This window comes from Homo sapiens, chromosome 16 (assembly GCF_000001405.40).
Source record: "Homo sapiens chromosome 16, GRCh38.p14 Primary Assembly".
Classification (NCBI taxonomy): domain Eukaryota; kingdom Metazoa; phylum Chordata; class Mammalia; order Primates; family Hominidae; genus Homo; species Homo sapiens.
Genome location: NC_000016.10, coordinates 31974273 through 32046361, shown reverse-complemented (window position 1 = coordinate 32046361; position 72089 = coordinate 31974273). Strand labels below are relative to the sequence as shown.

The window sequence follows — 72089 nt, the reverse complement described above, 5'->3', positions numbered from 1 at the left end:
TTTCCTAGCTCAGTGTGACCCCAGAAAAGGAAAGGAATGTGCTCATTAAGGCCCAGTGTTTTTATTGGGACCCATCCTATGTATGTGAACTTTGGTGATTACAAACAGAAATACCCTCTCTGCCAGAGTTGTTTATCTATATTTTACAGCCCGATCTTTCAGGCTGCTCTTTGTTAGAAGTGATCTCTTTGAACTGTGTCTGATTAGAAAAGAAGTTATTTTTGAGCTGATTCTTGTTAGAAGAAAAGTTTTTGCCAGAGACTCTTTCATCCTAACTATCTACCTAAATAATTTCTTTCTATCTCCTATTACACCAGCTGGACTCTTCTCTTTAGCTTAGTGATTTTGGGGTCTCAAGATTTATTTTCTCTTCACAATAGGCAGGTACAAAAGGAGACTTCATATGTAATTAAGTTGCTTGTATTAGTCCATGTTCAGGTTGCTATAAGGACATACATGAGGCTGGGTAATTTATAAAGAAAAATAGGTTTAATTAACTCACAGTTCTTCATGGTTGGGGAGGCCACAAAAAACTTACAATCATGATGCAAAGGGTAGCAAACACATGCTATTTCACATGACTGCAGGAGAGAGAAGTGTTAAGTGAAGAGGGAAGCCCCTCATAAAATTATCAAATCTTGTGATAACTCACTCACTAACAGGAGAAAAGCAGGAAGAAAACAGCCCGTATGATTCAATTATTTCCACCTCATTCCACCCTTGCAATGTGTGAATTATTACAATAAAAGGTGAGATTTGGGTAGGGACACAGAGCCAAACCATATCATTGATTTTATTTTCTTTAGAATTTACATTGTCTAGCTGTAAGAAAGCACAGCTTAACTTCTGCTGGTTTCAAGTTAGGAAAAATATTTAAAAAGGGAAATAATTGAAAACGTTATTTTGGAGACTTGTGCAAAGATACGCTTTAAAATTCAGTCCAAATTGTAGAAGATAATATAAATTGAAAAGCGAGTGGACAAGGTTAAAATCTATTAACTGATGCACTATAGTTTATTTTGAAATAATATTTCTCTCTATAATTCCCCAATTTTATTCGAGACAAAATCATAGTAGGACCAATTTATTTGTAAAATCAGTTTTAGGCTTATGAGACTTGGCCTGGTTTTTTTGTATAAGAGGCAGCAAAATAATCATTTAACATATTAGCTCTCTTTTTTTGTTTTCTATTTTTTGTTTGTACATAGGCAATTTTATTCATAAATGGACTTTGCTAGAAATTTTTTGTAAGGAGTCAAAGGGTAGAATCTTTAAAATCTTCAAGCCCAGTCAATATTTTATCTGTGCCACCAGATAGCTATGTGAATTGGGTTACTTTCTCTTTTTTCAAGTTTCCAAGAAAACTTGGGAGTCCTGGGTCTGTCAGAAATTAAATTGTTTACTTACTACACTTCAGGGCCCTGTAAAAAAAAAAAAAAAGGTACATGCCAGTTTTCCCAAAGGGCTTTATCAGCTCTCCAGGTTAGATTCATTTTATAAAGTAAATATGAAAATATATAATTCAAGTTAAAGACTTAGTAAAATGACCATTGTCTCCAATTGTGCCCTGTTATGGAAGAAAGCAGATTTTTATTGAACCTATGCAAATAACTATTTTGATATAAGAATACTCACAGTTTCCAAATTTTGGAGAAATTATGTATATAAGAAGATATTATGTTTTTATTTTTTTCTTAATAAAGTATACCATACTCAATTGTTAACAACTGTGAATAGCTTAAAAGACAAACTTTTCCTGATTCTGAAAAAACAGAACATAAGTAATTAGCAAATGCTTTAAAGAATAAGCCATAAAAATAATTTCAGTCTTCTGTCAATTCAGTTCATTCAATTAAGTCCTGTCCTGCTTAATATTAGATTAACAATCATCAGAAATCAATCAGGTATCAATGAGAGTCTTGGAAGTTTTAATCTCTATACCAATGGCACAATTTATAAAATTGTCACAATCGTATATTTAAGAGTACTCCTCAAAATTCTATAGATTATTATAAGCCACTTGATAAAGAATCAAAGTAAAACACCAACTGTGGATGACTGAAGTTTTAGAATAGCCATGGTTAAAGGCAGAATTGAGGGGAAAATTTGGTTACTTCTGCAATAAACAGAAATTTTACATAATAATCATAAACACTACCGATAAAATATACTAAGACATATCAAATCACTTGGATCTCATACAATTTTGGAAAATATGCTCTTTAATTTATATAAATATGGTCCAATTATATAGTCCACATTTATTTAAATATAGTCCAAAGTTAAAACACTTTTGCAAATTTGACGTAGCTCCCTGCATATTTTAATTATACCAAATAAGCTGAATAAGTTTAATTTTGGCTTTGGGGACCTAATATCAGAAAAGAATAATGAGGTCAAATGACTGCATTTAGAATTTTATTTTGTGAAGTTTGTCAAATATCAAAAGTTTACAATGTTTGATATTACAAAATAGGATTACAGATTGTTGTAATGTAAGTTATTTATTTAGTCCAGTGAGAACTCAGTGATTTTGAAAGAAAGCAAAAACTTTTATTTTTCAAAGAGAAGAATTAATTTTCTAAACAATAACCCCTTATAAGAACAGCATGAGAGAAGTTAAAACTGTCTCTCAATTCCGAAAAATAAATCTATTACATTATAATTACTTTTACCATAAAATTTAATTTCAAATGATCTCTTATAAACTTTTATAAGTTTTTCAAATTAAAAAGTGGATTAATTCTTCAAGAAACCCTTGTCAATTAATGTTTACTGTATAAAGAAACTTTCAAGTAATTTCATCTTTCAAAATTAGCTTTTACAATCTTACAAACCACTTCTTCTGTAACAGTCCCTGGGCCTGGAGTGGTTGAGTAGATTCAATTTCTGGCCTTGTGTCTTAAGTGTGTGATTAATTTTTATTGTCATTTTCTTCCACATCTCTAGATGGGGCTTCAATTGCTGTCAGAGTTTAAAATTTAGCAAGACTCGGTGTCTTTTTTATTTTTATTGTATTTATTTGTTTTTCCTGAGACAGAGTCTCACCCAGACTGGAGTGCAGTGGTGCAATCTCGGCTTACTGTAACCTCTGCCTCCCAGGTTCAAGCAATTCTCCCTGCCTCAGGCTTCCAAGCAGTTGGGATTACATGCGCCCGCCACCACGCCCAGCTAATTTTTGTATTTTTTATTAAAATGGGATTGTGCCGTTTTGGCCAGGCTCGTCTCTAACTCCTGCCCTCAGGAGATCCACCCTCCAAAGCCTCCCAAAGTGTTGTGTATCCTTTTTAGACCTAGGAATCAAAGATCAGTAATGTAGCAGCACAAGGCCTTTAAAAGTTACGCAGATAGTTACATTAACGTAATAACATTAATTTATATTTTCTCAAAATCTCAGTATTCCTAAGTAGTTGAAAAACTTAAAAACAACTACAGAGGAAGTATTTCAAGAAAATATAAAATTTGTTTTATGCCATTTACCAAATGGGAAAAAAAAACACCTTCAGCAGTGTGACTGTGTTTCCCTGTGGGGAAATCCATGTAGATAACCTGCAAGTCAACTCTAATGAAACGAAGTATTTGATTAATTAGACATAGGAAGAATGTGTCTTGGATTACAAGTGAAGATTTTGGTTTCATAGACAAATATAGACATTTTAAAAAACCCAAGAGTGCAGAATACTATATTGAAATAAAACATTTTATTAAGAACTTTAATATAAAAGATTTTTAGCATCAGGCAATCATAGCAGTTAGAAGCTAACAACGTTAGAAGTTAACTCTGTTAGAGGCTAACTGCTGTAAGAAAAAAATTGTTAGATGAGCTCATGAAAAATTTGAGATCCTCTCAAGCCTTCTCAAAAGAGAATAAAACTGGCAAGACGCAGTTTAAGAGTTAAACTTTTGGGTTAAAAAATTAAAATATCTTATAATTTTATTGAGTAAATCAATACTTTAAGACAATTTTTCATTCTAACCAATCTTTAGTATATTTATATATTTTTATATGAAAGCCAGATCTCTACAAATCTATAAGGACTATTATAAATACTTCCCTTTTAATTATAGTCAACTTCATAATATGAAGTTATTTTAATAAATTAACTTTTTACAAACCTTAGTTTGACTTACAAAAAACGCTTATGGCATACTTGAACATATAGTTTTATTCTAAACATCACTCTTTCTTAAATAAAGTCATTTTTATTTTAGGATAAAAAGTTGCAATACAAGATTCTTTCTCATATAAAATTATTTTTATTTTTTTATTTTAACCTTTCACACCAAAAGTACTCCTCTATGTCTAAAAATTTCTTTTTTTTTTTTTTGAGACAGAATCTTGCTCTTTCACCCAGGCTGGAGTGCAGTGGCATCTCTCTTATTTACTGGTTATGTTTAGGATGTTTTATAAGTAACCTCTGAATTAAATAAAATCTTTTTGTAAGAACAAATATTTTACAAAAATATTTTCTTATAGTATACATTCTTAAAATGATTAGCAATGACCTAAACATTTAGTCAATATCTATTATTTAATTAAACTTTAGATTTTTAAATTGTAGAACAAGTTTATTTAAAAGGTTTATTGTGTTACATTAACTTAATTTATTTTTTAAATAGCTTACCTAGATCATTTATGAAAACTATAATACTCATCCTTTAAAGCTTTTTCCCTGTTATCCATATTATAACCCATGAATTTCAGGTGTTTACCTAAGTAAAATTCTTATTAAATAAATGATTGTATTTCCAATAACTATTTACCTGTTTTTTATTAAAACAATAATATTAAACATCTTATTTGTCAAATTACAAAGATCATTCTGGTTTTAACTAGGTTAATAATTTTATAATCTTCATAGAAATGTTTCACACCATATAACATCCAGCTGCAATTTTAAATATAAAATCACTTGATCAATTGATATAAACCATAAGGTATTCTGATAATTGTTAAAATATTTCTAATTTTATTTTACCAATAATTTTGAAGCCAGCTTATTTATTACATATTTATTTAAGTTACATGTACTTCAGATGCGTTAGGGCTCATTGACTTAATTTAAAATAGTTATTTATTTTAAAGTCAATTTTGTACCTTGTAGCCATAACACATAACAAAAAAATATATATATATGTACATAATACATACAAGCACACATTCACACTAATACAAAGATACTAGAGCTTTTACTTTAAAACTCTAGCTATGGAATATCAATACAAACTCAACAGATGTTCAACAAAAAAGGGTTAGATGTAAACAGTGGTTGTCATCTTAAAACCAGTAGAAAGGCCCTGTAAACCGGAAAACAAAATATTTTTAAGCCAAAAACATATCCTCATCTTTCTTTATAAACTTCACCATAAATTGATTATACTCTCTTACTATTCTAATTTTTAGTAACCCTAATTCACAGTGAGAAGCCTAGGATTACTTAATTTAACATGACATGAGTTTAAGATTTTAAATTACTGAAGACAATTATGAGTCTAAATTTACCAAATTAATATTTGTAAAGCAATGTAAAATGTAAAGGTGACTCTGAAAAATAGATGTACATTTTCTTTACAAAGCATTTCACTAAACAGACTTAACTTGATTGGAGGTCTTTGAAACACAGCTTGATTACATTACTGCCCTTAGAGTGGGACCATTTAAGAAAAAGGGCCAAGAAAACATGCAGTTTTTAATTCATAAAGTACAATTGCTTATGCAAATGTGCAAAGAAATGAGTAGCCTTCTATAGTGATGACCATTTCCTGTAAACTGCCCTCAGCCACACCTAACATAGCTTTCAAAGCCACCCCTAAAATTACCGCTTTCATTCACTATTGCACACACCATGAATGAATCCTCTCAAAGTACAACGTAATTCTGGTAGCATCCAAAGCCAAAAACATGACACAATACAAGAAAGCAGAGCTTTATACTTGCTCTGCTTTATACCGAAGAATCTGCCAATGATTGAAACCACAAAGGAAGCAGAAAAACTCCCACCATGTTAGTGGCAAGATACAAGAGGAACCCTCCTCCCTGCTCCCACTCAGGGACCTGATTTGGAGCTGCCTCCTAAGGGAGCAGTGGTGTCCTCAGTGCCCCTTGGTGTCCTCACTGCTCCCTGGTTTCCTGAGCACCCCCTGGTGTCCTGAGTACCCCCTGGTGGTTGTGAGCAACCCCTGGTTTACTAAGCACATCGTTGTGTCCTGTGAGCCCCTTGTCCTCAACGCACCCTGGTGTTCTGATCGCCCCCTGTAGGTTCTGAGCTATCCTTTGCGTCCTGTGCGCCCCTGGAGGTCCTGAGCACCCCCCGGTGTCCTGAGCACGGCCTGGTGATTCTGAGATGCCCCTGGTGTCCTGAGCGCCCCCCTGGGGTTCTGAGCACCCCTGGTGGTTCTGAGCACACCCTAGTGGTTCTGAACCACCTGGTGTCCCGATCGTCCCCGGTGGTTCTGAGTGCCTCCTCATGTCCTGAGTGCTCCCTAGTGGTTCTGAGTCCCCTGGTTTCCTGAGTACCCCCTGGTGGTTCTGAGCACCCCCTGGTGTCCTGAGCGCCCCCTGGTGTCCTCAAAACCCCCTAGTGGTTCTGAGCCCCCTGGGGTCCTAAGATCCCCCTAGTGGATCTGAGCATCCCCTGGGGTCCTGAGGGCCCCCTCGTGGTTCTGAGCACACCCTAGTGGTTCTGAGACCCCTGGTGTCCTGAGCACCTCCTGGTGGTTCTGAGATCCCCCTGGTGTCTTGATTGCCCTTTGGTGTTTCTGAGCTCCCCCTAGTGTCCTGAGGGCTCCCTGGTGTCTCCAGTGTCCCCTGGTGGTTCTGAGTGACCCCCACCAAGTGTCCTGAGTGCCCCCTGGTGGTTCTGAGCACCCCTGCTATCCTGAGCTACCCCTCACCACAGTGTCTGGAGTGCCCCCTGGTGGTTCTGAGTGACCCCCCCCCCCCCCCCCAGTGTCCTGAGCGCTCCCTGGTGGTTCTGAGCACCCCTGCTATCCTGAGCTACCCCTCACCACTGTGTCTGGAGTGCCCCCTTGTGGTTCTCTGTGACCCCCCCCGCCACACCCCCCCCCAGTGTCCTGAGCGCCCCCTGGTGGTTCTGAGCACCCCTGCTATCCTGAGCTACCCCTCACCACCGTGTCTGGAGTGCCCCCTGGTGGTTCTGAGTGACCCCCACCCCAGTGTCCTGAGTGCCCCCTGGTGGTTCTGAGCACCCGCTGTTTTCCTGAGGCTCCGCACCCCCAGGTGGTTCTGAACATCCCTTCTTGTCATCAGTGCCCCATGGTGGTTCTGAGCACCCTCTGGTGGTTTTGAGTGCCCCCTTGTGTTCTGAGCGCCCCCTGGTGGTTTTGAGTAACCCATGGTGTCCTGAGCACCCCCTGGTGTCCTGAGCATCCCCTGATGGTTCTTAGCGCCCCCTGATGTCCGGAGCACCCCCTGGTGGTTCTGAGAAGCATCTACCAGGCAGTCCCCTCCTGTCCCCCTGCAGGGAGGTTGGTGTCTGAGCTCACTCAGATGTCCCCTCACTGTGTCCCTCAAAGTAATACACGGACTTTTCCTGAGCTCTCAGGTTAATCATCTTAAAAGAGAATCTCCTGAACTGAGTGTATTTGAGGATTGTTAATCATCTTTTTACTCAAGGAGAGTCCCACTGAGAACTTCCATTTGAATTATTGTTATTACCCACACCCACCCCTGTCATGAAGCCTGCTGGATCAAGCTTATGCTGTTTTCAGTGAAAGTGAATCCAGAGGCTTTGCAGAAAAGGCAGAATTCCTGGTCTGTAGTATTTCTCTGTCTGACTCCGTTAGTTAACTTCACAGGGGACTTCTGCAAACACAGAGGCAACAGACTGAGAACAGCCCCACCTTTGAGCAGCCACAGCAGGGCCTGATCCACGGGGAACCTGGATATTGAGAGTGATGACAAGAGAAGCCCAGATCAGCACAGACCCCATGGTGTGGACACTAAGGAAGGGCACAGATGTGGGGTGGCTCCTCACCAGGATCTACAGGAACAGGGGATGAGCTACTTTTCATTTGCAGAGGAGGGGCTTCATTTCCATGTCTTTCTCCCTGGGGACATGAGTGCACTGCTCAGCAGGCCTCTTCCCATCTCTGTCTCTGGATTCCAGGGAGGGCAGGGTCAAAGGATTCCTGGGACTGGATGTTCAGGGTTGATCTGCCCATTACTCTTTTTTTTCTCGTATGTGGACCCCTATAGGGTATCTTTATAGTATCAATATTTATCAACAAATAAGTACAGTAAACAAATAAAAATAAACCTTGCCCAGAGGAAATGGACTCCTGCCTGTAGGCTGTGCAATTAGAGCTGTAAAGGACTGTCTTCTACAATAAAGGAAAGTCTTCAGTTAGAATTTTAAAAATGACAATTTCTACAAACTATCAGAGCTGGAGTCCATAATTACCACTATCCTAAGCTCATCTTGCCACATAACTGTTCGTTGTCAGCTATATGTGCTTGTCTGAGGAAAAAGTCAATGTGGGGACATGTGTGCTTATCTGAGGGAAGAGTTCACATGAAGACAGGGGTGCTTGTCTGAGGGAAGAGTCAACCTGAGGATGCGTTTGTCTGAGGGAAAGGTCCACGTGGGGACAGGTGTGGGCATTGTCTGATGGTAAATGCCCATTCAGAGACGGTGTGTGCCTGGACTGAGCTGAAGTTTGAGGGAAATCTTTCTCAGTCAAAGGAAGATGCGAATCATCTGGATTAATTGCTTGTCAGCAGGGAAACTTGGTTGCACATGAACCTGATAAAAGAAAAGTCTCTTGTGAATGGAAACATCTTATGTGCAAATGGGGAAAGTTACTTCATTCTTTGTTGCCTGCATCTCATGCAATTCCCTGCCCACACGGTGTAAATGTATTTGATATTTTATTTTTGTACACTCTGCATTTTATCCTGGGGTTCATGATGTGCTACATCATTTTATAAGTTGTATATATTTAGATTCATAGTTTACATCATAGAATTATGAGAATTAACAAATTGTGTCATGCGTTCACTACTGCAGATCATAAAAAAGTTTCACTGTTTGCAAACAGTACCTTTTTCTCCTAATGCATACCCTCTCTCTAAATTTCTAGAAAATCCTCATATATTTATGACATCTACAGTTTTGTCTTTTACAGAATGTCAAATAAAATGTATACAACATATTTCAAATAACCTCACTGAAGAAGGTGGCACATAAAGTTTCTCACCTATATAACTTAGAAATCAGGGTGTTCTGTAAATCTAAAGTATAAAGAAACTGCACTTAAACACTTTTTTCTAGTCAATAAACATACTTCCAACAGGGGTACAAGTTAACAATTCTAATACCACGATGCATATATTCTAAATTGTACAACAAATTGAATGAATGGCCAATGATGGGAGGGGTTCCTCACTTTGCAGTAGGTGGTTATGGACAGGCAAGGAAGGAAAGCTTGAAACATTCATGTATCATCATAGTAGATTGTAGATACCAGTGTTCTAAAGTTTGAGGCAATAAACATACAGAAGATTGGATACATAAATAGATTAGATGGGTCCATTAACATGGGTTAATATATACATACACATTTTCTAGGCCTGTTAGCTTAGAGATTCTAGAAACACTGACAGTACATTAACAACACACACACCCAACATCATAATTTTGTGTGTTAATATAATTCTTTAATATCAAGGACCGGCAATCCTTGGAGAAATAACTGATTCTATGTGTAGAAAAGATAATAGAGATAATGAGCTTAGTATTTCTTGTAACACCAGGAAATAGGGAAGTGATCAAAAACAAAAGGATGGGGCATGCTGTAAAAATACAGAATCCAAACTAAATGAGCTCACAGAACCTAAAAAAAAGCTGTGGTGATTTGAGCGATAAAATAAATAATGTAGCACCAGATCTTCTCCATAGTAAAAAATAAACATTCATGAGCCAACACCAACATTAACAGATTATTGAATAAAGAAAATTAGAAAAAAGGCACCTTCCATTCAGAAGAATTCTAAACATCTTAATAATCTTCTCATTAAATAGGAGAAATTCAAATAATTATGCTGTGATTGTGGCCTGAGATTAGAGACAAGAGAAAAATCCTGTTAGTGGAATTCATAATTAGTTTTTAGATATCATGCCGAAAGTATGAGCTATGAAATAATTATTTTATGTAAGTTTACACATACACACACACACACACTATATATATATGCACACACACACATATGTATATAAATATTTTTCTGCCACAGACACTGATATGGGAGTAAAACAACAACTACAATTTGGAGAATACACTTGTAAAACACATATTTGTTAATCAATTTTTTGTTAACTTCGTGAGTGACTTATATAATGGGTATATAAGGAAACTTACAACTGATCAAAAAGAAACAATGCAATAAAAAATAATCCACATACCATACGAGACACTTCATCACAATTATATGAAATAATTAAATACAAAATTTTAATTAGAAATATGTGCGTTTAAACAACAATGAGATATCACTACTAATCTATTAGAATAGTTAAAATACGCAATACTCATAGTGCCAAATGGCAATGAGGATGCGGAAGAACAAGATCTATCATGCATTGCTGGCATGAACACAAAATTATAATTGCACAAAATGGAAAACATTAAAACATTTTGATATTTTATATAATGGAGATAAGTGTAGAGTTAAAATGTGATCTTAGCAGCTGTGCTCCAAAACATTTACAACACCCGTTCCAAAACTTATGCTCGCACTAATATTTTCAGAGGAATTCTATTATTGGTTTTATTAATTTGATTTGTTCTCCACTCCCTGAATTTTGCTTACAGAATAAAAGTTGTATGGAAAATTTCCCACATAATTAGAGTCCATACGCATTTCTATTTTCCTTTTTTCAGCAATGACTTAAACTCGCTTTCTAAAAAAAGTCTTTAAAGCAAATAAAATCCCTGTCATCTCTCAAGCCCAGCACTGCTGCCACCTCCCTCAGGATTGCTGACTGTCTCAGGATGTGGGTTTTCACATTGTGTGTCTCGCACAGTAGTACACATCTATGTCCTCAGATCTCTGACTGCTCAGCTCCATGTAGGCTGTGCTCGTGGACATGTCCCTGGTCATGGTGACTCTGCCCTGGAACTTCTGTGCATAGCCTGTCTTACCATTGCCAGAGTAGATCCCTCCCATCCTTTCAAACCCTTATCCAGGGGCCTGTCGCACACAGTGAATATCGTAGCTGGTGAAGGTGTATCCAGAGCTTTGCGGGACACCTTCACTGAGGCCCTAAGCTTCCTCCTTCAGCCCCAGACTGCACCAGCTGCACCTGGAATTGGGCACCTGTGGAGAGAATACAGGAGTGGATGAAATTCTTTTTGACTGAAAAGAGTCCTCTCATCCTTCGGAGTAGGTGGTCCTTTACCTGTAGCTGCTGCCACCAAAAAAATGATCCTTCAGGTCCAGTCCATGGTGAGGAGCTGTGTTCTCAGCAACTTCTCTAGAGGAGGGATGTGGTTGTTGGGTGATGCTCTCAGGGCACAAGAATAACCATATTTAATCTCAGTGGATCTCATGATATTTGCATATTCATGATTCAGAGAATTTTATAACTCAAGACCTGATTCAGGACAAGAAAGAGAGGATAAATGGCACATCAGCCATACAAAAGTGAGATGGTGATGGTCCAAGTCCTAATCCCACTTGAGGAAATGCATGCCCTGCTCCATTTCCAAACACTTTGTGGACAGAGGTCCTTTCACTGAAGAACCAGCACCCACAGGACGCGTTCCTCACAGTGAACCCATATTTGATTAGCATGGAGACAATCTGGATCATTTCTTGGACCATCACTACGACACTGAGCAGATGCCTTTGCCTCATTCTGGTCTCATCAGCCACCCGCACAGACCACTGGTGACTCTGAGAAAGAGAATGCTGGATGTCCCATGTGAGTGTCCAGCAGGGCCTATGGACAAGCTGGGTGCTCCTGAGACAGTGTCTTCAGCATCTGCCTGAGATCCTAAGATCTTTAACAGAAGACTTTTAGTTTACTGATTTGGCCTGTGATGTGTGATTGGCGCTGATTTTCTCATAAGACTGACAATAGCAATGAAGGGTTGGCATAGCAATTAGGAGTTCTTCATGAACTCCCAGCTCTCAGAATAATTTCCAAGGAATCTGTGTTTTGAATAAGCTTGGGTTTTATTTCTCACTCTATTGAAAATAATTTTGTGATGTATTTACATCAGGAAACAAGACACTCTAACAAGAGAGCTGTTTTTAGGTGAGGTGCAAAGTAGTGGAGAGATGGAGGTGTCCTTGAATTCTCAGAATTGCTGGAACTTGAATACCAAGTTCACCTCTGAAAGGCAGTAGTCTATCTGTGAGGATATCAATCAGCTCTGCCTTCAGGAATCTTTGGATGTGGAAAAGATCAGGAGTGTGATTTATTTTTATCCATCGTGGTTAGAGGGAAACTTCCGGTCCCAGGAAGTGGGTGATTTTAACAGAAGCACCTGAGACCTTTCCTTCTGAGTCGTTTTGAATCCTGAGATCTATTGGAGATCGCAGGAGAAAGCAATGGGGCAGATCTCCATTCTCCTTAATGTGTGATCCTGAGGATGTGGCCTGACCTCTGTACACTTCCGTGTTAAAAGATGTAGATTGGGGATTGCAGTGACAATTTCATATGCAAACTCTATAATAGGTCAGCACTGGAGAATAGTCTCATCACCAAGATTACTGCAATTACCTTTCCTGGGAACCAGAGAGAACCTCCGTGACCCCTCTCATCTGAGCACACAAGGAACTCTGCTTCTGCCCTGACAGATCACACCTGTGACACGGGGCAGGACAACGACAATCAAGTCTAGTGTCCTCATTCATATATTGACCAATCTAGCTCAATCCTTCTATCTCTGAAAGGCCCTCTCCTCCACTGAATTGCATGAACATACCTTTGGGTGTGGGGCATTACAGCTTTGTTATTTGATATTAGTTTAGTGAATTACATAATAAATAATCTGCCTCCATGGACGCTGGCAACAGGAGAATCATCAGAAGCTGGGTGAGTCATATAATCAGGACAAAACTGTGCTCTCTTCTTCGGACCTGGAAAGAGTGGGCTGACCTTGTGTGGGGCAACAGAGGGGAGGAGACAGACCAAACATCCAGAACCAGGTGAGCACCTCACTTACCAGGTAGTCTCTGGGCCTTTTGTTTGAACACATGCAGAAGGACCTGTGCTCACCTTCAGGGAAATGGTGAACTTGGAGAAAAGATCACAGTGACCAATAATTTTTTACTTATCGAGAAAAAAGTGTCATAGGTCTCTATGCATCAGTATGCATGTGTACAGGTTGCTACACAAAAAAGAGGAAATTATATTAGCTGGAAAGAAAACCAAAGAGCTTCTGAATGCGTAGATGTTGTTATTCTCAAATATGCTAGCTCCCATTTTAGGATGCTGCTCCCTAGGGGCCAGGACACTGGGGCCGACAGAACATGCTGCTGAGGCTCAGTTCTGGACAAGAGCTACTGAGAACCAGAGACTCACTTCTTCCACACAGCCTCACTGATGGATGAAGGCTCTGCCCTGGGTGCAGCAGCACTGAAGACGTTGGCCCCCTGGTTCCCAACCCTGCTTCTATGGAAGAAGGTCTACCCCAGCAGGAGCTGCATGCTGATAAAGTGGAAAGTTTCTCCCCAACCCTGCACTGAGCACTCAGCTCCTACCTTGAAGAAGAAAAACACTCCTAATCTCCACCTGCAGAATCTTATCTTGGAGCTCTGTCTCAGGAGCGGGGGTGAGGCTGAAATTTGGTCATAAAATAGAGTCCCGAATCTGGTCTTGAAGGACCTGACTTCATTTACAACAGAGTGTGGAGAATTACAAAGCCCAAGAGTTGCTTCAAAAACGGTGGAGGCTGTGGTAAAATGCACTTGGACGGAGATGGGTGAATGCATGGGAGATCCAGGCTAAACTGCAGGGCTGCTGGCCTGCAGGAGAGAACCAAGAAGAAAGAGAGCTGGGAAGAGTTCTCCTGGGATCAGTACAAATGTCAGGCACTGTTTGTTCAAAGGCGCCCATGTTTGTTTGGTTCCATCTGTAGAGCAACTTAGACCTCAGTGCATTGTTGAAAATATAAACTTCCAACTGCAAGTAGTGGAGCTCAACATCTGGTCCTGGTCAGGGAAGAGACAGAGAGAGCCCAGCCCAAACCAATGACATGCGAGGGTGACAGTGAAATCCACAACTGTGTCTCTGGGGATCTTTCAGGCAGGCCTTCTGTCACTCAGAAGAAAGTCTGGAGTTCACCTGTAATGCTTTATGTCAAATTTTCAAAGACATTCATGTTGTTTTTAGTTTCTAACATACACACACCACACACACACACACACACACACAATGTTAAACATCTGAATACATGTGTGTGAACATATGATTTTAATCCTTTGTAGGACAAACTTAGGAGTGAGAGTTCTAGGTCATGGATTAAGGACATGTTTAATTGTATAGGAAACTGTAAATGATTTTCCCAGAAACTGTTTCATTTTGCATTCCCACTAGCAATATATTAGTCTCTAGGGTGACTGACTTCTTCACCGACGCTGATATTGTCAGTATTTCTTCTTTATTTTTTGTCTTTCTAGGAAGTCTATGGTAGTGTCTCCTTTTGGTCTTGATTTGCAGTTCTCTAGTGGAAAATCACATTCATATGCTGGTGTGTCATCTGTACATCTTCGAGGTTTGCCGGTTCATATTATAATTACATTGGTAGATATATGACTTGCAAATATTTTCTCCTTTGCAGCTTGTCCTTAATTTTCTTGATAGTCACTTGAGTAGAAAATGTTTTAAAATTTGAAGTTCAACTAACGTTATTTTCATTTATTGGTCACAATTTTAATTTTCAGTATTGTTGATCAACTGTTAATAATCATGTTTTAATTATATTTGTTTTTATTTTATATGTATAAATTTGTGGGGAGTGACTGCAATTTTGTTACATATATATATTGCATAGTAGTCTTGGCTTTAATGTATCCATGATCCAAATAATGTACATTGTACCCATTAAGTAATTTCTCACCATTCTCCCACCTTCTGCTCTCCCATCTTTCTGAGTCTCCAGTGTCCATCATTCCTTTCTCTATGTCCCTGTGCACATATGAGTTAGCTCTCATTTATAAGTGAGAACATGTGGTGTGTGATGTTCTGTTTCTCAATTATTATACTTAAAATAATGATGAATTCCATCCATGTAGCTGCAAAAGATATGATTGCATTCCTTCATATGGCTGGATAGTATTTAAATGTATATATATGTAACATTTTCTTTATAAAATTATCTGTTGTTAGGCATAGGTTAATTCCTAAGTTTGATGACTGGGCTATTATGAATAGTTCTGCAAGAAAACAAAAGTCGGCTTATCATTCTGATATAATGATTTATTTTTCCTTTAGGTAGTTATTTGTGGTTATCGAATCAAAGTAGTTCTACTTTTACTTCTTTGAAAAATCTCCATACTGTTTTCCATAGAGGCTGTGCTAATCTACATCCTCACCACAAGTGTCCGAGCGTTCCTTTTGCCTTCAATCCTCACCAATACCTGTTATTTTTGGCTCTTTAATAGTAGCCATTCTGACTGGTTTAAGAAATATCATTGCAGTTTTAATTTGCATCTCCCTGATAATTAGTGCTGTTTAGCATTGTTTACTTATTTATCATCCAGCATTTTCCCATGTATATCAATACATCAAGTGGTGTACCTTAAATACATACAATTTTATTTGTCAACTTTAGCTCCATAAAGCTGAAAATGTAACTCAGTCTTATAATAAAAAAATGCATACTTATATTTCTACGTATTTTATCAATATGTGAGAATATAAACAGAAAAACTTGTACGAAAATAGTTATAACAGTTTGTTTATAACATTTATGTTGGAAAGAAATTTAAATTTCATCAACAGGAAAACAAATATACATATTGTCATTATTTCACATAATAAACTGATTTATTTACTTAATAAACTGTCATTTACTGATGTTATGGATTGATTCAGATATGAAATATTCATATGTGTATTAGTACGTACATATGTATATATATGATGACAAAACCTTGAGACATGAAATTACATAAATAAACCTAAAAATAACAAAAATAAGTTCAAAACAGAAAAAATTAACCTATAGTGACAAAAATTAGAACATTTTTCTATTTGCATTTTTCTGATGGTTAGTGATGATGAGAATCTTTTAAAATATTGCTGGCCACCTGTAAGTCTTCTTTTCAGAAGTGTCTGTTCTTGTTATTTGCCCATTTATTAATGGGGTTATTTGTCTTTGGATTCTTGATTTGTTTAAGTTTCCTATACATTCTTGATATGGTTTGATTGTGTCCCCACACAAACCTTATCATGAATTGTTGCTCCCATAATTACCATGTGTTGTGGGAGGGACCCCGTGGGAGATAATTGAATCATGGTGGGGGGGTCTTTCCCATGCTATTCTCATGATAGTGAATTAGTCTCATGAGATCTGGTGATTTGATAAAGGGGAGTTTCCCTGCATGAGTTCTCCTCTCTTGCTGATGATTTTATAAAGGGGAGTTTCCCTGCATGTCCTCTCTTCTCTTGTATGCCACCATGTGATATGTGCCTTTCACATTCTGCCATGATTTCGAGGCTTCCCCAGCAACGTGGAAGTGTGAGTCTATTAAACCTCTTTCTCTTGTAAATGCCCAGTCTCAGGTACGTCTTTATCAGCAGCATGAAAAGCAACTAATACAGTAAATTGGTATCAGTTGAGTGAAGTGCTACTGATAAGATACTCAAAAACATAAAAGCGAATTTGGAACTGGAAAACACGCTGAGGATGAAACAGTTTGGAGGGCTCAGAAGAAGACAGAAAAAAATGTGTGAAAGTTTGAAACTCTCTAGAGATTTGTTGAATGGCTTTGGCCAAAATGCTGATAATGATGTGAACAATAAAATCCAGGCTGAGGTGGCCTCAGATGGAGACGAGGAACTTGTTGGGAACTGGAGCAAAGTTGACTCTAGTTAGGCTTTAGCAAAGATACTGGTGGCATTTTGCCTCTGCCTTAGAGATTTGTGGAACTTTGAGCTTGAGAGAGATGATACCAGGTATCTGGCAGTAAAAAATTCTAAGCAACAAAGTATTCAAGGTGTGACTTCGGTGCTGTTAAACACACTCAGTTTTAAAAAGGAGGTAGAACATAAAAGTTCAGAAAATTTGCAGCCCGACAATGCAATAGAAAATAAAATCCCATTTTCTTAGGATAAATTCAAGCCAGCTGCGTAAATTTACATAAGTAATGAGGACCCAAATGTTGGTCACCAAGACAATGCAGAAAATGTTCCAGGGCATGTCAGAGACTTTTGTGGAAGGTTCTCCCATCGTAAGCCAGAGACCTAGGAGGAAAAAATGGTTTCATGGGCTGGGCTCAGGGTCCCTCTGCTATGTGCAGTCTAGGGACCCGGTTCCTTGCATCGGAGCTGCTCCAGCCATGATTAAAAGGGGCCAAGGTACATACAACTCAGGCTGTGGCTTCAAGGGGTGAAAGCCCCAAGCCTTAGCATCTTCCATTTGGTGTTGAGCCTGCAGGTGCACACAAGTCAAGAATTGAGGTTTAATAACCTCTGCCCAGATTTCGGAGGATGTATGTAAATGCCTGGATGTCCAGAGAGAAGATGGCTGCAGGGAGGGGCCCACATGGGAACCTCTGTTAGGGGCAGCGAGGAAAGAAAATGTGGGGTGTGTGCTTTCACACAGAGTCCCCACTGGTGCATTGCCTAGTGAAGCTATGATTAGAAGGCCACAGTTATTCAGACCCCAGAATAGTAGATCCACCAACAGCTTGCACCATGCACCTAGAAAAGCCATGGACACTCAGAGCAAGCCAGTGAAAGCAGCTGGGTGAAAGACTATACCCTGCAAAGCCAGAGGCATATGGCTGCCCAAGACCATGGGAACCCAACACTTACATCAGCATGACCTGGATGTGAGACATGGAGTCAAAATAGATCTTTTTTGAGCTTTAAGATTTGACTGTCCCACTGGATTTTGGACTTGTACAGGGCCTTTAGCCCCTTTGTTTTGGCCAATTTCTGCCATTTGGAATTGCTCTATTTACCCAATACCTGTACTCCCATTGTGTCTAGGAAGTAACTAACTTACTTTTGATTTTACAGGCTCATAGGCAGAAGGGACTTGCCTTGTCTCAGATGAGGCCTTGGAATGTGGACATTTCAGTTAATGCTGAAATAAGTTAAGAATTTGGGACTGTTGGGAAGGCATGATCCATTTTGAAATGTGTGTACATGAGATTTAGGAGGAGCCAGGGGCAGAATGATATGATTTCACTGTGTCCCCACCCAATTCTCATCTTAATTGGAGCTTCAGTAATTTCCTAATATTGTGGAATAAACCCCCTGTGAGATAATTAAATCGTGGGGGCGGGTCTTTCCCATGCTATTCTCTTGAGAGTGAATGTCTCATAATATCTGATAGTTTTATAAAGGGGGATTTTCCTGCACAAGTTCTCTTTTCTTGTCTGCTGCCATATGAGACATGCCTTTCACATTCCACCATGACTGTGAGGCCTCTCTAGCCTTGTGGAACTGTGGATCAAACCTCTTCTTCTTCTTATTTTTTGATAAATTGCCTAATATCGGGTATGTCTTTATTAGCAGCATGAAAACCAACTAATACAATTCTGGATATTAGGGCATTGTTGGATGCAACATTTGTGAATAACTTCCCACAATCTGTAGGTTGTCTGCTTACTATGCTGATAGTTTTGTTTGTTTGTTTGGTTGGTTGGTTGGTTGGTTAGCTGGTTGGTTTGCTGCATAGTAACTCTTTAGCAAATTAGTCTCTCCTTATCTATTTTTGTTTTTGTTGCAATTGCTTTTGGATACTTAGCCAAAAAGTATTCGTCAAAGCTGGTGTCGAGAAGAGTATTTTCATGTTGTCTTCAAGGATTTTTATAGTTTGATGTCTTACATTTAAATCTGTTATCAATTTTGAGTTAATTTTTATATATGTTGAAAGCAGACATCCAGTTTGAATCTTTGTCATATGGCTAGCTAGTTGTCCCAGTAACATTTATGGAACAGGGAATTCCTTTCTCATTTCTTGTTTTTTTGTCAGCCTTATCAAATATCATACAGTTGTAGGTGTGCAGCCTCACACCACTCAAATTTTTATCACTAAAAAGTCAAAAACCAATGGATACTGATGGGGCTGTGGTGAAAAGAAAACACTTACACACTGTTAATGGGAATATAAATTAGTCCACCCACTTTGGAAAGCAGACTGGAGATTTCTCAAAGAACTTAAAACGGAGATATTATATGAACCAGCTATCCTTCTACATGGTATACACTACAAGGTAAACAAATAATTCTACCAAAGAGACACATGTGTGTGTATGTTTATTGCTGTGTTATTCACAGTGGCAAAGACAAAGATCAGCCCAGATGCACATCAATGGTAGAGTGGATATATAAAATGTGGTATATGTAAAATGTATAATACTACACAGCCATAAAAAAGAATGAAATCATGTCCTTTGCAGCAAAACAAATGGAGCTGGAGTTCTTAATCCTCAACAAATTAATTCAGGAAAAGAAAACTGAACACCACATATTCTCCTAAGTGGCACCTCAGCATTGAGCACACATGGATAAATATGGGAGCAACAGACACTGTGGACTGCTAGACAGTGGAGGGAGAGGGTGATGAAATCTGTATTCCAAACCTCAGCATCACCCAATAATCCCATGTAACAAATCCACACATGAACCCTCTGTTTCTAAATTATAAAGTTGAAATAAAAAAAAATCGTTATGTGAGAACTAACTGGAAGCACTGAAGAGGACACTTTGTGGGGAGATGGACCTGTTCCTCACCCTCACTTAGCTGCTGTAGACAAGTATGTGCACATTTGCCTGAAACCCTCTAACCGTACCTGGAAAATCTGTGCATTTTGTATATGCTAATTTTATCTCACAAAAATGGAAAATAGACAATTGTAGAAAAATATTTTATATTAAAATTAAAATCTTAAATATGAAAATTCAAATACAAAATGAGAATGTGATTGTTACAATAATTATTAATGTGCATTCGGCTATATCTACTAGAATAAAATCACAGAAATAAGATAAATGTAACATCTGAAAATAAAAAAATTAATGAACACACTGAAGACACCTGGGACCCACAGGTGGGGTGACTTGACCTTCAGTCATCCTCTTGGTGATTTGAGGGTTTTCCCAGGAAACGATGAGACGTAGTTTTTCAATGGGGCTCTGGTGACCCTGGTGAGATGTCTGAAGGTCCCTGAGGCCTGACCATCCAGCCAGCGCCCCTGGCCTGTGGACGCCCTGCCTGCCCTGCAGAGGCGGTTGGCAGTGCCACCTGGCTTTTGGCCGGGTCCTGGGGAGGCAGAGAGAGGCCAATTTTGGTTCTCACTCCTGGCCCCCCAGAGGGCACAGTGAGGGGCCAGTAGGGAGAGGATAGGAGAAGAGGAGGAGGAGGAGCCGTGTCCCCGGCAGCAGGATTCCCACTTGGAGCACAAAGTGAAGCAAGCACAGGGGAGGGGGACTAGAATCAGTCCCCCACAGCAAGCACAGAAAGGAGGAGCTGCGCAGAAGGCAGAGCCCCCCAGACCCTGGGGCCTGGCTGGGGAAGGTCCGCACTTGGGGAGAGCTGGGAGCTGTTGAAGGTTTGGGGGGAGGGGAAACGGGTTGTTTCTTCATTTCTTTTTTTGTTTTTGACTTTGTTGGTTCATCCCTGTTTTCTAGCTTTGGATCATTTTTGTACCAAGGCGAGCAAGCCTTTTTGAAAAATAACAAAAGAGGAAAAAAAAAATCCCTCCTGGAAAAAAAAAAAACCCTGGAAAATAGAAAAAAAAAAAAGGACCTCATAAATGATGCAATTACTTTTAATTGCAGGCAACTCTTTACATTTAAGTGAAGTGTCTTAACATTTTATATGGTTTTAAAAATGTATTTACATATTATATATATAATATACGTAATATAAATATATATAAATATTTAAAAAAGAAAAAAGAAAACCACGGCACTCTTCCTGGCCACTGTTTTGGCGGGGGAGGGGACTGGGGGGGCGGGCAAGTCGGCCTGGCTTCTGTGGTCCCAGTGAAATGGTCTGGTTTGATTTGGCTGTACAGAGATCCCCTGACTTGGGAGGGGAGGGGGGAGTGGTGCCCCCTCCTCCCTCCACTCCATTACTCTCTGCTTGCTACTTCACTTGCCCCCAGCTCCCACCCTCAGCCCTGTGACTGGAATGTGTGCCCCACCGTCATTGTCCTGAGTTGAATGTCCCTTTGTGGGGGAGGTGAGGGGGTAGTGTCCATCCACGAAGGGGCAGAAGGAGGGAGCCACGGGCCCTGCCCCACCCGCTCGGGGGAAGCCCAGTGGGATTTGCATCTTTCTTTCCCTTTGGTTCCTGCACATTTATGGGCCGGGAGGCATCCGTGTGGAATTGCGTGCAGCCTGTGTGTGTGCTGGCACAAGCCCATGCACTGTGTGTGCAGACGCATGGCGCCTGCACCCACAGGCATGGCCGAGCACATGTGTGGGGGAAGGTGTGGGCACATAGGTGCATGTAACCTGTTTGCGCATTGGCACGTGCCTACCTGCATGTTAGCGTGAGAGGAGCTTTGTGTGTGAGAACATGTGTAATGTGTGTGCAGACATGCCGAGCGCCAGAGACTTGTGTGTGGGCCACGTACATGTGGACAGAGACGCATACATGGAGGTGCATGTAATCTGTGTCTCCGAGTGTGTGTGTGCACGTATGTGTGCTGGTGCAGACCCAGGTGTGTGGGTGTGCCTCTGTGTGCGTGTGTTCCATCATCCCTGCACCACTGGCTCCAGATCTCTTCCTGAGCCCCCGTCCCCACTGGCCCTCTCACAGCCTGCAACACATCAGTGCCCCCAGCTGCATGCGCCTCGCTGCTCTGTCCATCAGTGTGTGCTTGACCAAGAGAAAACTAAGACGTCTCGGGGGGCCCCTGTACCTGGTCCTCTCAGCCCCCGCCCACTGTGCTGTGTTACTTGCATGGGGGATTTCCTGCCCCTTCCACAATATGCTGTTTCCCCCAGGAGCCTCAGGCCTGAGGCTCGGAGTGGGGTCCCCAGAGGGCCCCCTGGGGTGAGCCCCGGCTCCACACCCTGCCCCATCCACCCTGTAGGGCCCATGTTGGTGTAGCGGTGATGGCTTCTGTGGATATTCTGTGACCTCTGTCGGTGTAACTTGACAATTTCTAAATGGAAAAGGGTTGCTGCGTTTTCTCTGTCTCTTTTTTTAATGTCCTTTTTTCTTCTCCCCACCTCCCTGCTCTCTTTCCTTTTCAGTTTTTCTAGCCAAGTGTTTGGGGCTTTAATAAAACTTGTTTCTTTTTCCTCTCCTGGATCTCCTTCCTATAGGCTGATGTCTCATTATTTCTCTGCTTCACTCTGGAGGATCTGGAAGGTGCTGGGATGGGTGGGGTGGCAGGTGGGGAATCCCTGGCAGCCACTGGCCTTCAGCTGGCAGAGCATGAAGGGAAGGACAGAACAGGGCCCCTGGGATTAGCCAGGTGGGCTGGTGTAACACCAGTAATCCCAGCTACTCGGGTGGCTGAGGCATGAGAATCGCTTGAACCCAGGAGGTGGAGATTGCAGTGAGCCGAGATTGCACCACTGAGCTCCAGCCTGGGTGACAGAGCGAGACCCTGTCTCAAAAAACAAAAACAAACAAACAAAAAAAAACAGTTCTCGGCTTGGCATTCCAGGAGGTGTCCTGCCTAACCCTCACAACCATCGGTGAGGTAGCTACCGGCACTACCTACTCAGGCAAGTGACAAAGCTCAGAGATGTTGGGCATCTTACCCAGAGTCATACAATTGGTAGGTTGTAGACAAACCAGTAAGTTTGAATCCAGCTCTGCCTGACACCAAAGCCCATGGTTACCCTAAAACCAAGCAGGGCTGATGACCTCCAGCAGTCCCCTGAATTGGGTCTCAGCCTCCTGCCCTTTGAGTGAGATGACCCTTGGTGGGGGTCCACCAATCTTTTCTTTCTTTTCTTTTTTTTCTTTTTTTTAGACGGGGTCTCCCTCTGTCACCCAGGCTGGAGTGCATGATTACAGCTCACTATAGCCTCAACTTCCCTGGGCTCAGGTAATCGTCCCATCTCAGCCTCCCAAGTAGCTGGGACTACAGGTGCCTGCCACCACACCTGGCTACATTTTTTGTATTTTTTGTAGAGACGAGGTTTCGCCATGTTGCCCAGGCTGGTCTCGAACTCCTGAGCTCAAGTGATCTGCCCACCTCGGCCTTCCAAAGTGCTGGGATTACAGGCCTGAACCACCGAGCCTGGCCACACCCATTTTTCTAGATGCAGCAGCTTTCAAACCCGTAAAGTGGTAACAATACAAAATGCATTTGACACCTCTGTGCTTTAGGTATGTACAGACATGTGCACAAACAGCCACAGCAAAGCAGCACCTGCTACACAGAGCACCATGGTGTATGCCACGGGTCCTGATTGGTTTTTACAGGCTTTCCCGGAATTCTGAAGGCTGTGCCACTGTTCCAGCCTGTTCTAAGAGTCCCCGAGGCTGCCTTCCAGCTGTTCTGCATGACTGAGGGCTGGCATGTTACCGAATCTCTTCTCCCCCCTCAGCATCACTTCACTTCCATCCCTGAAGGTAGTGACCGTGTCCTGGAGCCACAATCTTCCAGTCATCACAGGGGCCCCAGTTGCAGTTTCTTCTCCTAAAGACCTCTTTGGAGACAGAGGGCAGCAACCTGTCTACTGTCTGCAGGGAATGCCCCTCCATGAGTCACCCACCCACCAAAGCCCAACAACCCTTGAGACTCACAGAAAGCCAGTCCCCAGCCTGCCCGTGGCCCATCCCTATGTCCTTTTTAGAATGTCAGCAGATCTTGCCTTCTCTCTGCCATCCTATTCCCCAAAAACTGGGAGAGGAGCCAAAAAAAACCCTCTCCCAGAATCACTGCACTCATGACAGTTCAAGATCAAGTAACAAACGGAACTATCCGCTGCACACCTGGAAGGAGGCCGGCACTCATTCAGCCGCCAGATGCCTATCCAGGATGCACTCCCTGTGAGGCACTGCTCATCCACTCCTTGGGGCTGGGGCTCTGTCTGGCAGGGGAGCTGCCAGGACAGCCAGCAGACAGAACACAGACACCTGAGCTCAACCAAGGCAGGTGCTGGGAGCACACAGGAAAGAGGCCAGTGACAGGTGTGGCGGGGAGTAGCAGGGTTGGTCACATTTGAGAGGAGACCTTGTGGGTGCGTGAGGAGTGGGCTTTGGGGGTGCTGGTGGCTGAGGGTCCCAGGCACAAGGCCCTGGGTGGGACGTAACCAGTGGGTTCTGGAAAATGAAGGAAATCCAAGAAGAGTGAGGAGGGGAAAGTGCAGTGTGGTGGGCAGAAGACACCTCATGTGAGGCCTTATGGGCTTAGGTAAGGAAGGTGCCATGGAAAACAATAGGAGGGTTTAAAGTAAGAAAGTGTCATGAACTGACATGTTGTTTCAGAAGTTGTCTCAGAGTGGGCTGGGCGTGGTGGCTCACGCCTGTAATCCCAGCACTTAGGGAGGCCGAGGTGGGCAGATCACAAGGTCAGGAGTTCGAGACCAGCCTGGCCAACATGGTGAAACCCGGTCTCTACTAAAAGTACAAAAATTAGCTGGGCGTGGTGGCAGGCACCTGTAATCCCAGCTACTGGGGAGGCTGAGGCAGGAGAATCACTTGAACCCCGGAGGCAGAGGTTGCAGTGAGCCAAGATCATGGCATTTCACTCCAGCCTGGGTGACAAGAATGAGACTCCGTCTCAAAAAAAAAAAAAAAAAAAGAAGTTAATCAGAGTGGCATGCACCTGCAGTTCCAGCTACTGGGGAGGCTGAGGTGGGAGGATTGCTTGAGGCCAGGAGTTCGAAGTTTCAGTGAGCTATGATGGCATCACTGCACTCCAGTGTGGGTGACCAAGGGACACCCTGTCTCAAATACAATACTGCCTACTGTCTGCAGGGAAGGCCCCTCCATGAGTCACCCACCCACCAAAGCCTAGCAACCCTTGAGACTTACAGAAAGCCAGTCCCCAGCCCTGTCTCAAAAATGAAAAATAGGCCTGGCGCGGTGGCTCACACCTGTAATCCCAGCACTTTGGGAGGCAGAGGCGGGCGGATCACGAGGTCAGGAGATCGAGACCATCCTGGCTATCACAGTGAAACCCCGTCTCTACTGAAAATACAAAAAAAATTATCTGGGCACGGTGGCGGGCGCCTGTAGTCCCAGCTACTCGGGAGGCTGAGGCAGGAGAATGGCGTGAACCCGGGAGGCGGAGCTTGCAGTGAGCCGAGATCGCGCCACTGCACTCCAGCCTGGGTGACAGAGTGAGACTCCGTCTCAAAAAAAAAAAAAGAAAAAAAGAAAAACCGGAACTTATCCCTCCCAATAGCCATGCTTTATTAATGTTTTATAATACTAATTGCTACAATTTATGAAGAGTCCGTTAATCTAACAACCCAGACAATAGATATTATTACCTCTGTGCTATCAGTGGGGAAGGCTGACTCTGGCCAAGATTTGAGTGCGATCTGACTGCCTTCAGAGCTCAGGTTCCTGATGGAGAGGAGGCAGGCGCTACTTGACGTGTAGTGGTCGGGGAAGCCCTCAGCTTCTCTCCTTCACTGTCTGCACATCCTCTCTGGGCCCCCCTGGGCATTTTCTGACTGTTTGATCATTGAGTGGCTTAAGTGGTCCCTGAGCTCAGAGTGACAGAGCACCATCCACAGGATGGGGGCCTGGAGCTAGTGGCATCTGTGCCTCTTAACTGAGAACAGGCTTCCTCGAAGCTCACTGGTGCTGACTGGCTGATACCACTCATAATGGCACACCTGGCAGGGGGATCCCTCCATCCCCTCCCCTTTGTCATTGTTCCAGAAATCTTCACTCAAAATCTCAGCCTGTGCTTTAGTTCAGGGTGACAATCACGCTGCCTCTCCATGTCCATACTAGAAGGGCAGGAAAAAAATCTCTATTCCTTTCACCTAAGCCCTCATAGATTTGGAGTTTTCCCAAAGAAATGTTTCCTGCCGGGCGCGGTGGCTCACGCCTGTAATCCCAGCACTTTGGGAGGCCGAGGCGGGTGGATCACGAGGTCAGGGGTTCGAGACCAGCCTGACCAACATGGTGAAACCCCGTCTCTACTAATAATACAAAAATTAGCCGGGCGTGGTGGCAGTCGTCTGTAATCCCAGCTACTGGGGAGGCTGAGGCAGGAGAATTGCTTGAACCCGGGAGGCGGTGGTTGCAGTGAGCCGAGATTGCGCCACTGCACTCCAGCCTGGGTGACAGAGCAAGACTCTGTCTAAAAAAAAGAAATGTTTCCTATGAAATATATCAAACCCCACTGGAGGCCGGGCGCAGTGCCTCATGCCTGTAATCCCAGCACTTTGGGAGGCCAAGGCAGGTGGATCACGAGGTCAAGAGATCGAGACTATCCTGGCCGACATGGTGAAACCCTGTCTCTACTACAAATACAAAAAATTAGCTGGGTGTGGTGGCGCATGCCTGTAGTACCAGCTACTCGGGAAGCTGAGGCAGGAGAATCGCTTGAAACTGGAAGGCGGAGGTTGCAGTGAACTGAGATCGCGCAACTGCACTCCAATCTGGGCAACAAAAGTGAAACTCCATCTCAAAAAAAAAAAAACCCACTGGATAGGCAGAGCAAGTTTTACTGTATTTTATTTACCCTATTTTATTTGTTTGAGACAAGGTCTTGCTTTGTCACCCACACTGGAGTGCAGTGGCGCCATCATAACTCACTGCAACCTCAAACTCCTGGGCACAAGCGATCCTCTGGCCTCAGCCTTTTGAGTAGCTGGGACTACAGGTGCAAGTCACAACCCCTGGCTAATTTTTCAATTTTTGCAGAGACAGAGTTACCAAGGCTTATTTTGAACTCCTAGACTCAAGTGATCCTCCTGCTTTGGTCTCCCAGAGTGTTGGGATTACAGGCGTGAGCCAGCAAGCCTGGCCTAGAGCAAGTTTTAGAGTACAGTTTGTTATTGTTTGTATGGCTGCTTTTTTTTCTTTCTTTCTTTCTTTTTTTTTTTTTTTTTTTAACAGAGTCTCACTCTGTTGCCCAGGCTGGAGTGCAGTGGCACAATCTCAGCTCACTGCAACCTCCGCCTCCTGGATTCAAGCAATTTTCCCACCTTAGCCTCCTGAGTAGCTGGCACTAGAGGCACGTACCACCATGCCCAGCTAATTTTTGTATTTTTAGTAGAGATGAGGTTTCACCATGTCGGCCAGGCTGGTCTTGAACTCCTGACCTCAAGTGATCTGCCCACCTCAGCCTCCCAAAGTGCTGGGATTACAGGCATGAGCTACCACGACCGACCTGTTATGGCTTTTTTAAATTATTTATTTATTTATTTATTTATTTTATTTTTTCAAGACAGGGTCTTGTTCTATCACCACGGTTAGAATGCAGTGGTACTATCTCGGCTCACTGCAGCCTCAACCTCCTGGATTCAAGCAGACCTCCCACTTCAGCCTCCAGAGTAGCTAGGACTACAGGTATGTGCAACCATGCCTGGTCAATTTTAGTTTTTTGTACAGCCAAGGTCTCAGTATATTGCCCAGGCTGGTCTCAAACTACTGGGCTCAAGTGATCCTTCCACTTCCACCTTCCAAAGTGCTGGGATTACAGACGTGAGTCACCATGCTTGGCCTGTTATGGCTTTATTGAGATTTATTTCACATACCACAAAATGCACCCTTTTAAAGGCTACAGTTCCGTGATTTTTACCATATTCACAGATATGTGTGACCATCACCACAATCTAACTTTAGATTATTTCAACTCCCTGAACCCTGACCACTTGACAGTCATTCCCCATTCCTGCACCCTCCTCCCTGCCACCTACCTCCTCACCCCGACCCACAGCCCTAGGGAATTAGTAATTTACTTTCTATCTGTATGGATTTCCCATTGCAGACACTTCCCACAAATGGAATTATGCAACATGTCATCTTTTGTGATAATCTTCTTTCTACATGTTTCCAAAATTCATCTATGTTGTAGCATGTATCAGTACTGATGCAGGGCAGGCAAGCCCCCAAATTGGGGTTTAGCAGAGGAGGATTCTTGGTTTTGTCTGGGAAATAATTCAAGGGTGAGCCGGTGGTGTTAGACAGCAGCTTTTATTGAAGCGACAGTGCACAGCAGCAGAGGTGCTGTTCCTTGTGGAGCGGGGCTACCCCGCAGGCCGTGTGCTCAGAGTAGCAGCTCAGAGGTGGGTCTGCACTCATAGTTACACCCACTTTTAATTGTATGCAAATTAAGGGGTAGATTATGCAGAAATTTGTAGGAAAATTTTGGTAACTTTTGGGTCATTGGGTCGTTGCCATGGAAAGGGGTGGTAATTTCTGGCTATTGCCGTGGCAATGGTAAACTGAAATGCTGCACTGGTAGGCATGTCTTATGGAGAACTGCTTCCACTCCATCTTTGTTTTAGCTAGTTCTCAATTTGGTCCAGTGTCCAAGAGCTGACTCTGGAGTCAAGTCCCACCTCCTACCTCAGTATTTCATTCTTTTTTCTTTCTTTCTTTCTTTCTTTATTTATTTTTTTGAGACAAGAGTCTCTCTCTGTTGCCTAGGCTGGAGTGCAATGGCGTGATCTCGGCTCACTGCAACCTCTGCCTCCCAGGCTCAAGCGAGTCTCCTATCTCACCCTCCTGAGTAGCTGGGACTACAAGTGTGTGCCAGCATGCCCGGCTAAGTTTTGTATTTTTAGTGGAGAAGGGGTTTCACCATGTTGGTCAGGCTGGTCTTGAACTTTTGACCTCAAGTGATCCACCCACTTTGGCCTTCCAAAGTGCTGGGATTACAGGCATGAGTCACTGCGCCCAGACTGAATAATTTTTTCTTGTATGGATATATCATATTTTATTTATCCATTCATCAGTTGATGGATATTTAGGTTGTCAGTACATGAACATTTGTGTACAAGTTTTTTTTGTGTGTTGACATATGTTTCAGCTCTCTTGAGTATATCCTAAGGAATAGAATTGCTGGGTTTTACAATAACTCTAGGTTTAACATTTTGAGGAACTGCCAAACTGTTTTCCAAAGTGGCTGCCCCACCAGCCATGTAATAAGCATTCTAATTTCTCCACATTCTTGTCAACACTTGTTATTGTCTGTCTTTTTACTGCAGCCACCCTAATATGTATGAAGACGTAGCTCATGGTTTTGATTTGTATTCCCCTGACGACTACTGATGTTGAACATCTTGGCCAGGAGCGGTGGCTTAGGTCTGTAATCCTAGCACTTTGGGAGCCTGAGGCGGGCGGATCATGAGGTCAGGAGATCAAGACCATCCTGGCTAATGGTGAAACCCCATCTCTACAAAAAATACAAAAAAATTAGCCGGGCATGTTGGCGGGCACCTGTAGTCCCAGCTACTCGGGAGGCTGAGGCAGGAGAATGGCATTAACCCGGGAGGCAGAGCTTGCAGTGAACCGAGATCATGCCACTGCACTCCAGCCTGGGTGACAGAGCGAGACTCCATCTCAAAAAAAAAAAAAAAAAATATTTTCATGTATATAATAGCTATTGGCATATCTTCCTTGGATAAATGTCTTCAGATCCTTTGCTTATTTTTATTTAAATTGGGTTGTCTTTTTATTGTTGAAATTTTATTGTTCTTTATATATTCTAGATATGAGTCCCTTGTCAAATATATGATTTGAAAATGTTTTCCCCCGCCAGGTGTGGTGGTGCATGCCTATAATCCCAGCTCAGGAGGATCACTTGAGCCCAGGAGGTCGAGGTTACAGTGAGCCATGATCATATCACTGCATTCCAACTGGAGCCACAGAGTGAGTCCCTGTCTCAGGAAAAAAAAAAAAAAAACCACACACACACACACACACACACACACACACACACACTTTTTTTCTTCCATCCAATGATTGGTTGTCTTTTCACTTTCCTAATAGTATCCTTTGACACACACAGTTTTTAATTTTTATGAAGTCCAATCTTTTATAGCTTGTGCTTTTGGTGTCGCAGCTAGAAGATCCTCACACCTCAGCCTCCCAAGTAGCTGGGACTACAGGCATACACCACCATACCTCACTAATTAAAATTTTTTTTTTGCCTGCGCATGGTGGCTCATGCCTATAATCCTAGCACTTTGGGAGGCTGAGGTGTGCAGACCACTTGAGGTCAGGAGTTTGAGACCAGCCTGGCCAACATGGTGAAACCCCGTCTCTACTAAAAATACAAAAATTAGCAAGGCGTGGTGGTGGGAGCCTGTAATCCCAGCTACTCAGGAGGCTGGGGCAGGAGAATCACTCTAGCCCAAGAGGTGAAGGTTGCAAGGAACTGAGATCATGCCACTGCACTCCAGCCTAGGCAACAGGGTGAGACTCCATCTCAAAAAAGAAAAAAAAAGAGAAAAAAATTTTTTTGGTAGAGAGGGGGTCCTGCTATATTGCCCAGGGTGGTCTTGAACTCGGTGTCCAAAAGTGCTGGGATTACAGGACCTGCCACCACACCAGGCTAATTTTTGTATTTTTAGTAGAGATGGGGTTTCACCACGTTGGCCAGGCTGGTCTCGAACCCCCCGGGCTCAAGGGATCCGCCTAACTCAGCCTCCCAAAGTGCTGGGATTACAGGCATGAGCCACCGGCCTGGCCTCTTCTCACATTCTTGATGATGTCTCATGACGTACAGAAGTTTTAAATTTTTCTGTTTTTTCTTCCATTGTTCAAGCTTTTGGTGCCAAATCTAAGAATCCATTGTCATATTCAAGGCCATGAAGATTTACCTTATTTTTTTTTCTAGGAGTTTTAGATTTTATTTTAGAGTCTATGATCTATTTTGAGTTAATTTTTGTAGACAGAGTGAGATAGTGGTCCAATTTCATTCCTGTGCATGTGTTTATCCAGTTGTCCCAGCACCATTTTTTTTTTTTTTTTTTTGAGATGGAGTCTTGCTCTATCGCCCAGGCTGGAGGGCAGTGGTGCAATCTCGGCTCACTAACCTCCATCTCCCGGGTTCACACCATTCTCCTGCCTCAGCCTCCCCAGTATCTGGGACTACAGGCACCTGCCACCACGCCCAGCTAAGTTTTTATATTTTTAGTAGAGACGGGGTTTCACCACGTTAGCCAGGATGGTCTCGATCTCCTGACCTCGTGATCCGCCCACCTCGGCCTCCCAGCGTGTTGGGATTACAGGCGTGAGCCACTGCACCCGGCCTCCAGCACCATTTTTTTAGAAAAGATTATCATTTTCCCCATCGAATGGTCTTGGTAACATTGTCAAATATCAAATTGACATCCAGTGTGTATCATGGATGTAAAAAATATATGTATCAGTTGACGATAAATGTTTGGGTTTATTTCTGGATTCTTAATTCTTTTCCATAGGTCTATTTATCTAGCCTTATGCCACTACCACACTGTTTAGATTACTGCAGCTTTGTAGTAAGTTTTGATATTGGGAAATGTAAGTACTGCTACTTTGTTTTAAATTTTGTTTTCACTATTTGAGGCCCCTTGGAGTTTCCTATTTAGTGGATTCCTTAGAATTTTCTACATACAATCTCATGTCATCTGCAAATAGAGACAGTTTTACATCTCTATTTGTGGATGGCTTTTATTTCTTTTTCTTGCCTAATTGCCTGGGCTAAAACTCCCAGTAGAATGTTGACTAGAAGTGGTAAGAGTGGACATCTTTTCTGTTTCCTGATCTTAGAGGGAAAGCTCTCAGTCTATTAATTTAATAGCATGAAATACAATATTAGCTGTAGTTTTTTTTTTTTTTTTAGACAGTGTCTCCCTCTGTCACCCTGGCTGGAGTGCAGTAGCTCAATCATGGCTCACTGCAGCCTCGATCTCCTGTGCTCAAGCAATCCTCCTACTTCAGCCTCCCAAGTAGCTGGGACTACAGGTGTGAACCACCATGCCTGGCTAGTTTTTGTATTTTTTGTAGAGATGGGCTTTCACCATGTTGCCCAGGCTGGTCTTAAACTCCTGGGCTCAAGCAAGCCACCCACTTCAACCTCCCAAAGTGCCAGGATTATAGGCATGAGCCACCCTGCCTGGCCTAGCTACAGATTTTTCATAGGTATGTTTATCAGGTTGAGGAAGTTTCCTTCTATTCCTAGTTTATTGAATTTTATAATCATAAAAGAGTGTTGAATTTTGTCTTGCTTTTTCAGCATCTATTGAGATGATCATGTAATTTTTATTCTTTATTCTCTCAATTTTGTGTGTTTCATTGATTGATTTTCAAATATTAAACCAACCTTGTATTCCTGGGATAAATCCCACTTGGTTATGGTGTATAATCCTTTGTATACGTTTCTTGATTTGTTTTGCTGGTGTCTTTTTGTTGTTGTTGTTTTGAGACAGAGTCTCGCTCTCTCTTCCATGCTGGAGCGCAGTGGCGTGATCTCAGCTCACTGCAACCTCCGCCTCCTGGGTTCAGGCAATTCTTGTGCCTTAGCCACCAGAGTAGCTGGGATTACAGGTGTGTGCCACCACACCCAGCTAATTTTTGTATTTTTATTAATAGTAGAGATAGGGTTTTGCTATGTTGGCCAGGCTGGTCTCCAACTCCTGGCCACAAGTGATCCGCCTGCCTCAGCCTCCCAAAGTGCTGGGATTACAGGTGTGAGTCATCATACCCAACCGGTTTGCTTGTAGCTTGTGGAGGACTTTTGTTTCTATAGTCACAAGGGATATTAGTCTGAAGTTTTCTTGTGATATCTTTTTCTAGCTTTGGTATCAGGGTAATACTGGCCTCACGGTCCCTTCCTCTTCTTTTTTTGAAAGAGTTTGTGAGGGATTTGTACTAATTTTTCTTTAAATATTCGATAGAAATCACCAGTGAAGCCATCTGGGTCTGGAATTTTCTTTGTTGAAAATTTTTAAATGACTAATTAAATCTTTTTCCATGTTGTAAGTCTGTTCAGATTATTTATGGGTTCTCCTTCTTATGTCAGTTTTGGTAATTTATGTCTTTCTAGGAATTTTTTCATTTCTTCTATTTATCTAACTTGCTGGCATGCAGTTGTTCACAGTGTTCCCTTATTATTCCTTTACTTTTGTGTGTGTGTGTGTGTGTGTGTGTGTGTGTGTGTGGAGATGGACTCTTGTTCTGTCTTCTAGGCGGAGTGCAGTTACACGATCCCAGCTCACTGCAACCTCTGCCTCCCAAGTTCAAGTGATTCTCTTGCCTCAGCCTCCTGAGTAGGTGGGATTACAGGCGCCCGCCACCACGCCTGGCTAATTTTTGTATTTTTAGTAGAGACAGGGTTTCACATGTTGGCCAGGCTGGTCTTGAACTCTTGACCTCAAATGATCCACCCGCCTCGGCCTCCCACAGTGCTGGAATTACAGGCGAGAACCACTGCACCCAGCCCCCCTTTACTTTTTATAAGTATTGATAGCTCCCTTTTCATGCCTGAGGTATTAATCTGAGTCTTCTCTTTTTTTTTTTTTTTTTTTTTTTTGCTTGGTCAGTCTAGCTAAACAGTTGTCATTTTGTTGCTCTTTTCCAAGAAAAAACTTTTGGTTTTACTGACTTTCTCTATTTTTTCTATTTTCTATTTCATTTATTTTTACTCCTACCTTTATTATTTCCTTCCTTTGGCTTTCTTTTGGTTGAGTTTGCTCTTCTTTTTCTAGTTTCTTAAGGCAGAAGTTTAGGTTATTAATTAGAAATCTTTCTTCTTTTCTAATATTGACATAGTTACAAATGTCTCTCTAAGCACTGCTTTAGCTGCATTCAGTAAGTTATGTTATGTTGTGTGTTAGTTTCCATTCATCTCAAGATATTTTCTAATTTCCCTGTGATTTCATCTTTCACTCATTGATTATTTAGGAGTGTTTTTAAATTTCTACATATTTCTAGCCGGGCATGGTGCCTCACGCCTGTAATCCCAGCACTTTAGGAGGCCAAGGCAGGCAGATCACTGGAGGTCAGGAGTTCGAGACCAGCCTGGCCAACATGGTGAAACCCCGTCTCTATTAAAAATACACAAATTAGCCGGGTGTGGTGATACACTCCTGTGGTCCCAACTACTTGAGAGGCTGAGGCAGGAGAATCACTTGAACCCAGGAGGCGGAGGCTGCAGTGAGCCGAGATAGCGCCACTGCACTCCAGCCTGGAGGACAGAGCAAGACCCGCCTCGAAAAAAAAAAAAAAATTCTACATATTTGTTAATTTCCTCGGTTGTCATTTTCTAATTTAATTCCATTGCAGCTGGGGAACAGACTTTATATAATTTCAATCCTTTTCCATTTATTGAGGCTTGTTTTAAGGCCTAGTATAAGTCTATCCTGAAGAGTGTGTCATGCGTAGCTGAGAACAATGTGTGTTCTGCTGCTGTGTGGAGTGTTTCGATGTCTTTCAGGTCTTGGCTTACAGTGTTGTTCAAGGCTTCTACTTCCTGGTTGATCTTCTGCCTCGTTGTTTTATCCGTTATTGAAAGTGGGGGCCGGGAGCAGTGGCTCATGCTTGTAATCCCAGCAGTTTGGGAGGACGAGGTGGGTGGATCACGAGGTCAGGAGATCGAGACCATCCTGGCTAACACGGTGAAACCTCGTCTCTACTAAAAATACAAAAAATTAACCGGGCATGGTGGCGGGCACCTGTAGTCCCAGCTACTCGGGAGGCTGAGGCAGCAGAATGGCGTGAACCCGGGAGGTGGAGCTTGCAGTGAGCAGAGATCGTGCCACTGCACTCCAGACTGGGCAACAGAGTGAAACTCTGCCTCAAAAAAAAAAAAAAAAAGGAAAAGAAAGTGGGGTATTGAAGTCTCCAACTACTATATTGAATGGTCTAATTCAGTTCAGTTCCCTTCAGTTTTATTAGTTTTTGCTTCATGTATTTTGGGCTCTGTTGTTAGGAGTATATATGTTTACAATCATTTTGTCTTCCTCATAAACTGCCTCTTTTATCATTATAAAAGATATTGTATCTTTAGTAACAATTTTTTTTTTTTTGGAGACAGAGTCTTGTTCTGTCGCCTAGGCTGGAGTGCAGTGGTGCTATCTCGGCTCACTGCAACCTCCGCCTCCCAGGTTCAAGCAATTAGGAGCTCCTGTCTCAGCCTCCCGAGTAGCTGGGACTATAGTGCATGCCACCACGCCCAGCTAATTTTTGTAGTTTTAGTACAGATGGGGTTTCACCATGTTGGTCAGGCTAGTCTTGAACTCCTGACGTCAGGTGATCCACACATCTTAGCCTCCCAAAGTGCTGGGATTACAGGCATGAGCCACCTCGCCCAGGCTTCAGTAAGAATTTTTGTCTTAAAGTCTAATTTGTCTCACGCTTGTGTAGCCACCCTAGCTCTCTTTTAATAACTCCTCACATGGTTTCTTTTTGCATCCTTCTACTTTCAACTCTTGTGTCTTTGACTCTAAAGTAAATCTCTCACAGATCATTTTATTTTATTTTATCCATTCTGGGCTGGGCCCGGTGGCTCACACCTGTAATCCCAGCCCTTTGGGAGGCCCAGGTGGGAGCATCACTTGAGCCCAGGAGGTTGAGACCAACCTGGTTAAGATAGCAGGACCTCGTCTCTACAAAAATTTTGTTTTTAAAATTAGCCAAGCGTGGTGGCGTGGTCCCGTAGTCCCAGCTATTTGGGAGGCTGAGATGGGAGGATTGCTTGAGCCCAGGATGTCAAGGCTGCAGTGATCTAGGATCACACCACTGCATTCCAGCCTGGGCAATTGAGCAAGACCCAGTCTTATAAAAAGAAAAAAATAATAATCCATTCTGCCAATTTCTGCCTTTTGATTGGGGTGTTAAATTCATTTACATTCAATGTATCACTAATAAGCTAGGATTTATGTCTGCCATTTTGCTAACTGTTTTCATATGTCTTGCCTTTTTTGTTCCTCTATTCCTTGATTCTGCCTTCTTTCTTTCCTTCCTTCTTCCTTCCTTCCTTCCTTCCTTCCTTCCTCCCTCCCTTCCTTCCTTCCTTCCTCCCTCCCTCCCTCTCTCCCACTCTCTCTCTCTCTCTCTTTCTTTCTTTTTTTTTTGGAGACACAGTTTCACTCTGTTGCCCAGGCTGGAGTGCAGTGGTGCCATCTTGGCTCACTGCAACCTCCGCCTCCCCAGTTCAAGCAATTCTCCTGCCTCAGCCACCCGAGTAGCTGGGATTACAGGCATGCACCACCACCCCCAGCTAATTTTGTATATTTAGTAGAGACGGGGTTTCACCATATTGGCCAGGCTGGTCTCAAATTCCTGGCCTCAAGTGATCTCCCCACCCTGGCCTCCCAAAGTGCTGGGATTACAGGCATGAGCCACCATGCTTGGCCTTCTCTGATTCTTGAAGGGGCCTGAAGTAGATAGGGAATCCCTGCATTCCAATATCTGTTGTCAATGCAAAAATTTTCACGGCCAGTTCTCTGTCAGGGTCAGGGTCATGGGGAGGTTTCTTATGGGGCAAGGGTTGGGGTCAAGGAATTTGAGGAACTTGAATAGGGCAGGGCCGGGGAAATCAGAGCCTGGTCAGGAGCTAGACTTCTCCCTGTACCAGTGGGGGTGCTCGGGGATTATTGCAGGCCGTAAAGAAAGCTAAGCATTAGGCGAGGGACCACCAGAGAAGACAAAAGTGGTCTCCTTCCTCAAGAACTTAGAATTAAGATGATAAGGAGAGTGGGGTGCCGTGGCTCATGCCTGTAATCTCAGCACTTTGGGAGGCCGAGGCAGCAGGATCCATTGAAGCCAGGAATTCAAGAACATCCTGCACAAAGAAGCAAGACCCCATTTCTACAAAAAAATACAAAAACATTAGGCAGGAGTGGTGGTGTGTGCCTGTAGTCCAGCTAACTCAGGAGGCTGAAGCAGGAGGATCACTTGAGCACAGCAGTTAGAGGCTGCAGTGAGCTGTGTTCAGGCCACTGCACTCCAGCCTGGGTGACAGAGCGAGACCAGTCTCAAAAAAAAAAAAAAAAAAAAAAAAAAAAAAAAGATGATAAGGGAGCCTTCTGAGTAAAGAACAGCTCCACTCCACCTGCCGTGGAGCTGAGAGACCGCCGTGTGTGCCTGCCCACACTCCTACCCGGGACAGCCTAAACCATCCACACAGGGAGGCGGGATCAGAATGTGGCTGTAACTTGGGGCACCGACGCCGCCTGGGTGTCCTGGACACAGCCTGGAGAAAGTCTAGAGACAGGGCTGTCACATCTAGAACAATGGTTTCTGATGAGCTTGGGAGCACCCTGTCCAAATTGAATCCTCCCTAGAAACCCAGCAATGTGAGACAGAACCAAGAGTGGCTCAGATGGAGGCCGTGGGAGCTTGGATGCCTGCACGCTTGGTCCTCTCATATACCTGTTGGTGGTCACAACCCCATGGTGGCTCCAGGGAACACAGTTTGACCATCACGGACCTGGGTTTTAGAGTCGGGCAAGAGAGACAGAGGCTGGCAGTCGTGAGTGTCCGGCACTTGCAGGATTTGTGCCCACCCTCAGCGCTCACAGCCTGGTGGGAGGCCAGGCCCTGGTGCCCAAGGCAGCCCCTTCCCTACAGCCGGGACAGGAGGCCACAGGCTCTCAGACACCTGGTGCCTCCTGCTTCCCTGACTCTGATTCCTGGTCTCCCCAGTAGATGAGACTGAGACCACTGCGGCAAACACAACTCAACGTCCCTGTCCCTGCAACAGTTATTCCTATCGCTGTACTTAATAGACCGGCAGCCTCATCCATGCCTCCGTTTCTTAAAGGCTTGGCCAGCTGGTTTCAGCTCAGACTCAGGACAGAGCCAGTCCGTGTGCCAAAAAATCAAGAAACACTCAGAGCCTGAGAACAGAGGATCAGAACTCAGATACCAGAGCACCACCAAGGAAGGAGGCCACCTAACCAGCTCCCCTGCCTGAGGCCCAAGAATATGCCCAACCTTCTAGTTACTTAAGTTCTCTGAGCCTTGGTTCCCCCATCTGTAAAATGGGGATGGTACAAAATTCAAGGTCTTCCGTAAAAATGAAATGAAACCGATGTTTGTGAAAAGTTATCTACATACTGGCTGGCACCTAGTAGGTGCTCAGTAAATGTGCATTCCCTCCTCTTTCATCTCATGCTAGTGATTGTGATGAACTCACTGGGTCACAGTGAAGTCTCTGAGTCAGTTTACAGTAAAGACGTACTCTCTGAAAAGCACGTTCTATTGTTCAAGGCCCTATAATTGAGAAGGCCTCCTGCAGGAGTCAGGCAGGCCCAGACTGGGAAGCGGTAACTGCTAGGGTCTCAGGAGGAAGGAATTTCAAGCCAGGAGGCTTCAGGGAGGCAGTGGCCTGTGAGCTCTGGGGAGGTCAGTTTTGAGTCCACTGGAGACACGGTGGGGTCACAGGAAGCAAATGAGGACATCTTCTGGCCAGAAGGGACTCAGAAGGGGCTCTCCGGGGAGTGTGGAGAAGCCAGGCCCAAAGGGGCAAGGCACGGCTGCTGGGCAAGGTGCTGGCTCTCGAGAAGGGGCCGCAGCCTTCAGAGGCCTCAGCCTGCCCATGGTGCTCCTCGGCCCCTTCAGGAAATCTGCCTTGCTTTATGGGACCTATTTCAGACTTCCTTCACTCTGCTCAGACTTTCCCTGCCACCTTCATGCCCAGCAGAGGTCCTCACCTTCCACTTCGCTGAGGAAACAGCCATCAGCTGGGAGCAACCCCAATGACCTGCTGCCAACACTGCCTGCTAGTGTGCCCCTGCCACCTCCCTCTCTTCCTACTACACCTGGGGATGCATCTGCTAGGAGCACAGGCTACTGCTGCTTCATGGGCTCTGGGCCCAGCTCTTCCTCTCTCTCTGTCTCTCACCTGGATCATTCCCATTGGCAAGTAAATATGTGCTTTCGTCTTTTTTTGTTTGTTTGTTTGTTTTTGAGATAGGGTCTTGCTCTGTTGCCCAGGCTGGACTGCAGTGGCATGATCATGGCTCATCACTGCAGCCTCAACCTCCCAGGCTCAAATGATCTTCCTGCCTCAGCCTCCCAAGTAGCTGGGACTACAGGCATGCCCCACCATGCCTGGTTATTTTTGCATTTTTGTAGAGTTGAGGTCTCACTATGTTGTCCAAGCTGGTCTCGGACTCCTGGGCTCAAGGGATCCTCCTGCCTCGGCCTCCAAATGTGTTGGGATTACAGGCATGAGCCAACATGCCTGGCTGCTTTCATCTTTTAATGAAAGTTTCCCTCAAGCCACATATTTTCCCATTTTTGTTCTGTAAATATCTCTTCACAATCGGACTTCTCACAAGAGTGCTCTATGTATGCGCTCTTCCCTCCCTCACTTTATTAGCTCATTCCATCTGGTTTCTGCCTCCACTGTGCCTCCAAACCTGCTAGACAGATAGTCTATTTCTTCATTAGCTTAGTGTCTGTCTCTCAGTAGAAGATAAGCTTTGTGAGGGCAGGAACCTATCTGTTTGGCTCATTATTTATATTTTCAGTACCCAGAACAGTACTGATATAAAGTAGACATTCAACAAGTATTTGTGGTATTATCATATGAATTAGCCCTATCTTTTTCAAAAGCATTGTTAGGTTTTGGTATCAGGGTAATGCTGGCCTCATAAATGAGTTGGAAAGTGTTTCTTCCTCTTCTATTTTCCTTTCTTTTTTTTTGAGACGGAGTCTCGCTCTGTTGCCCAGACTGGAGTGCAGTGGCACGACCTCGGCTCACTGCAACCTCCTCTTCCCAGGTTCAAGCAATTATCCTGCCTCAGCCTCCTGAGTAGCTGGGATTACAGGTACATGCCACCACACCCAGCTAATTTTTTTGTATTTTTAGTAGAGATGGGGTTTCACCACATTGGCCAGGCTGGTCTTTAACTCCTGATCTCAAGATCCGACCTCAGCCTCCCAAAGTGCTAGGATTACAGGTGTGAGCCATGGTGCCCAGCCATCCTCTTTTATCTTCCAAAAGAGATAGTGGAGAATTGGTATTATTTCTTAAATAACTATTTAAATAACATTTAAATAATTCAAATATTTAAAAAACTATTTAAATATATCAATATTTAAAATTATACTATTTTCTATTTAGAATATTTTAAAATTATTAAAGTAAATTGTTTAAAAATTTAAAAAATTCCTTAAATATTTGGTAGAATTTAACAGTGAAACCATCTGGTCCTGAAGTTTTCATTGTTGGGGGGTTTTAAATTACATATTCAATTTCTTTAGGAGGTATAGGACTATTCAGGTTATCTATTTTTTCTTAAGTGAGTTTTGGCAGTCTGAATCTTTCAAAGAATTGGTCTATTTCATCTAAGTTATTGAATTTATGGGCAACTTTATGCCCATAAATTCAATAACTTAGGGGTCTATAGCCAGGCGTGGTGACTCACGCCTGTAATCCCAGCACTTTGGGAGGCCAAGGGGGGCAGATCACAAGGTCAGGAGATCAAGACCATCCTGGCTAACCTGGAGAAACCCCATCTCCACTAAAAATACAAAAAATTAGCTGGACGTGATGGTGGGCACCTGTAGTCCTAGCTACTCGGGAGGCTGAGGCAGGAGAATGGTGTGAACCCAGGAGGCGGAGCTTGCAGTGAGCCGAGATGGTGCCACTGCACTCCAGCCTGGGTGACGGAGCAAGACTCCGTCTCAAAAAAATAAATAAATAAAAAATAAAAAATAACTTAGGGGTCTGTAGTGATGTCCCTCTTTCATCCCTGATACTGATAATCTGTGCCATCTTTCTTTTTATTCTGTTAGTCTGGCTAGAGGTTTATCAATTTCATTGATTTTTTTTCAAAGAACCAGCTTTTGGTTTCATTGCTTTTCTTCAACTGTTTTCAATTTCATGGATTTCTGCTCCTCTCTTTCCTTCTGCTTGCTTTAGGCTCTCCAAAGACCTTAAAGGATATCTGTTTTATTTATTATAGCACCCCACAGATTTACTGATATTCCCATTTTATAGATGAGGAAGCTAAGGATCAGAAAGTGGTTAAGTAACTTGCCCAATGTCCCAAACTACTAAATGGTGGAGCCAGAACTCAAACCCAGGACTGTCTGACTCCAGAGTCTGTGCTTCTAACTACTGAGTGACATTGCCTCCTAGCCACATAACTCCCAGGCCAGGTCCTCCTACTACAGCAGATGCCTCACCAAACACTGCCAAGGTAAGCAACTTCTCAGCTTACCTTGGGCACTCGGTACCTCCTGCCTTCCCTCCCAGGGACCATCAACTTTCCCCACGGTCCAATTGCCATTCCCTCAATTCCCTTGAACAAAAACCACAGTGGGCTGGCTTGTACAGGGATCAAGCCTTCAGAATTGCCTTCATACGTACCTTGGACTTGACTGAACTACAGGTGGTAGAATCTGTTGGTGAAAGACAGAAAAAAAAATGAAAGTTGCATCAGGGAAAAAGAAAGTTGAGTCTTATGCACACAATTCCTCTCCTCAAAGGCTTCAGAAACCAGGGAATTCTGAAACATGAGATCTCCCCAGGCCCTAGGAGTATGATGGACCTCTGATGTCCATCTATGGGAAAGGGATGGAGCGAAAATGATGTTAATTGCCACTTCCTCTAGAGGCAGGAAGTGACATCAGGCTGCCATCCACTGGCCCCTCATTTACCGATGGCTAAGGGCAAGGGGGCATTGTCTTTGAGCCTAGTTCCTCTCCCCTTCCCCGCCCGTCCCTGTTACTCTGAAGCACTGGAGAGAAAATGCCAAATATCAGGTGCAGTCCATGGAAACCACCACAGTGAAACACAGCAAATCACAGATGCTCTGGAGAAATGGAGACCACACAGTGCACAGAGAGGTGGGTGCCCTACATCCACCCCCGAGCACACAACAAAGAAGAGGGACCACATGAATAATGGATAAAAGGGCAGAAATAAAATGGGTGGGACTCAGGAGGTGGAGTGGGCTGGTGATTAGAGCCTTGATAGGTTCCACCTCCAGACCTGGGGTCACCCTGCCTCATGGGCAGGGTCCCCAGTTATCACCCAGTTATGAAGGAGACTAAAAGCATGATTTCTATGGGACTTGGGTCCCACTCCCTTAATATCACTGGGGTGGAGAAGGAACCAGAAACACGTCCTGGTGGGTCCTCTCCAAGGCTAGAGAGGGAGCAGGTTGGTCCAAGGGCTTCCTGGGGTCCCACAGGGTAGTGGGCAGGTGTGGTTAATCCACACTCTCTGGTAGGCAAGTTAGATGCCCCCCTCTCCGGACCCCTCCCCCTGCACAAGGTGAGAAAAGCAAGATGGGCAACCACACATGACACACAGGGCGCGGGGGGCGGCAGGTGATTAGAAGAGACATGGGGTCCCTCTCTGCCGCCCCACCCCCATGTCTTCTGGCCCCTCCTGAGCCTGCCTCTGGTGACTAGGGAGCTCCTGTGTGCCTCTGTCAGAGACAAACAGAAATGCTAAAACTAAAGGGAGGGACAACAATGGCGGGGGGAGGAGTCAGTGGCTGCAGCCACAAAGGGAGTGGCCCTCATCTGTCTCTGAGCATGTAAATCATCTGTCCTCTGCCATGAGAGGGCCACAGGCCCTGCAAACAGGACTTAGGGCCCCGGTTTCTTAAGCAGGAGGAGGCGGCCCATTGGGGTGACTGAGGCAGGAGTCAGAGATAAAAAGAAGCTTCTGGGCGTGGCATCGCTGGTCTCCAGAGAGTGTCGGTCCCCAGCCCGGATGACTAGCAGTGGTGAGACTCGGCAAAGAGAGGCCACAAGGTCTGTGGCACTGCAGAAGGGCAGCAATTCGATGCCCAGGTGTCCAGGCAACGGGGAGGGCCCTGGGCCCAGTGAGTGCCTCCTTCCTCCTGAGAAGGGGCTCTAGGATGGGAGGGGCATGGACTGCTGGGGTAAGTGGATAACAAGCAGGGGTAACTGGCATGTCAGTGTGGGGTCCTCACAGTCCGGGACATTCTGCCTGCCTCTGTGCCCACCCAGCCTTCTTATAATCACCCGCCACTGTTAGTGACCGAGGCCACGACACTGCACTGTACCCTTTAAATCTCCAACAGGTCCGCTGGAGGAGGGGAGGAGGAGGAGAAGAGAAAGGGGTGGGAGGAGAGCACGGGGAGAAGAGGAGGGAGAGGTGGGGGTGCAAGGAGAAAAGGAAGAAAAATTAAAAAGAGGAACATGCCCAGAGGGACACAGCCAGCCCATGAGAAATTAAAGGCTGAGGAAAGAAACCAGTGAAAGAGGGGGAACAAAGCTCCGACCCTGCCTGGGGCGGGGCAGCTGCATGGACAGGAGGTGGGCACGGGGCAAGCTGGACTTCCCCAGGGAGGGAGAAGGCCCCCAACAGCCCCATCTCCATGGTGGCTGGCAGGGGAGGGCCCCGCTGGGGTGGCACAGGGAAGCTGGGCATCTGGCCAGGCATCTGGGACCCTCAGGAATGCAGTGTCCACCCTCCTGCCTCCCCACTCCCAGGCCCCTGTGCTCACCTGACCCCGGGTCACCAAGGGGCACTGTCCTGCCAATGTTGGGCAGGAGGTACTCAATGTTGGGCACTGCCTGAGGCTCCTTGTTGCCCACAGGGGTCTGCGAACAGGAGGAGGGGTCAGCTGGCATGCCCTTGGATGCTGGGCTGCCGACCCCCCAGAGGGGGGTGCCCTGATGACAGAGCCCGTGTCTCCTCCATCAGACCGGGCTCACTGGGGCAGGGACCGTCTCCCTCATCAGCCGGGTGCTCTTGAGGATGATTCCTACATGTCCCCTGTTAGACAGCTTTGTGCCTTCCTCAACATCTCAGAACCACGAAGGCCAGAGCGGCCCCTTCAGCTAGGGGCAGGAGCTGTGTCTCCCGCACTAGACTGGAACTCGTCCAACCTAAGTCCTTCTCAGTAGCCTGGAGGGCAGCAGCTGCCTTTACTCCTGAATTGGGTTCCCTCTGAGCAAGGCCTGTATCTCCCCCATTTAGACTGGGGATTCCTGAAGGCAAGCTTTGTGCTTCTCTATCAGACTAGGGGCTCCTGAGGAGAGGGTCTGTGTTTCCTCCATCAGACTTGAGGGAAGCCTCAAGGACAGACACCTTCCCCAGCTTAAGTCTCGCTGCCTGCCCCACCCCCAAGGACTGGGGCTCACCCCAGACCAGCCCCCATGCCAGCCCACTCCGCGGCATCACTTACTCTCTCTCTCCCTTGTCCTCTTCATCACTGAAGAACCAGTCTGACTGCAGAGAAGACAAAAGGAAGGGATGAAATCAGCATGGGAAAGAAGAGTCTCTTCCACCTGCTCATTCCAGAGGACCCACTCAGGCGGCAAGGGGCGCCTCTCTCTCAACAAACCCCTGGCTGGCGGGGCTGCAAAAGAGGGCTCAGAGGGAGCTTGACGGACGCTAAAACCTGACTCCACAGACTATGAAAAACCCTGGGGGAGAGAAAAGGTGGGACCCCAGTGTGGGAGGAGACACGGCAGTGAGTGGGAGCGGCCACCTCAGACAGGAGATAGGCTTAGGGAGAGCTTCGCTTTTACTTGCTTTTCTCTAAACACTGTCCTGGGCACACCCCTATGGTATACTCCCCACAGCGAGCCAGGGGCAGGGAGGCACCAGTGCCGTTAGTGTTGGCCAGGTCCATGGCTGTGACAGCCGAGCATGCCCCAGGCCACCTGCCACCCATGGGTGCCACACTGACAACAGGGATGTCACATACTCAGCCAAGAAAAGGAAAATGACAGGAGAAAGGTGTTGGAGGTTTCCTGAGGGGCAGGAGGCGAGAGCTTTCTCATAAAGGCCAAACAAGAGACAAAATAAAGACCCCCCACAGTTTAATATATTTTGTAAAATTTGAGAATCTTGAAGATAAAATTCTAAGTTTTCTGAAAAAAAAAATCCAGATTGCTTATAAATGAACACGTATCACAGGTACTTGGAACCTTCAGCAGCAAGACACAAGAAGACAAGACAAGAAAGTAAGTTTTGATGTGTTGAAGGAACCTAGAATTTTATACCCTGCTAAACTCTCATTTAAAAAAATGAGAATGTAAAATAAAGCTATACTTTTTTTTTTTTTTCCAACAGAATCTCACTCTGTCACCCAGGCTGGAGTGCAGTGGTGCAATCTTGGCTCACTGCAACCTCTGCCTCCTGTGTTCAAGTGATTCTCTGGCTTCAGCCTCCCAAGTAGCTGGGATTACAGGTGCATGCCATCACGCCTGGATAATTTTTGTATTTTTAGTAGAGATGGGGTTTCGTCATGTTGGCCAGACTGGTCTCAACTCCTGACCTCAAGTGATCCACCCACCTCCACCTCCCAAAGTGCTGGGATTACAGGCATACCACAGATTGTTTTAATCACCCCTTAAGTGAACCTCCTGCTTTCTGGAGCCACCACACCTGGCCTTGAAATAAAGCTATCCTGAGACAGCAGAAAATTTTTTACACAAAGACTCTCTTAATTGAATACTTGAGCAAGTAAAGAGATGGACTTCGGCAAGCTCCAAGAAATAACTAAGGCACTTTTGGCTTTTATTGTATTTATTAATTTATTTTTGAGATAGGGTCTCTCGCTGTTATCCAGGTTGGAATGCTGTGGCATGATCCTAGCTCACTGTACCCTTGAACTCCTGGGCTCAAGAGATTCTCCCACCTCAGCCTCCTGAATAGCTGGGACTACAGGCATGTGCCACCTTGCACAGCTAATTAAAAAAAATTGTAGATTTTGGGATTACAAGCATGAGCCACTGCACCCACCACTTTTGGCTTTTAGATGTGGTGGAAGGAAGACACAGAAACTGATAAGCATTAGAAATTGACAGTGACAGGCCGGGTGCAGTGACTCACACCTGTAATCCCAGCACTTTGGGAGGCTGAGGTGGGTGGATCACCTGAGGTCAGGAGTTTGAGACCAACCTGGCCAACATGGTGAAACCCCATCTCTACTAAAAATATAAAAATTAGCTGGGCATGGTTGTGCACACCTGTAATCCCAGCTACTCGGGAGGGTGAGGTGGGGGAATCACTTGAACCCGGGAGGCAGAGGTTGCAGTGAGCTGAGGTCGCACCACTGTACTCCAGCCTGGACAACAAGAGTGAAACTCCATTTCAAAAAAAATGAATAAAAATTAAGGCAATTACCCTTTACCCCCCTCAACACCTATGAAAGAACAGGAACAGGCAATTTATAATCTCATTATGTAGACTTAAAACACACAAAGAATATTATATACATTTAAGGATAGCCATGCATTTACAATAAGTGGAAGGTGTCCTGGAAGGACACATATTAGCCTACTAAGAGTGGGCACCTAGGGGAATAAAGAGGGGAAACAAGGGGACTTGCCGAGCATGCGCCATGAGCCTCAGTTATTATTGCTCATGATCTGACATGTGATTAAATCAAACAGCACAGGAAGGCCAGAAGGGAAACAAGAAAGAGACAGAAGAGAAGAGAGCAAAGGAAGATAAGAAAAATGCAAGCTCTGGCCGGGTACAGTGGCTCACACCTGTAGTCCCAGCACTTTGGGAGGCTGAGGCAGGTGCATCAGCTGAGGTCAGGAGTTCAATACCAGCCTGGTCAACAGGGTGAAACCCCAGCTCTACTAAAAATACAAAAATTAGCCCGGCATGGTGGCATGCGCCCATAATCCCAGCTACTTGGGGGTGCTGAGGTGGATCACTTGAGCCCAGGAGCCGGAGGCTGCAGTGAGTGGAGACCGCGCCATTGCACTCCAGCCTGGGCGACAGAGTGAGACTCTGTCTCAAAAAAAAAAAAAGAAAAGAAAAAGAAAAATGGAAGCTCTGGAGTCAGTTATCTTGGTTCGAGTTCACCTTAGCTAAGTTACTTTCCCTCTGTAAGTCTATTTACTTATCTCTAAAATGGGCATGATGTGAGTACCCCCTTCTAGGCCTGAGGAGGATTGAGATGAAATACTGTATGGAAAACGTTGAGTGCAGCACGTTTTTAATGTATAATAGATGTCAGCTACCGTTATTCAAAAGTGCGGCTTCCAGAGACAGGCTGACCAGGGGGAGCCTGAGGATCGGCCCAAAGAAGCCAGCTGTTAACTCAGGTTGGAAGGTGCCCAGAAGTACTCTGCAAGCCACAGCGTCTACAGGAAGTGCCTGGGTGGCCACGGCTCTCAAGAGGAATCCACACTAGTTCCTGCCACCCTGTTTCTGCACATGCTGTTCTTTCCGCCTGGGATGCCCTTTCTCCCTGCTCTGCCTGGCTAAGTTCTCATCATGGTCCTCTAAGGCAGTTCAAGAACTCCATGACTACGACCCCAGCCCTGCACCCAGGGCCAGGGTGGGTCCTTCTGTGGGGCTTCCTTGGACATAGCCCAGAGCAAAAAGAGATGCAGCTCTTACTCTGATAAACATTATTAAATGAATAAATGAATGAGAAACATCATTTTATGGATTTTTTTGTGTGTGTGTGGCAGGGTCTCACTCTGTCACCCAGGCTGGAGTGCAGTGTCACAATCTCGGCTCACTGCAGCCTCCCACCTCAGCCCCCCAAGTAGTTGAGACCACAGACACGCACCACCACACCCGCTGGCAATATTCCTTCTGAGCAGGCTCCCATTCACCTCCATGTTCCCAGCATGGGGATCTGTCTCTGGCATGGAATAATGACCATGAGGAAGAGGATGACAGTCAGTTCTCACACAACACTTAGGACCTGCCAGGCACCACCGTGAGTGCTTTAGCAGACATTCACAACAATGTGAGGTAAACAGTATTGTCATCTCTACTTTACAGGTGTGGAGACTGAGGCACAGCAGGTAAGGAACTTGTCCAAGGCCACACAGCACATAGGAGCAGGCTGGCCCTAGAGCCACTGCCGTCAATCCCCCACCCCAGGGGGCACTTGGCAATGTCTGGAGACATTTTTGATTGACAACTAGAGTGATATTCCCAGCATCCAGCAGGTAGAAGCCAGCGATGCTGCTAAATGTCCTATAACACACAGAACAGCCTCCCACAATAAAGACTTATCTGGACCTCAGTGGTCACTAGTGCTGAAGCTGAGAAACATTAGGTGTCACTGCCTTTGCTGAGTGAGTCCCTGAGCAAATGCCCTGGGTGATCTTTGTTTGGGTTCCACTTGACTTCGTAAACATAGGTAGAGGCTCCTGGCAACTTGCCCGCTGCAAGATCAGACATCCAGGTTTGCTCTCCTCTCTGCTCTGCCATTATCTTGCTGCGTGGCCCTGGGCAAGTCGCTGTTCCTCTTTACCCCTCAGTTGCCACCCTCTTTCCGACCTGAAGACTGGTCTGGGTGCCCCAAGTGACAGCAGCACTGCCCTGGCTATGGAGCCTCTGGGCTAGACAGAGCTGGCACGCTTGGGTGGGCAGGCTTTCAGGGCTTGCAGAGTGGGTGGCTCATTCCCTTGACAATCATCCAGGGCTGGTTACGTTCAAATGCCAAGGAGGCAGAGAAGGGAAGGACACTAGCTCAGTTAGCTCTCGGGAATGAATCTCTGAGTAGAAAAGCCCAGCCTGGCCGGGCGTGATGGCTCACACCTGTAATCCCAGCACTTTGGAAGGCCGAGATGGAGGATCGCTTGAGTCCAGGAGTTCAAGACTAGCCCTGGCAACATAGTAAGACCTCATCTCTACAAAAGAATACAAAAATTAGCCAGTTGGTGTGGTGGTGGCATCTCTAGTCCCAGCTACTCAGGAGGCTGAGATGGCAGGATCGCCTGAGCCTGGAAGTGGGCCATATTTGCCCACTGCACTCCAGTGTGGGCGACAGACTGACTCTATCAAAAAAAAACAAAAAAAAAAAAAAAAAAAAAAACAGAAAGCGAAAAGAAAGAGAGAGAAAGAAAGAGAAAGAAAAGCCCAGCCTGATATAACCTCAATTAGCAATTTACTCATTCATTTATACTCCACAAACACTGAGTATCCACTGTGTGCCAGGCGCTAGTGTCAGTGCTAAATGAGACAAACTCCACCTTCTCCACCCTGCCCAGAGCAGGGACTCCCCCTTGGGGCTTTGGCCTCCTTCCTCCCTGAAGGCTGCAGTTCCTGACACCTCAGCTGACCTCAGACCTTGGGCTTCCAGGGGCTTCTCCAGGAGCACAGGGCCAGACACCCACTCTTCCCTGCTGCTGCCCCCAAAACACACCCTCCTGGGAGGTTCCGGGGCTCCCTGGTGCCCTGGAGAGCTAAGCTTTCCCAAGGCCTCACCAGGATCCCCGACGCTGTAGGGCAGCCCTGGCCTCCCAGACAGCTCTGGAGTGGTGTTCCCAGTGTCCGGATGCAGCAGGCTGTGATGCTCCCTCCTGTGGCTCAGAGCCCTGAGCATGCAGTGAAGGAGGAGATGGGCAAGCAAGGCTGTTAACATGGCTCAGCTGCCCACCACCTTGCGTCCTTACCCTGGCCCCCTCCCTCCGTCCCAAGCCAGCTCAAGGAGGGACCTAGGAGTCTGGCCTTTGGGTTGATAGCAGGAGGAAAACACAGGCTTTGGTCAGTCAGATCTGGCTTGAAATCTTGGGCTGCCACTTATTAGCTGTGTGACCATGAGCAAGTTGCTTTGCCTCTCTGAGCCTGTTTCCTCCTCTGTAAAATGGGGGTGATAGGGCCCAGCTTTCCTTCCCTAAAGTGTCTAGGGGGCTTGGGACTGAGGCTTCCCTTCCTCTGACCAGCTGCCAGTCTTATTTCCCCTGGCAGGAGGGGCTCTGTTCTCATCCTCTGTGGGCTGTAACAAGAATTGGAAATGGAAAATCTATGATTCATAATGACATCTGTGTGTGCCCCAGAAGGCGGCAGTGCTGCCTTAGGGTCCGGCTCTGGAAGACCAAGGCCTCCTGAGCCCTCTGCTGGCCACTCTGGGTTCTCCTCCGCCCATGCACAGTAACAAGAACCTACAGGACCAGGGCTGTTGGCATCCAGGAAGCCATGAGAAGGGAGGTGGCCAGCCCAGTACATGCCAAGCACTGGTGCAGGATCCTGCCTCAGGCCAAGGCCCTGTGCCTTGCCCAATCCACCCCTTGTTACCATGGACATCACCACTACCTCCCCAAAACCTCAGTGGGGCCAGCAGGGAAAGTCACTAGAGCCGGGGCCTCCTGATGTCAGGCCAGACCTTGGCCCCCGTCTGCTCGTGTCTGCCAGGACACCTCTCCAGGGGCCACCTTCTGAAGCTGCCCCTTCCGCCCTCCACCTGTAGCACCTTCCCTGCCCTTCCTCCTCTTCTGCCTTTCCCAGGCATCTTGGACGCTCGGGGGCCTCTTGACTCTCCTGCTGGGGACACAACATCCCAGGGCAGCAAGGATTCCAGGATCCATTCCTGCCTTGCCTTGAAATGCAGCCCATGGCTTTGGAGGAGTATATACCACCCTAGCAGCATGCTCTAAAGCTGCCGAGCCCTTCCTGGGGCACACCCCGCCAGGCTGAGCAAGAGTGAGGGGCTCAGAGGAACATGGCCTGGGCCCCAGGGGCTGCCGGGTGACCCCCGGAACAGGGGCTTACGTGCTGGATCAGTGTCTCCACGATCTTGTAGCGGTCAGGCATGTGGGTCACCATGTCTGTCATGTTGTCCTCAGACGTCCTCACCAGTGTCCGCCCAAAGACCAGGGCCAGGTTCCGGGGTTCCATCTGGGCAGCAGGGAAAGCAGGTCACTGTCAACATCCTGAACTCAGTCCTCCCTCACTCTGGCCCCTAAGGCCTCTGTCCCCAACTACATCCTCACCAGTCCCCAGCTTAGAGGGTGGACACCCCCTTGTATGGGCATGGAGATGCTTGATGAGTAGAGCACAGGCCAGATTTCAGCCCCTTTCATCCCCAGGCCCAGCAGCCATGAGCAGTGCCCAACCTGCACACCTATACAGGGCAGCCCTGAGTGGTCAGTGCCAGCAGTGGGAGACCCTGCAGTAGGAAACATGTTGGAGGTCCCAGAGGTTATTTTAGGCCTGGGAAAAAACCCGATCACTTCCAGGTGCCTGTAATCCCAGCTACTCGGGAGGCTGAGGCAGGAGAATTGCTTGAACCCGGGAGGTGAAGGTTGCAGTGAGCTGAGATCGTGCCAAGGCACTGCAGACTGAGTGGCAGAGTGAGACTTCGTCTCAAAAAAACAAACAAACAAAAAACACAAAAAATCCTATCACTCCCTTCATTTTCCCCACTGCAGAACCAGAAGGCATAAGGGGTTTGATGAGGAAAATGCAATGCGAGGGACTTGAGCTAAGTTGGAGGATGGCAATGCATCGGATACGGGGAGCCGGGGTTCCCTGCCTCTGGAAAGCCCTCAGAAACTCAGGAGATGGCTCTCTGGGGGAAAGCACTGACCAGCATGTAGGAGCGGGATGCGGACGGAGCAGTCATATAGGAGGGCGTGCCTAGAGGGGCCTGAGTTATTGGACCTGCAGGAGCTCAGTGCATGCTGAGGGCCCCCACACAGTAAGTCCGTGCTTGCCTCCCCCAGACTCCATGCGGGACTCCTACCCACCTTGTTTTTCTCAGAGTGGTCAGTGATGGTCTTGAGATGGCCCACAAGGAATTTGAGCGTTTCAAAGTAGTGTCCTGGGAGATCCCGGATCTGAGCAGGAGAGAGGAGGGGCATGGGGACAGGCTGTAAGGGCCTGCCCCTGTCCCCCGTCACCACCATGCCCCAAAGATCTCCCACTACCATGCCTCAGGGAGTCTGGAATCTATCCTCTAACCCCCCGTTCTCTTGTGTGGATGGGGAAACTGAGGCCCTGAGTGGAGCAGGGCAAGGCCACAGGGGTCGTGGGTAACACCGGACTCCCTGCCTCCTGGGACAGAGGTGCTCAGGCAGCTGCCCCACCTCGTGCCTGGCAGCACCTCTCTCTCCTTACCAGCTTCCGCAGCGTCCTCATCCGCTCCCGCACGTCCTCAATGCAGTTGGCCTCGATGAAGTCATTGTATTTGTCTAGAACACAGCAGAGACTCTTTAGAGAGGTAGGGGCAGCACCTTACCCTGTTCTCCAGGCCGAGGGCCCTGCTGGGAGGGCTGTGTTTTGAACTCCTCCAGTTCGGGGGCTCCAGCGTGGGCGATAGCCTCTTGTGTATGTGAACACACCCACCACAGCTGCACTTACCACAGCTGCACTCACCACAGCTGCACTCACCACAGCTACACTCGGGTGTGCACCTGACCTGGGGTAGCCCAGCTGTGTTCATTTGGGAGGCAATACGACCTGAGGTGCATGCTGATCGCAGAAAAGGGGTCCATGCCCCCGTCTCCAGGACATGGACACCAAGGTTCAGCAGGTCAGAAGAGAAGGGCACCTGGAGAGGAGGAGGGGCTTCAGACAGCCTCGACCAAGGATTCCCCCAACTCCCTTCAGAACAATTCCATGGGGACCTTTAAAGAATGGAACATGATAAGCCTATTCTGAAATTCATCTGGATGAGCTAACGCACAAAGACAGCCAGGAATAGTTTTTAAAGAAAGAGTAACGCGGGAGGATCTGCCCTACCAGGGACTGAAACATCCTGAATGGATGGCACAGCTGAAGCCGGCTGGCATGGCAGAAAAGGCAGAGCAATGTTAAGGCTAGAAAGGGGGGAAGTGGGCCATGTGGATATTTATTATATGATAAAGGCAGCACTTCCAATCGGGGGGAGGGATGGGGGCCTCAACAGATGTCCCCGGGACAAATGGCTACCATCGGGGACGGGGGGGATCATTTCTAGCTCACAATACACAAATGCAATCACACGGCAGAGCCAATTGTGAAAATTATAAAAGCTCTGGGGAAAAATAAGAAAATATTTTTATAATCCTAAGGCCATCCTAAACATGAGATGCAGAATCCATGAAGAAAAGATGAACAGCTTTGGTCACATTTTAAACAATTGTTTTCGGCCAGGCACGGTGGCTCACGTCTGTCATCCCAACACGTTGGAAGGCTGAGGCACATCAGCTGATCACTTGAGGTCAGGAGTTCAAGACCAGCCTGGCCAATGTGGCAAAACCTCATCTTTACTAAAAATATAAAAATTAACTGGGCATGGTGGCAGGTGCCTGTAATCCCAGCTACTTGGGAGTCTGAGACAGGAGAATGGCTTGAACCTGGGAGGCCGAGGTTGCAATGAGCCGAGATCGTACCACTGCACTCCAGCCTGGGTGACAGAGTGAGACTCAGTCTCAAAAAAATAAATAAAATTAAATAAAAATAAAATTAAAAATTGTTAGGCAGGGCGCGGTGGCTCACGCCTGTAATCCCAGCACTTTGGGAGGCCAAGGAGGGTGGATCATCTGAGGTCAGGAATTTGAGACCAGCCTGGCCAACATGGTGAAACCCCGTCTCTACCAAAAATACAAAAATTAGCTGGGCATGATGGTGGGCACCTGTAATCCCAGCTGTTCGGGAGACTGAGGCAGAAGAATCGCTTGAACCCAGGAGGCAGAAGTTGCAGTGAGCCGAGATCGCACCATTGCACTCCAGCCTGGGCGACAAGAGTGAAACTCTGTCTCAAAAAACAAAACAAAACAACAACAAAAAAAAATTTGTTTTCAGTTTCTATACTGCAAAGTGAAAAGGCAAATGGCAGGCCAAAGCAAATATTTGCAAAGACTAACAAAGGGTTAATATGTGTAAAACACAAAGAGCTTTTCTCCCACAAATCAACATAAGAAAAAGATAAACAACCCAACAGAAAAATGGGCACATGGTCTGATCAAGCAATTACAGAGAAAATAGAAACAGCCAATATGCTAATGAAAAAAGATTTAATCTCCCTAGTAATGAGGGCAATGAAAATAAAAACAATAATGAGATACCATTTCTCTTATCTGATTAGCAAAAGTTTAAAATATTAATAATATTTAATGCTGTCTGGGTGAGGTGGCTCAAGCCTAAAATCCCAGCACTTTGAAAGGCCGAGGAGCGATGATCACTTTAGACCAGGAGTTGAAGACCAGCCTGAGCAACGTAGTGAGACCCTGCCTCTACCAAAAAAAATTTTTTTTTAATTAGATGGGTATGGTGGCACAAACCTGTAGTCCCAGCTACTCAGGAGGCTGAGATGGGAGGATCACTTGAGCCCAGGAGGTTGAGGCTGCAGTGAGCCATGATTGCGCCACTGCATTCCAGTCTGGGCAACAGAGCAAGATCCTGTGTCAAATAATAGTATTTTTATTTTTATTTTATTGTATTATTTATTTATTTATTTATTTTGAGATGGAGTCTTGCTCTGTCACCCAGGCTGAAGTGCAGTGGTGCGATCTCAGCTCACTGCAACCTCTGCCTCCTGGGATCAAGCAATTCTCCTGTCTCAGCCTCCCTAGCAGCTGGGACTACAGGCACCCGCCACCACACCCAGCTAATTTTTGTATTTTTAGTAGAGACGGGGTTTCACCACAGTCAGGCTGGTCTTGAACTCCTGACCTCAGGTGATCCACCCGCCTCAGCCTTCCAAAGTGCTGAGATCACAGGCATAAGCCACCATGCCTGGCCTTCAAATAACAATAATAGTTGTAATATCCAATGCTGTTGCGGATGTGGAGAGACAGACTCCTACATTGTTAGTGGGAGTCTAAATCAGGGCCTCTTTCTCAGAGTGCAATTGACACTGGTCTCAGAAAGGTTCACCAGGACTTTGACCCAGCAATTCTACATCTAAGAATCCCCTTAGAGAGCACAGATCCAGGCGTGCAAGGACTTATTCAAGGAAAGCCATTGCAACAGGTTGTGTGATAGCAAACATTTGAAGACAAGCTAAATATCCATCAATAGAGGAGTACTTAAAGAAATTATAGTCTATTCAAACCATGAAATTCTATGTGGCTGATTTAAAAGAAGAATGAGGTAGAGCTCTCTGCACTGACACGAATGAATCTCAGAATTACAACCCTGCTTTTGTTAAAAACAACTCAACCAGCGGTGTGCTGGAGTCCGCTCACACCAGCTCCTGAGAGCAACTGTGTGCCTCTCTTCCCAATTCCATGTTGGTGACATCATGTTGGTGGCTTGAAATAAACCATGGTAGGAGTATTTACACCATGGAAGCTGGAAAATGCTAGGCATTAGGGCTTTTTTCTCCCAGAAACAGATGTTAAACATCTGCCAGCACACCCCTGAACCCACCCAACTCCAAACCCCACGCAGGCACGTCTGTATCTCTGCCATGCATATAAGAGGGCCAGGAGAGAAACACAACAGATCGTGAATAAGCAGTTCAGCAAACGGCCAAAGTCCATCGGAGCCCGACGCCTGGGGCGGAATCCTGGCTCTGCCATTTACAACCTGTGTGACCTTGGGCAAGGCATTAAACCTCTCTGAGCCTTGGTTTCCTCATCTGTAGAGGGAAGACAATAGCACCTTCCTCATGGAGTTGCTGTAGGGAGTTGTGCTTGGCACACACTAATGCTCAGAAAGTGTTAGCCACAACCTCCCGTGAAAGGGAGGAGGAGATTCACAGGGTCCTGTGCTGTTTTTATTCACATCTGTACAATCTATGTTTTTTTAATAAGCTTTTGTGTTAAAAAAAAAAAAAAAAAAAAAAGCCAGCGTGGTGGCTCATGCCTGTAATCCCAGCATTTTGTGGGGCTGGGGCAGGCAGGAGGATTGCTTGAGCCCAAGAGTGCAACACCAGTCTGAGCAACATAGTGAGAAACTCCCCCCATCTCTGAAAAAAACTTTTAAATTAGCTGGGTGTGGTGGTGTTCACCTGCTGTCTCAGCTACTCAGGAGGCTGAGGTGGGAGGATCGCTTGAGCCCAGTAGCTTGAGGCTGCAATGAGCCGTGATTGCGCCACTGCACTCCAGCCTGGGCAACAGAGCAAGACTGTCTCCAAAAAAATAAATAAATAAAAGAGTAAAACCAACAAACCAAATGCAAAAGTAGTGGTCAGGGTGCGGCACAGACTGGTGTCCCCTCCCCACCCCCATTTCCACCTCCTACTCACCAGCAGTGAAAAGAGGCTCGGGCAGCTTTCGGAAGAAGGACTTGAGCAGGCTGTTGATCACATTGAGGTCTTGCCAGCGCTGGGGGAGGAGTCAGATGTCAGGCCACAGGCAAGCCTAGCCCAATGCCCATGCCTCCATGATCATTCACCCCAGAGCCCAATCAAGCCCACCAGGCCCTCCCTGGGACCCACTTAGACTAAGCTCTCTACTCATCAGGATGGTGGCAGCAGAACTGAGTCCCCAGAGAGGTCCTGTGCCCACACTCACACTTGGCCCCAGCCCCTCCCTGCTCCTGCCAGCGCGTGGGCTCCAACACCTCCCCATTCACAGAAAGTCCCAGGCACTGTGGGGACACAGTGAGTGGCAGCTGCTGCCTCCACTGGACACAGTTTAAGCATCTGTGACACAGCAGTCATTCATGCCAGCTCCTTCCTGTCTCAGGTCCTCTGCATGTGCTGGTTCCCTCAACCAGAACTTTCCTCCCCGCCTCCACACAACTGGCTCCTCATCCCCGCCTAAAAGTCGCTCTTCAAAGAGGCCTTCTCTGACCCTCATAGCTAAAGCAGCCACCTTCACCACTGCCCTGTCACCTGCACCCCAGCCCTGACTTTGTTTCCTTCATGGCGCTTAACCCAATTTGTCATTATTTTCTGCTTTTGTTTCTATGTTCATGCCTGTCTCCCTGCAGGACTGTAAGCTCCAGGAGGAGCCAGGATCCCGTCTGTCTCATTTCCCACTGTGCTCCTATCACCTAGCTAGGACAGTTAACCTGATACTTACATGGCCCTAAATCAGTAGTTCTAACAGAAGGAGGCAATTTTGTCCCCCAAACTCCCACTCCACCCCCAGAGGACATTTGACAATGTCTGGAGCCATTTTGATTTTCCCAACTGGGAGGTGACACTTTCATCTAGTGGATCGAGGCCAGGGATGATTCCAAATTTCCTCCAGTGCACAGGGCAACCCCACACAACAAATAATTGTTCTTCCCAAAATGTCCACTGAGGTTGAGAAACCCTACTCTAAAATAAATGGTTGTTGAGTACAAGAACTAACGGCCGGGTCGTTGTCCCTTCTGTCCTCCAGGGGGCAGCATCACCCCACATTGCAACCAAGTCGGGCACAGCCGCCTCGCTGGGAATGGCTCACAATAACTCAGGCCCAGAAAGCGACCTAATACCCCCAACAAAGAGACACAGCACAGCAGTACACACACTCATTACAATGGATCCACAGCTTAATGCCAGACAATCCCATAAACAATACACTCCGCACAGGCTCACCAGGGGTTAGATTCATCCCCCACTACACTTACTCCCAGCACGACCCACAACAAATGACACAATGATATCCAAGACAAAACAACACACCCAATATACCTTGTATGCCCCCAGCTGGCCCTGGCTTGGACCAGTTGCCTGCCAGCACGGCCCCCTCATCTCACACACACCCAGTGCGGCTCCTGCCCACCCGACTCCGTTACCTCCTGGCCCTCAGGTGTGAGCTCCTCTCATCTCCCAGCTGCCAAACCCAATGCCCTGGCCAGTGCTTCCTGGCTCCTCCAGAGTGAAGTGTCTGCCCTCACCCCAGCCTCACCGGCGGTCCTCTCCTTCTGTCCCACTCAGCACGTGGCCCCTGCTGTTCTGCGGCCCACCCTTGGTCATCCCATGCCCCAGCTGCAGCAGGACCCATGCCACTCTCTAGTCCACGCTCAATCTAGCGCCTGTTTATGCCCTCGCCCCATGCAAGGGACTTTCCATACCCCAAATCCAATGGAGCCACTCCCTGAGACGGCCCCTCCCTTCCACCTCTCCTCACGCTGCCCTACTCCCTGGTTTCTGCCAGGGGAAGATACCACCAGCCCCAGCTCAAACATGCGGCTCTTCCTCGCCCGTCCTTCCTCCCTCTCATGCAGCCAACTCTTAGGGTTGCTCCCATCCTCCCCCTTCCCCCGGGACCACCAAGTCCTCCCGACACTTAGCGCTTCCATAGATCAGTGACTTCTCCCCAGACCCCTGCCCTCCGCATTCGTATCCAATGGACATGAGCAGGAGCATTACTCTTTCTTGAACTTTGTACTCATGATGCCTCCCCAGCTTAAGAAGCATCAAAAGCTCCCTACTGTCCATCAGATCAAGGTCGAAGTCTTCAGTGAAGCCATCACATGCCCTCTCTGTCCCCCTGGGGCCTCACCCTCTCCACCTTCATGCCCAGGAGGTAGATCCACTCTCTGTCCTAACCCTCAAGCCCTCCCTGGCCCTTGCTGGGGTTTTGGAAAATGCCACCGTCTCACACCCCGAAAGGCTTCCTGTCCACCTACCCCCTCCTATTCATTCCTCCAATACTCAAATCCTCCAGCCACCACCTGCTCCAGCCTGAGCACCCTGTCCTTCCTCATCACAGTGTGGTCCCTGATGAGAGATCATCTTTTTCTCCTGTCCACAATTTCACACACACTTGTCTCAGCTCCTCATTCTCCAAGGACAGGAAGACTTGTGTATTCCATGAGCCTTCACGTGTGTGACTCATGGGACATCACTGCCCATGTTCATGGTTTTCCAAAATATCTTTTTTATCAGAGCCCCTTTGGGCAAATAAAATTGTACGTGAAAACCCAGTACAACAGACAGGGCAAAGCAGGGTTGCTCTAGCAAGGACACGGGGTCCTGACCTGACCCTGGCCTCCCAAGGCCCCTCTGGGGAACCCTAGGACTCTGGGGAACACCCTTTGAGAATCGCCGGCCCTACTGGAAACACTTAAGTGTGATTGCAGATTCCTTCACAGGCTGGTCTCATCTCGCCTGATCAGCCACTTCTCTTTCCATGTTGCAGCCACCCAAATGGCTGGCCATTCTAGAAAACATCATATATTCCCCTTTTTCTAAGCCGGCAGTTTGTAAAACATGATCTGTAGGCAATATCTAGCCACAGCCTTCTTTTGGATGGCCCTTGAGCTAAGTATGGTTTTTACGTTGTTAAAGGATTAGGAAGAGAAGGAGGAGGAAGAGAAGGGGGGAATGCAACAGAGCAAACTACAGCAGAAAATATTTACTCTCTGCCTTCTACAGAGAAAGCTGGTTGACTCCTGGCACACTTTTCGCGTCTACACCATTGCGCAGGCCATTCTGCTGCCTGGAATGCCCTCAGCTGGCTTTCACCGGCCTTTGGTGAACTCTACTCATCCTAAACACTCGGACAAAACTGCCGTTTGTGAGCCTCTGCCTCAGAGCTCCCCAGGCCATGACTGCATTTACTTGGTCAGCTTCAGCCTGGGGTGATGCCCATCCCCAGGCTGGCCAGCGGGGGCAGGTCCCATCTTGCCCATCTTGGTGTCCTGGACCAATGCCGGGCATGTCATAGGGCACAATGCATGCAACACAATAGACCACAGAACTCTCCAAGCGGAGCACCACCCACACACCATCTCAGCCCCCCTTCCACAGACCCCCCAGCTTCACCCACCTCATCCTGCTGGTTGATGTCACCAGGCCCAGGATTGAGCTGCTCCTGTAGGCTGGACACCACTGCATTGTTGCCAGGCACTCGGTAAAAGCCTGTGGACTCCAGCCCTCGTGCCTCCACAATGTGACAGCGTGCAGCCACGATTAAGGGGACATGCTGGGGACACAGGGGAGGGGTGTTAGGGGGGACAGGGGCCAGAGGAGCTGGGGAGGCCAAGAAGGGGACAATGCAAGGCCCAGAGCTGCTGCCAGGAACCCTTGGGGGGAACAAAAGGCCCTTGCTGCCTCCAGTCTGGGAGCTACAAATGACACCAAAGCCTCGCCATGGTCTGAGAAGGAGCCGGGCTCAGCCTCAGCCCTGCTGCTCCCTCCCTGGGAGGCCCAGGGCAGGCAGGGACCTTCCCCTCTCTGGGCTGTTTTCCCAGCTGTGTTTGTACAATGAGGTGGAGAGCTTGTTCCATGTCCCTTGCTGCTCTGACCCTCTGTGCCTTGGTCTCCCCCTGCCGGGCCTGCTCTGGCGTGTGGCAGAGACCCACCTGGTTCTCCGTGGCTGGCTGGCACTCCTCCAGCCTGACCCCAAATGCCCTTGGGGCAGCCTTCTTATTTTTCTTGATGATGTTGATGCCCCAGGGGGTTTTGGGGGCTGCAGCACTGTCATCTGAAGTGGGGGAGACAGAGCCAGAGTGAGCTGGAGTATCCAGGAGGGTCGCACACATTCACTGCCACATTCACACATTTGGACGTATGGGGATTCCATCAGAGAAGAAACCAGATGCCCAGGGCTGATGGGACATTGTATGGCAAGAGAGAAGGCCTGAAGGGGAGGATGCTTACCCCAAAGGAGAGGCCCAGAGCAATGCAAGGACTTCTGTGTGGCTCGTGGGCCAAAACTACAAGGCGGAAGCCATAGAACTTTGTTTCTTTAGAGACAGGGTCTCTGTCGCTCAGGCTATAGTGCAGTGGTATGATCATAGCTCAATGCAGCCTCAAATTCCTGGGCTCAAGCAATCTTCCCTCCCCAGCCTCCCGAGTGGCTGGGACTATAAGCTCATACCACCACACCTGGCTAATTAAAAAAAATTTTTTTGCCAGGCACAGTGGCTTATGCTTGTAATCCCAGCACTTTGGGAAGCTGAGGCCGGCAGGACCACATGAGGCCAGGAGTTCGAGACCAGCTGGCCAACATGGCAAAACCCTGTCTCTACTAAACATACAAAAATTAGCTGGGCGTGGGTCGGGTGCGGTGGCTTACGCCTGTAATCCCAGCACTATGGGAGGCCGAGGCAGGCGGATCACAAGGTCAGGAGATCGAGACCATCCTGGCTAACACGGTGAAACCCCGTCTCCGCTAAAAATACAAAAAAATTAGCCAGGTGTGGTGTCGGGCACCTGTAGTCCCAGCTACTCAGGAGGCTGAGGCAGGAGAACGGCGCGAACCCAGGAGGCGGAGCTTTCAGTGAGCCGAGATCACACCACTGCACTCCAGCCTGCGCAACAGAGCAAGACTCCATCTCAAAAAAAAAAAAAAAAAAAAATTAGCCAGGCGGGGTGGCGCATGCCTGTAATCCCAGTTACTAGGGGGGCTGAGGCACAAGAATCGCTTTAACCCAAGAGGTGGAGGTTGCGATGAGCTGAGATCATGCCACTGCACTCCAGCCTGAGTGACAGAACAAGACTCTGTCTCTAAATAAATAAATAATATATAAAAAAATATTTTGTAGGGATAGGACCTTGCTATGTTACCCAGGCTGGTCTCAAACTCCTGGCCTCAAGCAATCCTCCAGCCTCAGCCTCCCAAAATGATGCTGGGATTATAGGTGTCAGCCACCATGCCTGCTGGCCCAAGGGAACAACTTTCTTTTATTTATTTATTTATTTATTTATTTTTTTTGAGACAGGGTCTCGCTCTGTCACCCAGGCTGGAGTGCAGTGGTGTGATCTCGGCTCACTGCAACCTCCACCTCCCAGGCTCAAGTGATTCTCGTGTCTCAGCCTCCCAAGTAGTTGGGATTACAGGCGCACACCACCACGCCCGGGTACTTTTATTGTATTTTTTTTTTGAGACGGAGTCTTGCTCTGTCACCCAGGCTAGAGTGCAGTGGCGCGATCTTGGCTCAATGCAAGCTCCGCCTCCCGGGTTCATGCCATTCTCCTGCCTCAGCCTCCTGAGTAGCTGGGACTACAGGTGCCTGCCACCATGCCCAGCTAATTTTTTGTGTTTTTTAGTAGAGATGGGGTTTCACCGTGTTAGCCAGGATGGTCTCGATCTCTTGACCTTGTGATCCACCCGCCTCGGCCTCCCAAAGTGCTGGGATTACAGGCGTGAGCCACCGTGCCCGGCCTTTTGTATTTTTAGTAGAGTTGGGGTTTCGCCATGTTGGTCAGGCTGGTCTTGAACTCCTGACCTCAGGTGATCTGCCTGTCTTGGCCTCCCAAAGTGCTGGGATTACAGGTGTGAGCCACCTTGCCCAGCCAGGTAAGAACTTTCTAATAGCCAAAGGTGAGGGAAATGGGAAAGGTTGCTCTTGGAAAGGGTGGGCCTCTCATCCCTGCAGAGACACCAGCAAAGATTAGAGGACCACCCAGCAGGGATATCAGGGACGGGAATCAGGCTCCAGGCCCTTCCACCCCAAGACCCTGAGAGCCCCCAGACCCTCACAGGCATGCACATGCAGACAGACATACCGGTAACCCTGGCACACAGTCAGGCACACACGAGCAGACACAGCCCAACACACACACACATGCTCTCCCCTCTCCATGCCCTCTTCCCCAACACACCACCCTGTCTCAGTGGCCACCTTCCTACCCTTGCTCCCTGCAGGCAGGTCCTGAGTCCTGAGGCCACGTGCCGCACTCTGCTTGAGGAACTCAGACTTGAGGCCCCCCAGGCCGCGAGAGCCTTTGGGGGAGGAATCAGCTTTAGGCCCAGAGCTATGGCTGTGTAGGAAAAAGCGGGAGAGGAGAGGTCTTCACTTGGGGTGGCCAAGCAGGCCACCCACCCTGGCCTCCTGCCCCTCGGGACATCCCCTCCACCCTGAGGCAATGCCTCCATGCCAAACTGCAGCCTGGAGACCCTGGATACCCTGGATACCCCTTCCCCCAGCAGAGGGCAGCCCTGGAGGTGGTCCAGGAAGACATCCTCTGCCTTCAGCCCCCTACCACCCCCACAAAGGAGACTGCTCCATGAGGGCTAGGCCTCACCTCACTTTGCGATAATCATTAAGCTTCTTGCTGATCAGAGCTTGGTTGGCACAGCCGGGGTCCTGAAGCAGGAGAGGAGAGAGCGGATCATGTCAGTGCCCACAGCCAGCCCACCCCTGGGTTCATCCCTAGCCCTGCTTCCCCTCTTGTCCACCTGCCAGGTGGACAGCCCAGACCCTGGAGTGAGAAAGACCAGGCCTGGACTCCCCAGCACCCTCTCACCAGCTGAGGCCTTGGGGAAGCCTCTTAGCCTCTCTGAGCCTCAGTCTCCTCGGTAATAAACATGGGGGGCTAAAAGGGAAGGCTCGGGGCTGGGTGCAGAATCATGCAGCGCTCGCCACTTTCCTGGCAGATGCTGAGCAGGCATGGAGGAGGTGCCCCAGGAGGGACTGCTACTGCCATAGTGATGTGGCTTGGAACCCCCCTGACTAAGCCTTGTTGGAGACAGCCAAGCCAGGCCCCCAGAGGAGGAGGCCCAAATTCCAGGTGCCTTCCTCCCTGCAGTGGGGAAAGCTGTTCCCGGGAGAGCAGAGCCTGGTCAGCAAGAGGATGTGTCCTCAGCAAGAGGCCATGCAGTAGCCCCCCCTCCCACGGCCAGAGCAGGCCCAGGCCCACTGCCCTCTTGGCAGAGACCCCAGGCCCGGGACGCCCACATGACTTTGTGTGGGTGTCTCAAGGCACTTCTGTGCAGGCTCCTGGCCAAAGAAGTAAACAGGGAGGAATCCCTACCTAGGCCCCTGGAGTGTAGCTACAGCTGACCGCAATGGGCGCCATTAAAAAAAAATTCTTCGGCTGGGCGCAGTGGCTCACACCTGTAATCCCAGCACTTTGGGAGGCTGAGGTGGGAGGATCATGAGGTCAGGAGATCAAGACCATCCTGGCTAACACAGTGAAACCCCGTCTCTATTAAAAAAAAATTAGCCAGGCATGGTGGCATGTGCCTATAGTCTCAGCTACTCAGGAGGCTAAGGCAGGAGAATCACTTGAACCTGGGAGGCGGAGGTTGCAGTGAGCTGAGATCGCGCCACTGCACTCCAGCCTGGGCAGCAGAGCGAGACTCTGTCTCAAAAAAAAAAAAAAAAAATTCTCCCAAAATCCCTGCCGAGGCCCTTGGCTCCAACCCTGCCCACCTGTGGCCAAAGGCCAAGCCTCTCAGCCTCCTCACAAGGTCAATGTGTTCATCCTCCTGCAGACAGGCCAGCCCAGTGCAGTTCTGGTGCCGGGACACTCATGCCCTAACACACTCCATAGGAGGCCCCTGCCTTCCTCGCCTGCTGAGAAAAGCTGAGACTGGCCTGGAGCTGACCACTCCACATCAGAGCCTGCTCAAGGCGATCCTAACACAGTCACAATAATCCCTGTCATCATTAGGATCAGGATGGTGACTGCTGGTCCCCGCACCCGAGGACGCCAGGTCCTCCATGAGCCCTGCCCTTGCACCCTCGTCACCCCGAAACCTAGGGGGACACAATCACGAGGTGCACTCCTGTCAGCCCCCCTTTCTAGCAGAGGGAAGTGAGGCTCAGAGCGGACATCCCAGGTCCACAGCCGGTGAGAGGCCACCCCGCCCGCCCTCTGTGGCCGCCGGGCTGGCCGGGCCCTCACCTCGCCCTCGGCCCTGCTGTTCTCCCGGATCGCTCTGATCCAGCCCAGCATGTCATCCCGGTCCTCAGCCTGAAAGGGATATTCACAGAAGTCAGCGGTGGTCAGCCGGAACACGTGCCTCCTCTTGGTCTCGCTGTAGGAGATGTCCACGAGGCAGGAGCCGATGCAGACGGGCGCCGCCTCGTCCTCACCTGCGCCGGCCGCCGCAGCCCCCGCCGCCGCCAGCCCGGGCTCCCGCCGCTCCTTGCTCAGCGAGAGCGAGCGCGCCAGCAGCGCGGCGTACACCCGCTTCCACTGGCGCAGGCCGCTGCCCACTTTCTGCAGGGAGACACGGGGTTGGGGGGAACAGGAGTGGTGAGAGGTCAGTTCTGCCCACTGCTCTCACAGTAGCAGACAGAGGACAGCCGGGGGATGGACCCCACGCTGCCTACCAGGAGCCCCCTGCTCCACCCGGCTAGACCTGGGCAGCCTCCTGCCCACAGCCCACCAATGCTTTCTCAGTCCCTCGCCTGCCTAGACACCCCTACCCATCACCCTAAAGCCCGCCAGCAGACCCCAACCCTCTCCCCCTCTAAACACCAGCATCAACACTCACCGAGCGGTGGCAATGCTCAGACACCCAGCATGGCCCTCCGTACATGAAATCCTCGGGAAGCCATTCCCAGCCCACGCCCCTCCCCAGGCTGCCCCTCATCCCAGCAAACCTGCTCAGAAGCTGTCCGCACTCTTAGAGGGTTGTTCTCCCCACTTTCCTGCCGCCCACCCAAGACTCCACTTGCCCAGAAGCTCCTCTCAGGGACACCCAGAACCGCCATGTGGCCAAAGCCAATGGCTGCTTCTCCCCAACTTGCCTTAACCCCTTGGCGGCATCTGACACAGCCAGCCCCTCCTTCCCTCTCCAGACCCCATCTCGGCACCTGAGACCCCACGTTCCCGGCTTTCTTCCTAATGCCACTGGCTCCTTCCTAGTCTTCTCTACTTCCCCTCCCCCACCCTCTACACCTGTAAACAGCCAGGAGACTCGTCCCCACGGGACATTTGTGTGGAGGGAGCTGGAGGGTGTGCTATGGCATCTGAGGGATGCGGCTAAACATTGTGCAATGCACAGGACAGCCTCCCCCAACAAGGAATTATCTGGCTCAAAATGTCAGCAGAGCGGAGGGTAACAGACCCCGCCCTAAAGGAGGCGGAGCTCCAGAACTTTGTCCTGACTCTCCCCTCCTCTCCTCTCCCTGCACACCTCCCTCAAGGATGTCACCTGTGCCGTGCCTTTAAACCAGGTCCATCTGCTGATGGCCATTCCCGAGCCCAGCATCTCCCCCAGCCACAGCCCGGCACCCCCACCCTGCTCAGTGTCTTCATTTGCAGGTCCCATGGGCACTCTGCACAATACTTGCCAGGCCATGTGATTTCTTACCATCAAACCTCTTCTCCACTCTCTACCCCCATCTTTTCCAGCTCAGTCAATCCATCCAGTTGTCCAGAAACCTGGGAGCTGCCCTTGACTCCTCCCTTTTCCTCGCCCTTGACATCCCATCCATCAGGAAGTCACAACTGTTCTGCCTCCAAAACATCCCCTGTCTCTGTCTTTCCTGCCAGAGGAAAGACATCTTTCCATGCCATCAACGCCTCTTGCTTGGAGAATGCACAGACCTTCCCAGTCTCTACTCTTGCTCCTGCATCCATTCTCCAGCAGCAGCTGCAGCGATCATGTTAGAATGAAAAGGAGATCACATCTCTCCCCTGCTCAGCATCCTCTCAAGAGATCCCATCGCCCTCAGAATCAAATCTAAAGTCTCCTGTGGTCTGTCCCTGCCTTTCTCCAAATTCATCTTCACACCTTTCTCACTATGTCAAGCCAGGGGGCCCTTGCAGGTGAGCGAGCCAAGCCTTTCTTTTCTCAGGGCCTCTCCGCTTGCTGTTCCTTCTGCCTAAGCCCCCCTCCCTCACTTCTATATGTGGCTGCTTCCTTCTTCCCCTTCAGATCTGAACTCCAGCATCACCAATGTCACCTCCTCAGCGAGGCCTTCACTGGCCATATTTCTCCCTCAATGCAGCTCCCGCTTCTGATCAGCTTGATCCTTTCCAAGAACTTACTGCAGCCTCAGGCTGTCCTGGGGACAGGGAGCTTGTCCGTCCTCTCATTTCCATATCCCAGGGCCTACAGCAGCATGCAAGCGCTCATCAATATTTGCTGAATAAATGAATTAATGATCCTTGGAGCACCCTGAGGGCAGGAGCTCCATCTCCCATCAGACCAAGAGCTCCTCTCTGCTGGCTGGTGGCTCCACATCCAGCACAGGCCTCAGCTCTCCGAACAAACCAGACAAAGAGATCCCGTGGCTGGCAGATGGGCACAGCCCACATCTGGCCTCCCATCATGTGGATCCTGAGCTGTGAGCCCTGCTCATCACAGAACTGCTGGAGGGGGACAGGGACATTCAGAGTAGGAGACAGCAGAGCCCTCCAGGGAGAATTTTAATGTGACAGTGAGGTGGTGACAAGGGCACCTCTCTGAGGCTAAACCAGCGGCATGACCTATGACAAGTCAACCGCACTCCCAGGCCTCAGTGTCTCCGGCTGGTAAATGAGTGAGGGAGTTGGTCACCAAGGCTGCATGCAGCTCCCATGCTGGGGCTGAGGCTGCGGGGACAAGTCACTGTCCCTTTCCCTCCTCTGCCTGACAGTCCGTGTCTCTGAAAGAGGCTGGGGCTGGGAGGGAGCACAGAGAGGGTGCCCACGGCCTGGGTGGACCAAGGGCCTGAGGCTGACTTGAAGACTGTCCTCTAACGTCCAGGCCACGGCACCAAAGGAACAAGTGACATCGGGTTTTGGCCAGCAAGGGAGTGGAGGCCTGGTCCTCCAGAACTGGCCAGTGAGCAGGAAGGGGACAGCTCCTGTCCCTGAACTGGGCTCAGGGCCCCCAGGAGCTGAGGGTCAGGCCCCCCAGCAGGGGGAACCAGCCACCCTCACAAGGACCCTTCATGTGGCTCACACGTTAGACTGGAAGGGCTGGCCCACTTGCGGCTCTCCTCGCACAGTGCACGTGGCTGGTCCCTCCTTGCCTCATGGCTCCCACCCCACGGGTCGCTGCCAACTTGCTGGCTCTTTTTGGTCTCTGTTGGCCTCCCCGACCCCCCCACTTCTCTCAAGGCTCAGCCAGGTCTCTTGCCTTCTTCCTTCAAGCCCCTGCACAGAGGCATATGTAACTCGTGGGTGCTGACAGACAAAGGCTGTCCCCAGGTGGGCCTCCCTCTAGTAACACGCCCTCAGAGCCTCTGTCCCCAGGACATCTCCACTGGGGTCTGTCCCAGGGCCCTCAGACTCACATAGCCCCAGTGGAGCCACCTGGCTTCCTCTCCCCAAACCTGCTCCTCCAGTGTGCCATGGCCCAGGGAGGGTCTCACCACCCACCACCCTCCCTCAGCCCAAGCCAGGAATCCAGGAACCTTATCGCCTCCTCCTCCTTCCATACCTCCCAGCAGCCGGCAAGCCCTGGCCATCCTTCCCATGGAATCTCTCTCTAAAGTGTCCGCTCCACACAGCCCCACACCACTGCCTTGGGTCGGGGCCCCCACCCTCACTCACCTGGACAAGGGCAATGGGATTGGCTCCTCCTGTCACAGACATAACCCCAGTCTCCTGCCAGCCCCAGCCCACATTTAAAACCCTGGACAGAGCCGGGCACGGTGGCTCACGCCTGTAATCCAAGCGCTTTGGGAGGCCAAGGCAGGCAGATCACTTGAGGTCAGGAGTTCGAGACCAGCCTGGCCAACATAGTGAAACCCAGTCTCTACTAAAACTACAAAAATTAGCTGGGTGTGGTAGCAGGCGCCTGTAGTCCTAGCTACCCAGAAGGCTGAGGCTCGAGAATTGCTTGAACCCGGGGGGCGGAGGTTGCAGTGAGCTGAGATCGTACCACTGCACTCCAGCCTGGGCAACAGAGTGAAACTCCGTCTCAAAAATAGATAAAATAAAATAAAATAAAATAAAATAAAATAAAATAAAATAAAATAAAATAAAATAAAAAAACCCTGGACAGGCTCTTTCTGGGTATGAAGGCCCCACACTCTGGGCAGGCGCCCAATTCCCCAGCTCATCTTCCACCTCTCGCCCTGGCTCCCAGCACACCTCTCCCCACCTCTCCCCAGGACCCTCTAAGGAGACATCCTCCCTGTCAGGCCCCTCCACTGTCTCCCAGTTTTGTGGCTTCTCATCCTTTCGTGTCTCAGCCTCTGGATACCTCCCTACCCATGCCCACCTGCCCCTGCACCCGGGCATCACGGCAGTCTGTGCACTTGGAACCATGATGCCACATGCGTTCTCTCCGCTCAACAGGAGCAACAGGAGCCCCAGGAGGGCAGGGCTGCCCTGGCTCCCTCACCACTAACTCCCCAGAACCTCCACAGAGGCTCCCGAGCAGGGAGGCCTTAGTCATTCTCCACGGAGGCGCATCAGTCCCGCCTCGACTTCACCCTCACTTAATCCACAGCAGCCCTTGGGGTAGGATAACATTGTTCCCATCGTACAGATCAGAAAGTGAGGCTCGGGGAAGGTAAGTGGGGTGCCCAAAGCCATGTGCTTGATATGTGGCTGGATAGGAACTCGAAGTCTGTCTGCTTCAAAGCTTATGTTCTTTCCAGGGACCCTCAAGACCCCAGAAGGCAGGGCAGAAAATTCAAATAGCAGTAAGTGGGCTGGGCACAGTGGCTCACGCCTGTAATCCCAGCACTTTGGGAGGCCGAGGTGGGTGGATCACCTGAGGTCAGGAGTTCAAGACCAGTCTGGCCAACATAGTGAAACCCAGTCTCTATTAAAAATTCAAAAATTACCCAGGTGTGGTGGCACACGCCTGTAATCCCAGCTGCTCGGGAGGCTGAGGCAGGACAATAGCTTGAACCCAGGAGGTGGACGTTGCAGTGAGCCAAGATCATGCCACTACACTCCAGACTGGGCAATAGAGTGAGACTCTGTCTCAAAACAAACAAACAGCCAGGGCTATCACAGGCCTGATCCTGCCTCCCCAGGTCCTGAGGCTGGGAACTCCACCTGTCCACCAATCTCAACCCTGTGTCCAGGCCACACCTTTCCAGTGTCCACCCCGACCCCATCCCATGAAGACAAGACGCGATGCAAATACTGACTCAGGGTAGTGAAGGAAACAAATGAAGCCCCAAATATAAGCTCGGGGAGCTTCTATTCTAGCTGGGGAGCCAGGCAGGGAGGAAGAGAAACACCAATTGTGCATGAGGCGTGCTGAGGAGGAAAACAGAGTAGCGAAGGGAGGCATGAAATGTCAGGAGTGGAGGCTGGAATTTCAGGGAAGACCTAAAAAGCTGCAAAGACAGTGGAGAAGTGAGTCGTGTGGCTATGGGGGATGGGTCTGGAAAGAGGCAGTCCAGACGGGGGCCCCTGGGTGGGGCTGCATGGTGTCATTCAGGGATGTCGGGGCCCACAGCAGAGGGCTGGTCCCGCGGTGGACACAAGGGTGAGGGGTGCAGGGAGGAGGGGGAAGGCAGGAGCTGGAGCAGGAACCCCCATGCCGAGGCTGTGGCCCCACCTCCCTGACACCCTCTCTCCCCACACCCTCACTCCTGCGCACACACACAGACCTGCAACTCACCCCGTCTGTGAAGAAGCTCCGGAGCAACGGCAGGCTGGGTATGCGGTTTGGCAGGTGCCTGGGAAGCAAGGGTGGAGGGTGAGGGATGTGGGCAGCAAAGCTGGGACCTCACTATCTCGTCACCCACCAAACCCCAAGCCCAGAAGCCTTCCAGCGGGGGAGGCACACTGTCCCATGCATAGAGGACCCCCAAGGCCAAAAGCCCTGCCCCAGAGCAGCTGGCCAGGGTGGCTGTGGCCACCCCACCCCATGTCCAGACAGGGCCTCACCGCAGAACCTGGCCCTCGTCGCGGAAGGTGTTGAGTCCATCATCGCAGGACTTGGAGCGCTCCGTGGTGATGGCCAGCAGGTAGGAGGAGCGGCGGCCAGCTTTGATGCTGCCTGCAAAGCCGCCCGCATCGGGCCTCAGGGTCAGCGGGGCAGCAGGTCAGGGGCTTCCCAGAGCCCTCCCTTCTAGGCAGGGGCAGGAGGTGACTCTTCCAAGGTGCCCCAGGAGAAGCGGAAACCAGAGGAAGAGGCCAGGCATCAAGCAGCAGACCCAACAGAGACCCCTGGGACTGGGCAGCGAGGGAAAGGGTGGGGCTGGGGGTGTGGGGAGCGCTCACTGCAGTCCCGCGAGTAATGCCGTCCGAGGGTGAAGGTGAAGGTCGGGGAAGATGGGCTGGTGCCCAGGACAGCGGCTGAGTTCATGGCACTGGAGACCACAGCAAAAGCAGGGACATGCCTGGCTTGGAGGTCAGTGCTGGGGCTGGTGGGCTCATCTATGCATGTGGAAGGAGAAAGGTGTGAAGGCGGCAGACAGCGGAACCTGCTTGCCTCCACCCTAGCCTTGCCAGCCCCCGTGCCACTCACCTCCAGGCTCAGACACATCCCAAAGGGTCCTGCTGGCAACATGCCCACTGTCAAGTGTGACTGGCCCACTGTCCAGACTGTGGCCATGGAATCCTTACCCTCAGGAGTGGGGCTGAGACACTCTCCTTAGACTGGGCTCCTGAGGACAGAGCCAATATTCCCCCATCAGACTGGGAGCCTCCTGAGGGCAGGGACGGTGTCTCCCCCATCAGACTGAGGGCACTCAGAGAGAATGAATTATGTCTCCCCTCTCAGACCAAGAGCCTCCTGAGGGCAGGGACAGCGTCTTCCCCATCAGACTGAGAGCTTCCTAAGGGCAAAAGCTCCCCCATCAGCTGGGGCTCCTCGAGGGCAGAGATGACATCTCCCATCAAACAGAGTGTGCTCTGGAAGAAGAGACTGCCTCTCCCGGCCACAGCCTAGAGCCTTTCATCAGGGATCAGTGGTGTGGATGGGGCCCTTGAGACAATCCAGTGAGATCTGGAAGTGAAGAAAAAGATTATAATCTGGGATAAATATAAAAAATTACAATAAAAATTTTATTGCAAATTTACAAATTATGGTTGTTTATATGTACATGGTAAAGGGCAATGTTATGATTTGTTAATACAATATGAAATAACTAAGATAATTAAGAAATAACTGATATAATTATCATTCATTGTTTCAAATTTTTATCTTTTATTGTGACAACATTTAACATTTACTCTTAGCTCTTTAAAATGACCAATGTACTATTTTAAATGAACCAATAGAAACCAATTTATGTAAACAATTGAAAATCTGGGAAATCAATTATGAATTACTGTAATAATTTAATAATTAAAAGTTAATAATGTAGTTAATTAAGTTTGATTTTTTCAAACTTTTTTTATCATTTCATTGTAATATTTAATACAAATGCCTACATATATATGCATTGGTCTGTGTATTTATACATCTTTCTATGGGTATAAATTTTTGTCCCTATAGCTATGTAGTTGCTGATGTCAACAAATGTTAATAAAACTCTGGAAGAATCAGTGCAAACAATTAGGAATGTTTATTTCTTGAAAGTATATACTTAAAAATATAATAATATGTAGAATGTTAATAATTACTAAAATTTAAATATTAATGATAAAGTTCATAATAAATATAAGTAACAAAATATCACAGCCTAGAAGACTCCAGAGTCCTGCGAAGATAAACGTGACTTTTCCAGCTGAGGAGAAAGGAAACCTCTCCCGGCACCTGCTCCTGGGACCTGTCCCGTCCTCAGTGGGTCCCGAGCGCCCCCTGGTTGCCCCGCGCGCCCCTGCAGGGAGGTTTGTGTCTGGGCTCACACTGACCTCCCCCCACTGTGTCTGTGGTACAGTAATACACGGCCGTGTCCTCGGTTTTCAGGCTGTTCATTTGCAGATACAGCGTGTTTTTTGAATCATCTCTTGAGATGGTGAATC

The 72089-nt window shown here is 47.6% G+C and overlaps 1 long non-coding RNA gene and 2 pseudogenes across 1 annotated transcript in view; all 3 read right to left on the bottom strand.

Annotated features, from left to right (window-relative positions):
- Positions 1-1669, bottom strand: part of LOC105371174 (uncharacterized) — a 6241-nt gene extending 4572 nt beyond the window's left edge. The window contains exon 1 of the long non-coding RNA XR_950994.1: positions 1636-1669. This is a non-coding gene — a long non-coding RNA (uncharacterized LOC105371174). The remainder of the gene's footprint in view (positions 1-1635) is intronic.
- Positions 11036-11292, bottom strand: IGHV1OR16-1 (immunoglobulin heavy variable 1/OR16-1 (pseudogene); annotated as a pseudogene).
- LOC388248 (Rho GTPase activating protein 23 pseudogene) lies at positions 43521-70575 on the bottom strand (annotated as a pseudogene).